Source organism: Drosophila novamexicana, unplaced genomic scaffold (genome assembly GCF_003285875.2).
Source record: "Drosophila novamexicana strain 15010-1031.04,08,12 unplaced genomic scaffold, DnovRS2.1 tig00000960-arrow-arrow-pilon, whole genome shotgun sequence".
NCBI classification, from domain to species: domain Eukaryota; kingdom Metazoa; phylum Arthropoda; class Insecta; order Diptera; family Drosophilidae; genus Drosophila; species Drosophila novamexicana.
This window is the reverse complement of record NW_020824833.1, coordinates 394,409-448,018: the sequence shown is the minus strand read 5'-3', so window position 1 is coordinate 448,018 and position 53,610 is coordinate 394,409. Positions and strand designations below refer to the sequence as shown.

Sequence of the window (53,610 nt, the reverse complement as noted above, 5' to 3'; positions counted from 1 at the left end):
AAATAAACAACTTCGATACAAACAATCTTCAAACAATTTTAAATTTGGATTAAAAATAGTTAATAAACCATTTGCACTGCTGCCCACAGCTTCCCTTATAGATCCATATTTAACAAGCGGGTTAAGTAAGCATTTAAAGTGGTAAAATTGATCGAAATTAAAACTCAGTCGGCTTATAAGCGGGTTATAACCTGAACCAATTGAAATTGGGTAAAAAGGGGCTTATGGTTTCGTGCAAATGACGGGAACAGGCAGTAGAAAGCATCTTTGACTTCATAAAGTATATTTATTCTCAGCATCAGTAGCCAACTTTTCATTAAGTATACACAAATGAAGAAGATTTAATTTATGGTGTATATGTGTGCGTGTGTGTGTTTTTATATGTGTGTATGTATGTAAAGAGGGAACCTAGATTAGCTTGATGCTGGGTATTGGTATCTCCTAGGGGCCACTCTCAATTAGAGCTCTCTTACTTGTTTTCACATGCGCACGTCAACGTCACAAGTGAAATTTTTAAAGTTAAAATATTTACATACAATTTGTCAACTAGTCACTGGATTAACGGTTTCTGCATGGGCCAATAGCTATAAAGTTACGTCAAGCCACGGATGGTTTAATGAATACATCATGATTAGTGAAAGCAAGAGTAAACAAAAGTGTTATACGAATGAAAGGCGAAAGTCAGATAGAATGATTAAAAAGTGCGAAAATTTCATAAACACAAATGGATCTGAACTAATGCAGTCATCATGTTAACTATAAGACCGCGTGTGAATTCTATCAAAGTATAATCGATTGTTGAAAAAAGGAAAGCCCACAAGTCTGCAAGTCTCTTGCAACTCTCGACAGTCGCATCACAGTCTTAGCTCGAACTCAACGCCTACCAAGCTGATTAGCAATCGAAAAGATTTGATGTTATGAAGTATATTGGTGAAAGCCTTTTATAAGCTTTTCATTGAAAAGGCGTATGTACTAGTTATGTAATATTAACAAGACGCATGTCTTACATACAAAGCCATAGAAATATATAGCGAAACAAAAACAAAATGAAAGAGATACAGACAAGTGTTACGTAAGCTACAATGTGCCCTTTTAAATTCACGAGCAGACTTATCTTATATTTATGCATTTGCATATATATTAAAACAGCGTTTGCCATTGTTTGTTGTTGTTGTATAGACCACATTCAACTATGTCTAAATCATGTCACTGGCAGAAATTTGAACTTAAGTAATTTTTGGGCATCGGAAAAGCATCATGATTAAAAAATATGTTTTTAAAAACTGAGATAAAACTGATTATAAATGAAAACCATCCGGTTTTTGTTAAAAGTTGAAAGCTGTCTCGCAAGTTCAGATAGCGTCTGGGAAATGTACGGCATTAAAAATATTGAACGAAAGAAAGAGCGAGATAAGGATGATATTCGAACAGAGCTAGAATAAGATATGGGTCTCCATTGTGCCTACCATCGATTTGACTAATGATCACCAAATCGAATCATTGAAAATAATGCTATGCAAAAAATAAGAGTGCTCTAATGGGTAGTGCCCGACCATTAGATACCCTGTATGTATCTTTTTGATTATGATGTTTCAAGTTTAGATTGTGAACAGACAATAACACAGTCGGTTCGATCCGACTGCAACTATGTTGGGCCAACGTTCAACTTACAACTCGATAATCAAATGTCATAAGTCATCTTATTTTTGCCTATGACAACTCGATTTACATAAGTTGTACAGCCTGTACTATCATATATTTGCATAGTGTCAGAAAAGTTTCAAGTCAATCGTTGCAAAATCCCAATAATTATGGCGAATCAGCTGCACAATATCATAAATATATATGCATGTACATACTGTATATATACTTACTGTTTTAGTATTGTTCGTTTGGATTGATTCATCGTTTGTGTGAAATCACATTCTTTAAGTAAATACCAATTGAGGGTCAGTTTGACTGTTGGCCAGGTTAGCTGGCACTTCAAGTCCCTGGAATTTCAGCTGTGTGCTGCATGCCAGCTGGTGTAGACAGCGAAACCAAAACAAGTTTAGAAACCAACAACGGGGCAGTACGGCGTTTATATGCTTTAAAAGATAATTTATAACTTTGCTTTTGCTTTACTTTGAATCGCAAAGCAGGTCGACCTTCAAACTGATACATGAAAGAGTTGCACATTTACAGTTACGAGTGTCGTGACATAAATACAGCTGTCCTCTCTTACTTTTCTCCCTCTCTCTCTCTCTCTCTCTCTCTCTCTCTCTCTCACACACACACACGGTCTCTCTGCCACTATCTCTCGAAACAATTAGGAGGTGTTCTCAATTGTAGGTAGCTGGTCAATGTTATAAAAAGCACTTGTAGAATTAGCTGAATAACTAACTTAATCACAGTAAAAACCTTGAATTGGCATGGATATACAGAGATAAATAATTTTTTTTTTTTTTTTTAATTAATCAGCTGCAAGTCTCTATATAAAACAATTTCTCCTGATTCACATACTGACTGACATTAGGCTGAAATTTTTCACTTGGTTTGGTAAAATTCGTAGTATGGAAAAATCGCGAAAAACGGCGATAAGAAACTAGTTTGTTTGCCATGCAATTGGATTCCAAGTAATTTGCAAAGATCTTTAAGAAAATTAATTGTGACGGCTTTCACACTTTTCGGAAATTGCATCCCTCCTTGGCGAGAAATGGAGGTCAAAGGTTGTGAGGGCGTTGTTTCACACTCTTTCTTCAAACTTAATGTTTCAGCTTATTTCCTCGTTCTCAAACCACATTGTGTAAAAAATGCGGGAGTTTGTTTTTCGGCTTCAAGCTTAACACAAACAAACTTTAAGTTTGCTCAAAAAGAAGGGCTGGAGAGTTAGATTTCACGCAAATTGTGAAACATATCTCAAGTTAATTTTTATATGAATCCCTGGAACTGAATTTGAGCCCGAAAGTTCACCCACCAAATCTTTGCCCCATTTTCATTAAGTAAATTGAAGAAAAGGTCTCGGGCTCGGCCCTAGAGGCTCGGCATGCGGTTGATACTCAAAAACAAAATGGGAGGAAGCTTTACTAGGGCCTATGCGACAAAAAAAAAAAAAACCTTCAACCATTTTTTGTCGATTTGACAACTCTATGCATTGGGTACTTAGTGATGTTAGGCTAACGTTATTCACCCGATCGAAGTGAATTGGTAACTTGTTTTTTTGATTTCATTAATTTAATAATTAATAGATTTGCATGATAAATAATATTCCTATGTTCTGTTATTATTTCATATGGTTTTACCACGGTTAATAATTATTAATCAAATCAAATTAAAGCATAAACATTCACATTTTGTTCAAAATTATTGGTAGCTAAGTCAAACTCTGCTACAGGAACGCTCCGAACTTTGGCAAAATAAAATGTTCAACCCATCTGCATACTGGTCGAATAAAGAGAATGCATAATAAATAAAAAAAAAAAAAACACTGTACCAGTTGCATGATACGCATACTGAGCGCATGTGCAGAAGATTGAAAAAGATACTTTTACCCAAAAGGTTGTTTATTTATTATTATTATCAGTTAAATGTCGTCATATTTTTTAAAAGGGATCTTTGCTGTAACCAAAGACAACATAAATACTAAGATGAGCAACCGCCTTACAAAATATGTTCGGTGGATTTCGGGTGAATTTTCGCTCTTTAAATCCAGCCGAGTGGCATTTAGCTAATGTCTAATATGAAAAATATATTACTTTAGATACCATTATTTAATTGTAAGGGCAAACTTTAAAATAAAATAACTTTAAATGACATAGACCACCTGCATGCAGTAGCTTTTTTATTTTTGCACAGTGTATGCTGGAGAGAAGACCCTGTCCCAGCTAATTGCGTGCAAGCAACTGCGTTTGTGTGTGTGAATAATGCATGTACAATTGCATCAAAATATGTATGCATGTGTTATTATTCACTGCTTTGACTTTGGCTGTCGAAAAACCTTATTTTGCTACTTAGTTTTCTTGGTCAGACCATGACCCATCCCAAGTGTGTATCTAATAAGGTTTTGTGCTAAGGTTGGGCCGGTGGAAAATCAGTATCTTTTAGGCCTATGACAATGTATACTAAACACAAACATTTTAAACTTAATTATTAATAATATTATTAAAAGTCAAGTATGAGTTAATATGACCAACACGAGGAGGTCATCAAGATGTTCCGCGGTACTCTTCTTAGTATTTATATTATCTTTGGGATAGCCTTTTCAGGCGACGATAAATAAGCATGAGACCTAGCTTGGGAATAATCTAAATATATTTTTTTCTTACAATGCTTTACACAAAGTAAACACAAAAATATTCATTGCATTTATACATGTACATGGTTATCTTACATGAAATGATGATATATCGCGTTAATGGTAAATCTTTGGCAGCCGTCGTTTCCAAATAAGCGACAACTAATTAAATACAAAATAAAGCCGACTGATATTTATGCATGTACGCATATGTATGTAGATGTATGTAATAAACCAACAGTAACCCCAGCATAAACAAAGGCTTGCGTTACAAAATTAAAGCCGAGCAAGTCAATAACTCCAATTGAATCTATATATATACATACATATCTATAAAGTACGGCACTGTGTTACAACGTAACGAAGCTGTTTTCAAAGGGGCCAACCATGTACCTGGAAGATACATTGCAAGCAGTGTATGCAGCGATGGATTTGCGGGCTGCTAAAAAGTTATTGCTGGAATTTAAAAGTTGAAAAGTGGCTAATTGGCAAACCGGTAACTCAATCAGCACAGAACTCATACAAAGATGTCAAGCAAACTGGCCCGTCAATTAAACTACAAGGTCCGCAAGTCACACAGCATTTGCCGCTATTGACGTCTGCTCACTCAGGAAAGTGTATATGGGAGGGAAGAGTGGGAGAGTGGGAGAGTGTACAGCATTGCATATGATTTTTGCTAAAGTTCAGTTCAGTTCGTAGTTGAATAATAAGTTCAGTGTTATTGCCTCTGTTCGCAGGCCCACAACACAAAGAACAATTACAATATGCAACATAATTAGTAACAGGCAGTAGATTTGCGTTGTTGCCACTTCAGGTGCTGCCTGCATTTGCAATTTTACGCCCACAGGCAGAAAAGTTGACAAGGGATAGGCAACACGTTGCAACGTCTGGAGGGTGCATCATTTCCGCTTTTGGATTTTGATTCCGAGAAAATGCTTGATTATAGCGAGAAACATGTTGCCAAGCCACGGTATGGTAAATGTTTTTATATTTTTACGTATGGGACACGCATATTTCAGAGCTGACATCAAAAGTTAATGAAATTATGAGTAGTGATTAAGGCTTGGACACTTGTCGCAACAAACTGGTTTCGCCCCCGCCCCTAAAGTCGAAACGTTGTCCAAAATATTTGTATACCGCAAAATGTACAAAAACAAAACAAGTTTTTTCTTTTTATTTTCGCATGCGTAGCTGCGATGTTGTCAATGCTCAACCAAAAATTTGCATGACAGTTAAAGGTCCGTGAATAGTCAGTGGGCCATCAATTACATCTGGCCAGATATTATGAGCAGCCGCTCATGAGCAGCAGAAGGCGGATGTGAAAAATATCATCAAAAATAGTCAACCAAAGCGAAATGAAACTAAAATTGTCTGCCAGACGCTAAAGTAAAAGTGTATATTAGCTAGGTATATACATATGTATATATGCTCGTATGCACTGCATACCTAAAATACATTTATCTGTATACATACACGAAGAGTAAGCATTTTGTTGCTGGCAAAAATCTTTAATATGCACGCAAGGTGTTCAGTACGAGATACAGATAATTACGGCAAATTCAATTTGATTTTTGAGGAGGAATGGAGTTCGAAAGTTTTTAATGGGGCAATGCGTTCGTTGGTTATACAAAAACAATTTGTTATATAAGACAGCAAATGTTATGGCCGAAGGCAATCAACATAAATATTAACAAATCATTTGTCCCACAATACGAATAGCCAACCGGAAGATACTCATCCGATAACGTGATATTCTAAAGAGCGGCGAATACTAAATACTCTTTCGGATATACAGTAGATGTACGCTTTATTTTAATTCATAGAATTTTTTCCATAAAAAAACGAGATTTCATAGCTATAGCTTTAGATGCAATATATATATCATTATTGTTAAAAAAAAAAAAGCTGTTCATATTTCTTAGATATGCAAAAAGAAAGAAGAACGTAAGAGTCGAATTCGAGTTTATGATACAAAATACACCTGGACTTAAGCCTAATTACCGATAAAGCTTACCCATAAGAGTGGCAAGCATTTAGAATATTGAAATACTAAAGGTTAACAGAACGTCATTTGTTTTTATGAAACGCACAACTCTACGCCATCTGTATGATACGGAAGAGTGAGAGAAAGAATGACCAGTAGCCGCCCGAGTTAACTACTTTGAACCAAACCCCAAACCCCAAAAACCCCCAATAGACATTAAAAATAAAAAAAAAACTTTGATAAAGTCCATGACCAACTAAGACTAATGAGAAAATATAAATGCATCAGTTGCTTTGGTTTCAGGAGAAAAAGATGTTTCAACTGGTGGAAGATGGTTTCATATATATATATATATACATATACTTAGATATATCCATTTGGAGAGCCAGCTGTGTTAGACACTGCTAGGTGATTCTTGCTGTTAATTATGCAATCAAATCGAAAGAAAAAACCACAAAAATACTTTTGAAAACAAGTTTAACATCGAAAATTAATGCAGAATGAAATCGAAATCACAAATTAACAAAAACAAGTGTACACATAGATACATACACATGTATAAGTGGATGACTGAAGATGCTGGCTAAAGCAAACCTGTTGTAGAACTTTTCGATCTTCTCGATCTTATTGTGGTTTTGTTTTTTTGGCTAGAGATATACAAGTTGCGATATAGAAATACGTGGTGAATATATCAAGTGGTGACAACGTCAACGACTTCCTTGACTAGCTTGGTTTTATAGTGCGGTTGGCATTTCCAGCACTGCCCTTGGGATGGCGTCGCGGCAACAACTTTCGCCCGGCGGCGGACTTTCAAGGTTGTTGGGGCGATAATCCTGTTGAGCACATAACCAGCAGGCAGAAAATACACGGCTCAACGCGAGCGCTCAATGGAATGCTGCTAAACGAAAAGCAGCAACAAGTTTTCGATATGACGAAAGATTTGCGGCAATTGTCCACAAAATGAACAAAATGATTTGTGCCAAACACTTTGGAAACTTACCGGAAGCATTTTGGCGGCGAGGCTTTTATGGTCAACGTTTTATTGTACTTGTGTATGCAGTTGAATATTTTCTACCGCTTTTGACGATGTCGCTTATGCTGTAATTATTGCTGGTGATGTTGGTATTCGGTTAAACGCAGTCAACGGGTGGCCTTCTTATTTAACGGCGACGACAGCAAAAGGTTTTCCTTGTTTATTAAATTTGATGTGATGCGAAAATATTTAAAATGTACATATGTTAAAAGTGGGTCAAGTAAGTTATTGCTGTTTCAGTAATTGCTGTTGTTGAGGATTTTCCTCTGCTTTGGCTGCTGCAGCAACTTGGTACAATCTGCAACGCCTGCGCAGATCTGCGAAGTTTTATGCTCTGCTGCCCAGTAGCAGCAACAACAACGGCAACAACGACTGAAACAGCAACAGCAAAAACCAGATCGAAAATAAAAACTGTTACACACGTCTGCGCATTTAGTTTTTCACTTTCGGCAGGCTGTGCTTTTACCACTATTCAGCACATTCATTTTTTTTTAAATACGCTTTCGCATTAAATATTTTATTTTTTATCTGAATTTTGTATTTGATTTTGTACACTCAACTCAAAAAAACAAAACAAAAATAATGTTTGATAAAGATTTAAATATTGACAAAACAAGTTGTGTTGAACATTTCCAAATTTGGTAACTGTTTCAATTTCGATTTCGTTTCGCGAGCAATCTACCAGTAGCAAAAATACCAGTAAGGTGAAAATACCGCTAAGCCAACATTACCGTTCAAGAGTCGCCGTTGCACTGAATTCGTTTTCGTATCCAAAAAGCGTAGCCCAGGCTTGAACAACCGTCGTACTTGGCCAGTTGCTGAGAGGGGCTGCAGCAATAAGGCAACAACATGTTTTTGTACTGCGCAGCTGTAAAGCGGCGAGGTTGCGACGTGGGCATAGCGCTGTTAAAAGCAGCTGTTAGCTAACAGAGAAACGTTGGGCGCATTTATAAAGTTCAATTCGCATGCGTTAGTATAGACATACAAGTATGTTATGGCGAGCAATAAAGCTTAAGTATTTTGTTATCGAGTTTTTAATAATCTGGTGGCTACTTAAACTTAGAAAATCTTATGAAACATTTACACAAATTATTATGTGGTTTTCATTACCAAATACATGCATTTCGTTTTCATTGCAGCTATGCACCAACAACACACATTCTTTGGCGTTTACATTCCGATTCTATTTGAATTCGGACCTAAAGTTGATCATGCAGATCAAGCTACAGAAGATATTTCCTTTCCTCGTAAGTTATTATTATTGTGATTTAGAACAAGTTGGAATGTTTGCGAAACAATCAAAGCCTGCAAAGTGTTCCGATTCACCGCCCTCTGTCACATCAATTTACTGCATGCATTATGAAAAGGATCTATATCCTGTTGAATCAAAATAGCACATAAATAAGAAACTTGTTGCAGACATGGCTTTATAGACCTGGCTGTCGACACGGGTCAAGAATAAAAATAGGAATATAAAGAAAAGGTTGGTAGACTAAATTAAATTCCTTAGAATATAAATACTGTTTTATTTAGAGCACTTTGTCACAAAATTACAATCTTTTTCCGATAAGGCCGAACTGTTTTGGTACATTGAGGTCCCGGAAAGAGGTAATTAAGAGAGCAGCTGAAATTTTTACTGTAGTTACCTTATGTGATGGAAGTGAACGCTTAGACGAGATTTTGAGAAATTTCACCGGAAAGTATGGAAATATCTCATTTTCAAGGTCTTTTGTTAAAATTCTTTTCAGCAGTATTTCACACTATGGAAAAATCAATTCCTCTTTAGTGGAAACGGGGGTCAAAGATATGGTGAGTGCAGTTACGGGCTTAAATTAATTTCCAAGTATCTTGATGAGATTTCATTTGAGACATGTTTCACACTTTTCTCAAAATCCGAACAGCCCTGAAGAAAAATAAAAGTCAAACATTTTTTTTTTTGGGAAAGTGGCTCAGCGATTTTGGAAATTCCACCCGCAACAGTGGTAAAATTCGGGCGGAATACGGTCGAAAGAAAGTTTTTTGTTTATAATCTGATCGGCTTCGAAATCAATTTCAAGGATCGGTGGGAAAATTGAATTGGAACGTGGTTAGCTGAGTGAAAAAGTTATATCTAAAATTATATTTATAAAACTTGCCACGGGCAAGTTTATGTGGCTCTTCTGCGATCTGTGCCGAGCTCTAGCCTAATGCCATGCAAGCTATGCTAGCGAGAAAATCGAGAGCTATAATTGAAAAGTTCATCCATAATCTTTACTTAAGTTCCAGATGCTAATCTAGGTGGTCAGACCAGCCACAAAAGTGGCTTATCTGTACGAAAGTGACAGTGAACTCACCTCATTTGTGTCATTTACGTTTTCTAATTGTTAAAGAAGAGCCACACTTCAGCATTGTACAATGTACTTAAATTGATCCTGATTGTCTCCCTAAGTATATTTATTGTCTTGTGCTTCGCGTCTATATAGTCTTATAACTAGGCCAATCGCTACAGGTGTTGTATTTATTATGAATCTTGTTTGACTTGCTGGTAAACGGGCTGGACTTGTTGCGCTTGGCAAGAGAAAAAGAGAAAGATAAAGAAAGAGATGCTTACGTACATAAAAGTACATGTTATAGGGCTTGGGCGGAACCAAAAATCAATGCAGCTCTACAGCCGCACAGGTATAACTGCTGTTACTGGTTTCCGAATACCGCGGACGCGTGTGGTTGACCTTTGTTACTGCTGCTGGCCACCTTCCAGTATATCAACAAAATAAAAACCTTTACATAATAGCCATTAAATGCTGTCATCGAAATGCCGATCGCTGCGGCGGCGCGAAATGAATTTCAAATATTTGACCAAGCCATTTGGTTGTTTGTGTGGCTTTTACTCTTTTTTATTGTCTATCTCCCTCTCATCGCCCCACCCCGTAAAACTTTTTTCTTTGTATTACACCCGAATTTCGTCTCTCTCTTAATCTGTTACACTCTTTCAAAACTTATTTTCGTATTTTTATTTTTTTGTTGCTGTGCACCTAATATTTTTTTTATCGACGTATTTCCACAAAGTGAAAACGATTTTATTGAGTTTGTGCAATGCTCGTCTTGCTGTCCGTTCGTCAAACCGTTACTCAGTCTGCCACGCCCACCTGGCACCTGCACAATTGCCAAATTCGATATTTTCTAGTTAAAACTCCTCAAATCTTAGAAAAATACACCTTACGATTGACTTAATCAGTTATTGCTGTGAACAGAGTATTCTTACATCGGTATTGGCCATGGCGAATATAACTCCGGAATAATAATGATGCTATCGATGGTTATACCAGACCAGTGCACGCACACATCGAACTGATCGGCAGCGAGTTAGCCATATGGGTTTTGTTAGTCTAAAACTGTAACTCCAGGGCAGCTACTTCCAATGACAAATAAAATCTACTGTGTATCGTGTAAGAGAACTTTTTTTAGAAACTCTAGGACAACCTTGAATACACCCAATAAGATGGATCAATATTCATGAGCAGCCGGGTCGATGTCGCCCAAGTCCAGTTGACTGATGCAGTTTTGAAACTTACAGAAGGCGCGCCATACATGCCTCACAGTCAGAGTCAGAGAGATGTGTTTTTCCAGATAAATTAGCCAATTTGGCTTTTACAAGATCTACCAAGCTCCTGACATTACAAAAAAACCTTCTCAACATTGAACTCCCAAGCGTTGAACTACTTTAACAGCATCTATAGAAACTATAGGTCAAAACCATGTTTTTGTATGAACAGTTTTATGTAATTATTTCTATATTAGATATCTCCACTTATCTTCTTTACATATTCGCAAAATTTTATCATCGGTCCAGCTGCAGACAACTGACGCCCAGAAATGTCTTCGAGGATATAATCATAGAGCACCACTGACCCTTGCGGACTTCTCCTTCCCAATAACCCACACCAGATTAGAAGTTGGTCCAGATCATACTAAATTAACACAAGTTTACCGGGTCCGGGTTCGGGTCCGGGCACGCAACACTATTGATAGTCTTCAGCTGTGTGTCACTGATCTCCATTAAGTATGGATGAGTGATCCTCACCCGTTCCGGATCGTCCATTAATTTGAAGAAATGTGTTTCAGGAGTGATCGGCCATCCTCTCCACGTTACATGAAAAAGCTGGAGCTGGAGCCCACATCCAACTGAAAAAGAATTTGCGTGATTAGGGAATATAGTATTTGATAACCTTAGTTGGTAACTGATGTGGCTAAGCGCTAAATGGAAGCACTTCCTAGGTTATGTTCACAACGGTCTTTTTTTTGCAAAATATTCCAAGAAAACCAAGAAAGGCTATTTAAGCATACAGTGAGGTCCATGGAAAGTTTGCGGACAGATAGATGAGCATTGCTATATCGACTCGGAGGATTATGGTAATGAGGAACATTTGAACACTTTTTACTAGTTAAGTAGCATAAAACTAAGTAAGTAGGAGTGATCCAGTCGGTAATGAAAAACAAAACGGGTTTCTTACATTATTTTCATAAGAGATCATTTTAATGGCAGCATATATGGCATCATACACACCGATCAAATCCGGTCACTTTAGACAAAAACATGGACCTATGCAAATTTCATGAGAAATCTGAGAGACAGACTAGTTTGCAAAAGAACAAATAGACAAACAGGCAAGATACTTTTGGCTCGGCTTGATGCTGATCTAGTATATATGTATATACATACTTTATGATTTCATAAATGTCTTCTTTTTTTGCCTTTTACTTATTTAGGCAAAAATGTTGTATATATTCCAAAGCTAAGATCACGAAATTGTAAGACGGCTATTGAGTTTTTCAAAGAGTACTGTGGTAAGATTAAATACCTATCTACAAGCACGACAAATTCAAGAAATCTATGTTCAACCTTGAAAAACTAAAATATTATTAGCAAGTCTCTAAAGGTAGTTTTCTGAACTGAGATTAGACAAAGTTTAAATATTATTATTAAATCCATTCATTTATTTTAAGGGGTTTTCAAATTTTTATACCCTGAACCCATTAAAAATGGGTATAAGGGTATATTCTATTTGTGCAAAATCCAAATGTATGTAACGGGCAGAAGGAAGCATCTCCGACCCCATAAAGTATATATATTCTTGATCAGCATCAATAGCCGAGTCTAGCCATGTACGTCTCAGAACCTATAAGAGCTAGAGACTTGAAATTTTAGATGTAGGTGCTCCTAGCTCCCGCGCAGATCGAGTTTGTTTCCGATAATCGATAACTTACTCCGTTTCCAAGCAATCAATAAAAATCGATATCGATATCATGTTTTTTGGGCAATTTTGGCAAATAATAAGAGCTAGAGTCACCAAACTTGACATATAGCTTCTAAAATAGATTATATATATGCATTTGATGTTGGAAGAAGAGGGTTCAGGGTATCCCCTAGTCGGGAGCTCCCGACTAGAACCTCTTACTTGTTTTGTTTTAAGCACGGAATTTGAGTTTACAATAAAATAGAAACATTTTAACATATCAGTCAGTTTATTTCTAACAGAAATTTTTAAAATTTAAGAATAAATAACGTGATCAACAGTACCAAATGAGAAAGTTGCTTGAGATGAGCGTCTAAGATCGATTATCGATAAGACTACAGAATGGGCAGATGATAGTTCTTGTCTATCGATCAGCCATACAAGTAAACAAAACTGTATATGTACATATATATGGTATTTCTTCGGCTTAGGTCTCCTACATAAAGGTCAAAATATTTCATATTTTTGGGTATTACGGGAATGAAAAGTAAATTTCTCATTTATTTTTGTTTGCTTAAGGCACTTAACCAACATATTTTTTCTAAAAAAATTAGGCATTTAACAAATACTGATATCATTTTCTCTAAAAATGAATGGCACAACATGAAAATAAGTTTTGTATATCTTACTTGTTTATTCATGAAAATTTAAATTAGATTTTGCGATAAAGAAATTGAATATAAAGCAATGAATAAACAATTTGTATGGTTAGTGATCTAAGTCTAGTCTACCTTTACCTATTAAATAGGTGAAAAAAGTCAAATACTTGTATCAAAAATAATGTCTGAACAAGTTTCTATTTAGATTATAAGTTTATGGACGATTGTATATATATATTATATTATTAATAAATATATATACATTTGTAATTATGAATTTTAGAATTAAATCAAAACATCATGTGATATAATTCTAAGTTTTCTGAGTTTAACCAGAATCCCTTGGAAATGGGTAAAAATGGTCATTCTACGGCACGCACAAATGAGGTTACATTGATATTTAAGGGTATCTCCTATTGGGGCACTCTCGACAAGAACACCTTTCATCCAAGCAGATATTATACGTCATGAAACCGTTAACAAGCTTTTTGAAATTAAACGCAGAATATATCCTTTGTCTCAATTATGTATTCAAGAGTTGTAGTTCTTTAGATTTTAGTAAATTAATATAACAAAAACACTTGATTACTGTTTTAAAGTTTTTTTTTTAAAAAAGTTAAGTTATTGCCTTGGCCTTCTGTCTAAATTTTACAGTAAATCATAGTCATACATAGGAGCATAATGGCTAATATATTATTTTCAACGGGTCAGAGCTGGCCTGTTCCCTTTATTTTGTACGTCACATATGTGAAGCAAATTAATAAACTATGCAAATGTATTACATGTTCAAGCCAACGCAAGAGGAAAATAGAGAGAGGGAGAGGGAGAGAGGGATAGAGAAAGAGAGAGAGAGAGAGATGTATGGATGCAATGTAGCATATATTAGAAGAGTGTGGAATGCGCAAATTCGACTTACATTTTGCAAGTCAGAATCTGTGCTTTCGTCACGAAATTTTTACTTAACCAAAAGATGTGGAATATTTTTATATTAGCTTTCACATTAATGCAACTTGTTGATTCATTTACGCTGCAGACCGCCACCTGGACGAAGTATGGAGTTTGTTAGGGCTGGTATCTTGGCGGAACTCTTCTTCACCTCATCAATTGCATGAAGCATGCGCTGCGGCTCAGTTAGAAACCAAATCCACAAGAGTTTGCTGTAGCGCCACAGCTTTTCTTTGTCCTAAATTGAAAAAGCGAACTTTCAGAACTCTTGAATCACATGTTCCCTTGCTGACTTACCATACGCTCTAAGATCTTTTCCTGGAACTGAGTGCGCAAACGGCGAAGCGACTCTTCAAAGCGTATCTGCTGCTGCGCGGCATCAAACATGGGGCATAAATACTGAACGTGCTCGAACATAGGTTGATCTAGAGGCGAGTTGTAGACGAAAGGGCATAGCGTTTGCTCCAAACGCTTGCTGTAAAACATTTGGAGCACGTCATAGCTATATGAAAATAACAAATAAATGATAAATGTTTTACTTACAGATCGGCCAGCTGCTCGTGCGCGTGCACTTGTGACTTTCCGCTCAACATGCTTTGCAAGGAGTAGGCTAAAAGACGGCCAAACTTTTCATACTCATACAAGCAGAGCTTAGCTTCAGCTGAGCGAACATTCTTGCCAAGGTGCGCGGACAGTTGACAAGCGATTTCCTGTAACAACGGTGCATAGGTGCCTCTGGGGCAGGAATTTAGCGAACGCATTGTTTGTATACGTTGCCAGCTCGCTTTCGCTTGAGCACAGAGACCTATGGAGCTGTCCGTACAGTTTCGTTTCTTTTCCAAGTCTAATTGTATAGCTATCCAAATAAGTTCGGCATTGGATAGTGCATCGGAAATGACACTTGTCAGCTGCTTGTCGTTTTCGCGGCGACGCAGAGCGCGTTCCAATTTCTGCTTTGTGTTTTCGTACAGGACCAGCTCCATGCGCTGCTGTGTGTGCTGCTGTACGTGCGTGGCCAGAGCATTTAGTAGAGTGTCGTGCGTGTTCTTTAGATGGTTTTCGTTGAGCAGTTGCAGGTCATGTGTTTCACGCACCATGTCAGCAAGGCAGATGCAATGAATTTGATTCAGATCAATGTGATCTGTCAGTGCTTGTGTGGCTTTTGCCTTGGCCTTTTCCTTTATATATTCGAGTGTATAATATTGGATGCTGTGCGTGTAATATAATTGTTTGTATGATTATTGTATTTAATATTTGCATGTATACTCACGAGTTTTGTAAATTTTCTAGCTTGCTGTTAAAATGTTGCACGTCCACTTCAGCGCTCTCAAAATCTACGAGCTCCTGTATTTTGAAGTTTTCCTTCATATAGAGAGTAAAATACTGCATGAATGAGTCGCATTTAAGGAAATACTGGTCAAGCGGCATCTGATGCATAAATAGCGGCGGCACTTGTGGTAAGGTGAAGCCCTTGTTGGTATCTTCACTGAGCTTACAGTTCTCCCGCTGCAACTCCTCTAATTGGCGAGCTTTGGCTTGACACTCGATTAACATTTCCCTTTCCGTATTATGCAGCAACAGTATTGTAGACTCTAGCTCACTCAGCTTGCTGATGAGACTGTGCTTTGTGTTCCTTTAACGAATGGTAACTGTAGTTCCTATTCTAGATGGTCGTTTTGTAGTTGTTAATAAAAGTTGCTTACTGCATTTCGTCGATTAGAGTCGAATAATCATTGGTTGCCTCCTCAATTACTTCCACCTCTGCAGCAAGCGCGTCTACATCCTGATTCGTGTACTTGAGCAGGCCAGGATTTTCAGATTCTATCTGCTGCAGCTTCAAAATCCTCTCAGATTCCTGTAGCCATTCGCCCCGCTGCATCATTTCGTCACGCTCCAACAACTCGCGTGCTGTGAGAATATTGGAGTCGGTAACATTCTCCGACAAGAAATTAAAAAACTTTTCAAACTGTTCGTCGTAAACTATCCATTGATTGGAGCTGTCGACGCCTAGTTTCTTAAGCATCTCCGAATTCTAATGGACAAACAATATCTTTTATAATATGATGTTAGTAGATCTTAGTTACTTACGTTCAGCAAATCGCCCATCATCAAGAAGCGAAATACAGATAATTTAACACAAATAAATAGATCCTGCTGCCATACGCAGAGCAATGCATTAGAGTAGCCGTGCAGGTGAATTATTAGGTTTAATTTAGGCGAAGAAGTGATTATATTTTGTTAAATCTTAGTAGTTTTGTACAAAAAATTGATTTTCGGTGGCGGGAAACCTATAATTGTCAACAAAATAAATAATTAAGAAACAAGACGTCGTGCTAACAGTGCCAAAATGAGTTGACTATCGATAAAATTATTGGTATGTTAACTCTAAGGTACATCGAATAAGATAAATAATTTTGAAAAACGATTATTGTTCACTTTCCACAGTAAAATTGAAACGAATTTAAATTAAACGGCTATTAATTGTCGAATACAAGGATCTAAAGCTGACGCGGATGCTAAAGCGGCACCGATAATTGTTCAGTTGAGGTCCCTTAGAAAAGATGGTCCAAATGAGTCGGGCTTTGGTTTAATAAATACCAGTTTATTTATGTTTGCTTTTTTATGACGGATTATTTCTAAATAAATTAAACCATTAAAAATGGTTACATTTTACAAATCATTGTTTATATAATTGTTCTTATTGATATTTTATTATATAAAACTGTAATTTAAATTTTCAACTGCAAATTTGCAAGAATTTGCTTAACTTGGCTTGTCGAACTACACGCGACTCTAAATTTATCGATATCCGACTAAATTTTGCACATTTATATATTGAAGTGCTTTCGATAGCGAGAAACTATCATCTGTTAGGTGTGTTACCGATTGGCCACACCTTTTAATGTTCTGTGCAGTAAATTTACTCATTTGGTACTGTTACACTAATTCATTTCATACTAAGTTTTCTAAGCATTTTCAATAATATTCGCCACCGGAAATTGATTCCTTGTGCAAAACTAAATATATTAAGGTAGAACCCTTCTTTTTTGGGTCGTTATGTATCGGAACTAAACGTTCAACGAAATATAATTAAGCAATCCCAACTCATGTAAACTCTTCTTTTCCTATCGGAACCAAGCTTAAAAATTTCCACTTAATAAGCAATTTATTACTTAATGACGATGTCTTAAGCCTTTAGTATATTTAAAGGCACAGATATGGCACGCAAAAAAAAAAAAAAAGGAAATAACGCTAAGCAATGTCATACATACATATGTATAAAGTGTGCTATTATACCTATTCACATAAGCTTAAAACTATTCCAGACTTTCCGTCGTTTGTGAAAATGTTGGTCTCATACAAAATGTGCAAATGCTTACGCGCTCCGGAACTCTGTTGCCATCGTTGCCGCACTTGTGTTCCCACTTTTGCCGCATGCACGGCTGCCTGTCAGTTCCTGCAATGGAGATGTTGCAAATTAGATAAGGCAATTAAAAAGTAAATTTATTAACCACAAATGTCCTTGCCTGCGTGCAATGTGCTGCGGAGATGTGTGATATAGCTACTGGCCAAGTGTATTATTTCTATTTTGGATAGTTTGCGGTTTACGGGCTCCGTCGGAATTAGGCCGCGCAGCTCCTCGTATGCAGCATTCACGCTAAAGAAAAGTGTGAAACAATTCTCAGATTAATCGTACTGTACTGTTACTGCAATGATGACCCACTTGAATGTACGGTGCCGCTCCCGAGCGTTGATCTTCTGCCTGGGCACTGCCAGCTTGCGGGAACTGCAAATAAGTGAGTCCTCCGAATCAGCGCCGACATTGCTGCCACTGCCATTGCTGTCGGCGTTGGCAAACGACGATAGAAGATATGATGAAAATTCAAGCACCTCACTGGCATTGATGGTAATGTTCATGTCCATGTCCATATCCATATTCATATCCATATTTAATATGTGCATGAGTGTGCCTACATATGTGCACTGTATGGTTCCCAGAGTGCGAATGAGCCGACGGAAGTGAAGCAACCTCTTCGGTCAGCTCGACGCGCTGATTGTGGGCTGCTGTTAAAAAAATTAAGTCATCATCGTCGCAAGTGACGACAAATTGTGCATGAACAGCAGCACCCAGGCAGCAATAAATAAAACGATACAACAAAACTAAATATCCCAACAGTACTTATGCGCACTTGTCAAAACAAACGCAATTCTCCTTTCTCCCTCTTTTGCATACGTCCGTGGTCGCAGATTGTTCGTCTCGCACTACCACACAAGGCGCGTGCTGTTGGCCCTGAAGCTGCGCCGTCGACGCCGACGCCGACGCCGCCGTCGACGGCTGCACAAGCGTTTAAATTGTAAAATTTTAATTGCTCGTAAGCCGCTTGCAATGGCGCGTCCCAGGATAAGCAACTGCATATTGCTGCTTTATTATTTCAATTTTCATTTATATATTTTAATTTAGCTTCATCATTATGCCCTCGTCCATCTACGCTGACCATCATGACCATCATCACTAACTGCAAATTTCATTTCTTTGCCTGTTTTCCAGCCCGGAACGGAAGTGGCACTTAAGTGTGTTTAGATGCTTCACATGCTTAGACCCCATGTAGTGCGTAACGTTGCCTCTTTTGCCAAGTACTTTGAATCGGAGCAAACTAACGTTGCGATATTCGCCTAGTAAAAGAAATCTGGTGTTTGTCCGGGCCTCCTTTTTGAGGCCGGATACGATTCGAATTTAAACTTTTCCAAATATTACTTTTACCCTCCTTCTTTAGAATACACTTCATTTACGCCTTTTCTGCGAACAGCTATCAGCCATTTGTATATTTACTTAAGACATTTCTTGGGGCTTTTCATGCCTATTCAGGCTTTCGAGCTTTGAGCTTAGCCCAGAGTCCTCTATAGCCCGAATATCAATTTGCGGCACAGATCAATTACGGGTCATAGCAGCCGAAACAAGTATGAATGCTCCTGCCTGGAATTGCGGGGATATTCCCCAAAACTTCTATAACATTCTTAGGGCATAAGTATGGCATTCAAATGTGTGGGGGTTGTGAGTAGCCAAATACTATATCACCTAAAATTTGTGTTTTTCAATTTTAGGTGAAGGTATCCACTTGCATAAGTGAAATATTCTGCCAGTATACTATAAGAAATTCTGCACAACGATTATGGTGTCTTTAGTTCTATAAAAAATCGATCACTCAATTTTAGAAAAACGCTGTGAAATTAACATTTTTTCTCAAATACAAAAAGCGTTCTTGACGATATGAGTTATGTTAAGAAACAAATTCCCTAAAAGGCAAATGTTTAAAAAAAATATATATTTTCAAATTGTGAAAAGAAACGTTTTTCTCTAGTGCAGGATGATTTAATTTTTTTATAAAATTTGTCTATTTTTCACTAACTATCTTTAACTCATTTTCACAAACAGCTTGAAGAGGACTTGATTATAAGCAAACAAGTTGCAAATTTTCCGAATCACGAATTGATAAAGTATATTTGTTGTAAATATACCCTGAACCTATTAAAAATGGGTAAAAGGGGCATAATGTATGTGAGCAAATGTATGTAACAGGCAGAAGGAAGCATCTTATACCCCATAAAGTATATATATTCTTGATCAGCATCAATGCCAAGTCGATCTAGCTATGGCCGTCTGTCTGTTTCAAAAAATTGCGATTGTGTTGTTTTCTTTATTGCTATTGTAATTCGTTTTTTTCTCAATAAAACTTAATTATTTGTGTGGATCTTGAGTAGAGCCGGCGGCAGTTAGTGCGGTTCTGAAATCCTTGCCGGACGGGCGGACATTTCTGCTTGGTGGCAATGGGGATCAAAGAAACCTGTGACGGTTTAAAATTGTATTCCTACATCGATTATAGAAATAGGAATATTCAATGTCCATGATATTTTTACCTTCCTTCTTTCCCATTATTATTCTACGCTATATATATATGATTATAGGGCATATATATTTTTTACACAGATCAAGTATGTTCAGCTTTAATAAATAAATAAAAACTACTACGATATACTGCAGAAATTCCTTCAGGTTAGATTAAGAAACACAGAACTAAGGGAGAACATATTGGCATTTTTTTAATTATATTGAATATTAATTGCAATTGCATTAAACATTGTGTTGTGTATATGTACTTATATTTTAATGAAGCTTTGGCTTTGGACTCAACGCGAACAGTCCCATTCAATTACAGCTTATAAAATACAAAAAATGCTAAAGATAGGTCCACAACCATAGCAGAACATTGAGTGCCTGTGCATGATGTGCAAACAATTAAATTATTTATTATGTTGAGTAATAAATAGTTAAACAAACAAGAACAAACTAAGCAATACGCCTCACCTGGGCCTCCACTGCAGCGGCGAGATTGACTAATCGCGAGTTAGCTTTTGTATATTTCGGCCCGGTTAGTGGTACCTTCGCCCGAGAAATAGCGACTTTCAATTTTGCGGTCCGCTTACAAAAACAGCATAAGCAAGAACTCGGCGCTGCCAAAGAGCCGTCCGCTGACAGCAACGCCCACTCTAATACCAGCAGTTCAAAAGCCGTCACTACAACAGCTTATACCTTAACAACTGACACAACGGTTAACAGCAAAACACACAGCACCTGCAATAGTGCAGCGCAGTTCGATTTGATTCAAGTGGCGTGGGCAGCGCAGTCGCACCTGCGAAGAGTCACCAAGCAGTCCTCACTGACTGAAACTGAAATGTTGTACCTTATGGGGTGGAGGTGCATGCTAATATGGGGTTTGGGGAATTCCACGCGAAATGTGGAAAAATTGACAAATCAATCCGATCAGCCTCAAAATCATTTAAGAAATGAGGATCAAAGATTTTGGGGGTGAAGTTTTGTGTTCAGATACATAAGATCTTTGGTCGTTATGAAAATTAATTTAAGGCGTATTTCATTATTTTAAAAGATCTCTGTGAAAATCCATCCGACATGTGTTTCACAATTTTCGCAAAATCCCCCGATCGGCCTTAAGCTCGTTTTGAAAGCCCTAGTGAAATTCTCCGCAGAGAGAAGTCTTAAGTTTCGTCTGATCGGCCTTAAACTTTTTTTCAAAGCTTTAAATAAAAACTTTGGAGGAAAACTCATTATCAAAGACCTTTGTGAAAATTTATTTGATATAGTGTTTCGTTAATTCCATCGCTCTAAGAGGGAAATTGTCTATTCGTCTTTTAAGCTTATTTTGCAATATTTTTCAGATACAACTTAAGTTGAGTTTGATATGGAATGGCTAGATTGAGTACAGGTAAAAAATGGTTGTAAAAGTTACAACTAAAATATTAAGCAGAAAACTAGCCACGGGCAAGATGGGGAGGGCCCTCAAGTTATTTATAAAATTATAAGCAAACCAACGGGTACCCACGCTATGGCTGGCACCTATGGCAAACAGGCCGCAAGACTGCCACCCACTTGCCCTTACAAACAATTGCTTCCCAAATAGAATCTGGAATTATAAAAAGCGATGAGAGCGACGACATGATTTCAGTCTCCTCGGAAGTGAAATAAGTAACTTACCGATTACAAAAAAAAGTAAGAGGTTCTAGTCGGGAGTTCCCGACTTGGGGATAGCGTAAAGCAGCTTGTGCTACGAGCTCATTTGCTTAAGGAGTAATATAAAAAAAATATAAAAAAAAATATTTAGTTTCCATAATAGTAGTCGAACTCGTACCACTAGATAATTTGTTGTCCGAACCATCATAACTATCGCTTTCACTGGGACTTGCTTAAGACAATTTCAATAATGTTAAGGCTGTAATTGGTGGATAGTTACAATTGGCTTTAATTTATTTTATAGCTTTGTTGTGTAGGTGGAGGGTGGCGGTATTTTTAATATGAAAGCAACATGTCAAATTTGTTGGATCTAGCTCTTATAAATTACGAGATTTGCTTAAAAATCAGTTTAGGTGCAGGAGCAGGTTATCGATTATCGTAAACAGGCGGACCTACATTCCAAATTTCGAGTGTCTGGCTCTTATAGGTTTTGAGATTCTTGCGTTCATACATACGGACAGACGCACATGGCATGATCGACTCGGCTATAGATGCTGATCAAGAATATATATACTTTATGGATTCGGAGATGCTTCTTTCTGCCTGTTACATACATTTGCACAAATACATTATACCCATTTTACTCATTTTTAATGGGTACAGCCCTATCATTGTTGTACTATTGTTGTGTGGGTGTTCTATTAATCGCTAACCTATCATATTTCAGGTATTGACTCTCACAGGGCCAGATGCTCATGTCGAATTTGGGCCACATTTAGAATTGCTCAAGTGGTTCTAGCATATGGGTGCATTTCAAGCGGTTTAAGAGGTGGGGTTGCTAATGTGATAGCTCGGTCACATTAGGACCTTTTGGTTGCCCATTAGAGCTGATCGTCGCCAAGTCCTCGACTTCATGCAATATCTGTGCATATTTACCGTATACCGAAATAATTTGTGTAATATTGCTTCGTGCTTCAGAACATTTTCTTTCCAGAACTGTAGCGCGATCGACTAAATTTTTTTTAAATGTCCACAAGTAAATCGCAAGGTCATAGAAAGTCGCATTCAGTGATATAGCAGTTGACTTGAGCTAACACAAAAGTCCAGTTAAAATTTCTTCGCAGACCAAGGGACAAGGAAATGCGTTTTTCCCTATACGTATGTTAAGTCGGCTTACGGCATTTGCGCGCGTCGTTGACACATTTCTTGTGGTACCAACACCAGGAGTCGATCGGATATGGTACATTTGGTTTACATCGTCCAGCTGACGTTGAACGCGCTATTTTTCCTTTGGCAAAGGCTGTTTATCCGCTGACCTTATATCTCAGGTATTAAAAGTAAGTGTCTCTTAATTTAACCAATAGTTTCACGTTTAGTATACACATTGATTAAAATTAAATAAATAGAATTTAATATTTTACTTTTTTATACTGCCAAACGCCAAAAATAATAATAAATAATAAATAAATAAGAACAATTTCCAATTGAAAGTCACAATATTAAAATTGTTATTGTCTTATATATATTTCTTGACGATCGGTTATATACACAGCGAACCACGTTAATGTTAGCCAAGCGCAAGAATTTCGTTCTACTTGTGCTAAATAGTTAAGTTTCCCGTGGAACGTAACGCCATGAGGCGATGGCAATCATTATGCTCGTCTAATGAGGAGGCGAGTCCTAACGCAGCGGAGAGGTTTAAAGGTTTTATAATATTTTCAAGTTACTTTATACTTTGCACTTTTCTGTAATTCGCCTTTTATTCAACAACCAAAATAATTTAACGTGTTTTTTAAGTGAACATTTTTATTATATATACATGTAAAAGTTTACTTAAGCTGTTAAAAATCATAGAAACACATTTTCTTATGGGTAAATAAAAAGGTTTTCGTTATAAACAGTTTGTTTTTAAAAATAATTGTATGTATGTGGATAAACATGAACTGATTTAAATTGTCAATAAATTTTGATTTCTTATAATTTTTTGTATGTTTTTGTATGATTGATTGGCGCTTTTCTGAGCAACAAGTGGTCATAAGGAATGAAATAAAGCAAGACATATGTATTATAAAAATTTGTATATTTTTTACTTCGACTATATAATATTAGATTTTAAAAATAATAGTAAATAAAACACCACAGTCATGATTTTTTTAAGTGAACAAAAACATTTGTATATAGGGACATTTTTGGAAAATTGCAAATGTTCGTAGAGTTTAAGCAAAATATTTACAAAAGAGAAGCCATAGTAAAAGTAAGAGAAAAATATAAAGCAAGAAAGTTTTGCATTTGTCGATTTTTTTGATTTTATCGTGTTTTTATATGTCTGGGTATTTTCTTCGTTTTTTATTCGTACAAAAAAAAAAAAAATAAATAAAAAGTGTTTTTTTTTTTCGCTTTTTTGTATTGCAAATTTTGATGTAAATTTTTATCTACCTGCGCTAGTTAGAGTTTTTAGTTGAGTATATATTCATAAAGATTAGAAATTTTGCTAAAAAGTGGATTTTTTCAATTGTCAAAAAAAAACACAACATTATAAAGTGTATGTGATGGTGGAAGAGTATCAAGTGTTTGTGCGCGTGTGTATGTGGGCGTGCAGTTGGCTGCGTTGACTCTGTACAATTGGGTTGACTTGACTAAAACGGGCACGTGAGGATGTGGCCAAGGGAGATTATATCAGCGCCGTTATCAATTTGGCCTTGAAGTTCACAAACTTTTCGCTCGTGGCGGCAACACGCTATGGGTATTGACAGAAAGTTGTAATAGCACACAAGTCAAACCATTAACCATTGAAAATTCTTACCAATATCAAGTCTTGTACCAGATTGGCCAGACCTCGATTGGCTAAGACAACGAGACGTGTCACTGGGCCGGGAATACCCTCGGTGTAACCATCTGCGGTACGAGTGCTGTCACTGCTAGCATCCGTGTCATCTGTGCTACTGCTGCTGGAGCCGCCGCCGACGCTATTGGCGGCCTCGTCGCCCTGCTGGGTCTGCACACTGCCAGAGAAAAGCTATGCGAATAGGCCAGGATAGTGAGCAGGCAGCGGCAAGGACTTAAGCTTATCTTGTACTCACGCGCACCACATCCAGCAAAAAGTTACCGGAACCGCCGCCGCCGCCGCCCAAACTGTTGCCACTAGGCGAAGCTCCCGAACTGCCGCCGCTTGAGCCGCCAGCCAGACCAGCTCCTCCGAAACTCAGGAACCTTTTAAATAAATTACTTATGTTTGTTCGAGTGCATTTTGAAAGGGTGGGGGAAACGTGAACAGAAGTGTGTAATTAGTTGAGTCTCTTGGGAATAATTTTAATGTGTATGGGTTAATGTGTTTGTGCAAAAATCCAATATTTCTGTAAATTTGGTAATTGTTTATGGCTTCTCTGCAAGTGTCCTTTTTCTTTATGTTTGTATTTATTGTTTTGTTTGACTAGAATCGGCCAACAACTTTGGCTATAAAGCGACAGCTTAATTATTTTTTTAAAACGAATAATACAAAGTACGAATGGGAATGGGAATTGAAATATTCGTTGCAAAGCTTTTTATATCCTTGCAAAAGATTTTATTATTGTATACCAAATAGTGGAAAACAAGGAAATATCTTCGCTTACACAAATGGCCATTTCGATGTAGCCATGTCGGACTGTCTGTCAAACAAAACCCAGTCTAAGGCAATCGTTATGTCACTTCATAGGTCTTTCCTTATGTCGCGCCGGACTACTGTGTCGCATAAATCCCATATGAAAATTTGGCCAAAACTTTGCCTTTTGGATGAATATATTTTTTCGGTTTCCAAACCAATTCTATAAACATGGTTATATGATAGTAATATAGCCCCAATAGAAACCATCTATGAGAGTAGAGCATTTGTATAAAAACAATTAATTACAATAATATTTGTACAGTTCTTTTTTAAATGAACTTTAAAAATCAAACGACATATTATGCGATTGTAGTATCGATAGTTAACATTAACAAGTACATTACAAAAAAAAAAAAAAGGGAACAGTAGCAGTTTTGAAGGACCTTAAAGAACGTTAAACACTTTAAGACTATCGCCATTAAACTTTCCATGTTGGACGCGTTTATTCATACGGACAAACGGGCAGGGCTTTGCCGACACGGCTGTTGATGCTGATTTGGACTGTACAATCTTTATGGACTCGAAAAAACCTCCTACCTACTGTAACACACATTTGCATAAAACCATTGTACATTTCATTTACGATTTTAAATGGGTTCAGGTTGTACACAATTCAATCGAAAAAAAATATAATTTTTATTTTATCGGCTTAATAACCTCTTTGTATACACGTGCTGTAAATTGTGTTTCGTTATTTAATGAACAGTAATAATTGTGATGTGATAAGTTGGCCAATTGTGTTTTGTGGCTCATGTTATAACTGAATTTGTTGTGGGGTTTGCCGCTTACCTCTTGTTGCGATCATCCAGATCGGCAGTATCTTCCACAGAGTCCAACGACAACTCATCTATGGCCGGGGATTTCGATTCTGATAGCTGCAAATCGTTAGTGCTCAGCGCTTTGACATCGGTGGATCCAATGTTGCTGCTGCTACTGCTGCTACCGGTATTAACCGTTGACAGTTCATTGTTAAAGCTCAGCTGAATGGGTTCGTTGGACTTGAGAGGAATGGGAGCCTGGGCCACAGGTGAGCTTAGCGATTGGGCTACTGCAGCGGCTGCTGCCTCTGCTTCTTTCACCTGGCGCGCAACTCTTATGGTTTCCTCAAGTTGTTTATTAATAGCCGATAGATCGATTTTCGTATCGGTTGCACCGTTCTGTGATCGGAATTGGTTTGCCCGTAGAATTTGTCGCAGAATCGTTGCAACGGATTTCATTTGTATGGGCATTTGTAGCATTGTAAAGAATTTCGAATTTGGAGTTGATTATGTGCATTTGGTATGTGTGATTCATTTGGATTCAGTGTATGCGTGTTGCGAGTTGCGGTTTGCGGTGGATTGATTGGTTTGCGTAACACAGGATTTGGCGCAATGTAGCGTACGCGTAGTGTTAAGTTTATGCATTGGTATTTGTTTGTGTGTAATATGTGTATGTGGTGGGTTTGAAGTAACATGAATACAGAGTTCGGTGTTGTGTGTAGGCAAAGTGACATCGGTCATTGGTCAATGTGTGTGTGTGTGTTAATTTTTCGATTACATAATGTTAGGCAGGAGATTATTGTTATTTAAGGGATTGTTCCAAATTTTGTTTGGCATTATGGGTTACGGGTTTGGCCAGTTTCGTATACGATTTTATCATTCAAATATTTGATTGATTAATTGGTGATGAAGAAATGCACGTGCACAAATGCAATTGGTGTATTTTTGTATACATTTTACAATATTTTCGATTTATAACGTAATTATATTGATTATTATATTTGATATTGCAGTTGATGATATCATTGCGAAAGAGATTTTCGATTTTGATATACAGATTTTATATCATTTTTTTCAGTTTTGTTGTTTTAGGTTTATATTATTGTTTTTAGTTATTTGCACAAATCGAATCGGTTTAATGGAACATGAAAATAAAGAAAAAAAGATTCAAAATAAACAAAAAAGAAATCAAAGGCAGATAGATAAATGAGCAATCAATACAGGAATATTAACGCCACAGAAAGCACAAACGAAAGAGCGCAAGTGTTGTTGCAGAATACCAATAAATTCTAAGCTTAGACCCTGGATATCAGAGCAGCGACAGAGTGAAAATGTTAGAGAGAGCTTTCAAATATTGTGCTGAAAAAGTTGGTTTTCCAATAACACAGAACATCTCTATGCGAAACTAAAAGAACCTTTCTAAAACTGTGTAAAAGATTTTACAGCTAATAGACAATTTATCAGATGGTATAGAATATAGTTAGTTACAAACTAAAAACCTAACTTGATTTTAATGACATTAGTTAGCTCTACGTTAATTAATTAATAAAAAACGCACCACCCTCGTATCGAAAAACAACATTTATACATTATGGTAAAAAACAAGAATAGATTTAACTGTCTACAAGAAGTTGGAAATTGGAATTTTTAGTCAAACTAGAGATATAGGAGATGAAATTTGTATATTGTACAAACACGTCTAAAACTTTCAAAAAAAACTATTTTGTAAAATTAAGATTATTTATCTTAGTTGTAAAAAAGCTCTTTATCGAACAAAGCAAATTTCTCTGACCTCAAAGGAATTATTTAACGCATGCAGTAGAAATTGGGAGCACGAAAAGTAATTGCCTGCGACAGAATTCGAGTTGAGAATGCGTGTTTTAATGATACCGAAAATGCGAACGAATGAAATCCATTGTGAATACCCTGTGGAACAGTTGAATAATCGAATACTAAATACTATCATGATTGCACTCATAAACGCAATGTATGCTCATGCGAATGTTGTGAATACGGTCGTGAAATACGTGAACGCACCCATGAATTATGAATGTTGATAGTGCACTCACTCATTGGGCTTGAGCGAGGACGAAATATAATTTTTGACTACACTCTTAAACACTAAATTTGAGCTCAGCAAAGTCAAACAATTAACAGTAATTTTGTATTTTTAAAAATATAGAAAATACACACAACGACTTTTACAATTAATACAAGTTAAATGTTAATATAAAAATCACCTATTATTTTAAGGAAAGGAACGTAAAAATACATAAACAAATTTTTTCAGGAGAGACATAGATAGATACGTATACAAAGAGACATAGAGTGAGAGAGAGAGAGAGAGAGAGAGAGAGAGATAGAGACGGAGAGGAAGAGATAGTAATAGAAAATGAAAATGGAAACATTCACACTGTTAAGGGATAGTTCGAGAGATAGCGACAGAGAATATTTTGAATTCAGTAAATACGCCTTTAGAACAATACAGAATTGCATAAAAGTGCCAGTATTAATAACATCTTATATAATTTTGTTTATGGTATATTTTCTATTTTGCCGGATGTCAAGTAACTGTGAATGGCGCGGTTAATATTTTTGTGTTTGGTTGTTGTTGTAGTATTGCCAATTTTCGTAGCTGTTTTGAAAACACGGAACAAAATTTAATATAGATTAAAAGTTGTGCCAATTTATATGGTAATTTTGAATGCATCGCTTAGTTGTTGTAGCAAATTACACGCACATTTTACTTTCGACGAGTGGCGCCCTCTGTGGTGGCGTCACTGTTGGATGCGGTGGTCGTGATGCTGCTGCTCTTCTCATTTGCATCAACCTCGTTTTCATTGTCGGGCTCAAAGGTGGGCAGTTCAATTGTGACTCGTGTGCCACTTCCGCTGCTGCCAGCGGTGGTGTCGCTCTTGGTCTCCTCATCATCATCATCATCAAAGTCTGCATCGAAGGTTTCGCGTGCCGCATTCGCGCTATTGCCCTGGATGGCGGTGCGTAGAACAGTTGGGCCTAAGGTTCGCAGCAGCTTGGAGATGATGCGGTTCGCTTGCTCATCGATTTGCTACAACAACCAGGTTTCAATTTAAAGTGCGGTTTGCGTTGGATTGTTGTGGATTGCGGTGCGTGTGCATTGGGTACAGTTTAGAGAATGGTTAGTTTATTTAATTCTTTTATCGTATTGTAATTAGAATTTTGGGCGGATTAATATTGCGGACTGGGCTCATTATGGGTACTGACTTAGGACTACACATACATATTGAATTTGGCAAATGAGCAAAAAAACTTTGGGGCTATTATAAATGTTAATGATAAGTTAATTCACAACTAATTGCTTTCACCAATAGCTTAAGTTATTAAAGGAAAATAATGTTTTTTGTATTGCGATTCTGACTAAACTATCTTTAAAACCGATCCCTGAAACAACATTGTCTGCCTAAATATTATAAATGTATTTATCGTTAATGAAACAGGAAATGTTAGCTGAATGGAGCCTGAAGCACTGTTGTATTTGTTGTGGTTGCTGCTTGCAGTTCTTGATGTTTTTTCTTGATGTTCTTGTAATGCACTAGCGCAAATTTGCTTAGTGCTCTATATCTGTCTCATTTGCTTTTAATCATAGACGGGCAATAGTTTCGTAATGTTGTGGTTGTCAATTGTTGTCGCCACTGTTGTTGTTGTTGGCGGTGCAAGAGATGTTGTTGAAGATGTGGTTGTTGTTGTTGTTGTTGTTGTTGTTAAATTATCTCTGGTTGTAATAAAATAATTGGTAGAGTTTAATAATCGATTTATATCGGCTATAATTGTAAGTAATTGTGGTTCTTCGATGATATTGTTGTTGTCTTTGTTTTGAGGATACTGGGTGGAGGTAGTGAATGTTGAGGTAGGTGCTAATTGGGAATTATCAGTGGTTGTTGTTACACTCGTCACTTCTCTTGTTGTTGCTAGCATTTCAGTTGCAACAGTTGCAGTTGTTGCTGCTGTTGCGCTTGTTGGCTCAGTGCCCAGAAAGCGTGACAACAGCTCGAAGGGCACATCTGTCCCTATTGTTAATGTTTTGGTGGCGATTGTTGTTGGGCTTGGGCTGGGACTAGGACTGGTGGTGGTACTTGTTGATATTGAGGATAATGTTGATGCAGTTACATTGGCTTGGCTCTTACGCGCACTCACTTTGTTCGCTGATGTCTCTGCATCTGGGGCAAGTGTAGGCAAATCTATTTTGACCCGCGAGCCGTTGTCATCGCTGTTTAAAGCCCCATCAGAGGCTGGCGTTGGTGCTGCAGAAGCAGGCGATACATCATCATCATCATCATCATCGGCAAAGCCGTCGTCATCAAAATCGGCATCAAAGCTGGTGGAGGGTGTCGTGCTGCCCCTCGCACCGCCACTGCCGCGATTTCCCGCTAGAACGCTATTTAGCAGACCTGGCCCGGCTACGCGTATTACTTGAGCTATAATGCGATTAACAATCGAGTCGATTTCCTAAGAACGAGAGAGAGGTATGCAAAAAACTGTGACAGGCTTGCTTCCATTAATCCATCATGACTTGATATGATGAATTTTGTTGTTATTGTTGTTGTTGTTGTTGTTGTTGGTTTTCTGTTTTTTGCGTCCATGATTTGCTGCGATGTTGAGATGATATAGTTTTTTGTTTTGATGTTTATTTTTATTTTGACTTGGTGCTGTTTTTTGGTGCTTGCTGCGGTACTTCTGTTGTAGTGGATTGTCTGGGGCGCTTTAAAAATTTGTGTACTGCAACATTGTGATTGGCCAATTGTTTGATGTGTGTGTAGTTGAATTCAATGTGCTTTAAATAACTAATTGGTTTGGCTTTGGATTTGTTTTGGTTTCGTGTATTATTTAAATAAGACGAGCTTTTGCAGGTGGCATGCATAGGTAGGTGGGCGGTATCATGGTGGTTTTTAGGGAATTGAATACGTGCATAATCTACTGGCAAGTGGAGTGGCATAGGTCTAGTTTAAGATACGAGTATATTGAGGCATGCAGCTTGATTGGGTAAATGAGATAATCAACTAATTGACGGAATTTTAAATAAATGCCAATATGCTAGCGCTTCATATTCTACGGGCTATTTTAGTTGTCCTTCTGATTGCTGTCAAAGTCTTCTTCGGGCTTAAAGTTGGTAAGCTCCTCGGGTAGGCTTTCATAATCAGTATCAATCGGTAGAACTGTATCATTATCAGCACTAGTTTTGCGGGCAGCACCTCTCGCAAAGGCGGGGTTTAGAACTGTGCCCAAGACGACAGGCCCAACGCGTTGCAGTATATTATTGGCTAGACGATTGATTTGCATATTGATTTCCTAGGAAATGTTCAGGCAATACAACAATTAACAAAAACAGAGCTGTATGCCGCTCCGAACAGCTAAATGGGTTCATTGGGTGTATCTATGTTAATATATAAATCAATATGGACGTTTCGCACCTAACCTGACTGATATACTGCTTCTGGGGCTCCTCTATTCTAGGTATTTTCGATTTTTATACGCACCTTTGTTATGTCGGGGAATAGTTCGCGCAGCAGTCCAATAGTTCTTTTGTTGCGATCGGCTATCAATTGATCTTGATCTTTTGCGCCAAGTGTCAAGACATCGATTTCCTGAAATGAACGAAATGAACAAATCTCAAATATTATACATTACATAATTCAAGTGGCACTGAAATACAAATTTAAATCGCGGCTCAAAACTGACCGCAATGAGTAAGCAAATCCCAAAGATAACTACCCACCAGCAACTCAACAAATGACGAACTTTCACTTTGCACAATGAGGCAATGAGTTGGTGATCTCGTCTTTGTGTACCTGCCATTTGTAATCACGCTTCAAGTGCGCATACACTTCTGACCGAAATCATGTACACTACCATCCATAACTTGCCTCACAGCTGATATATCTCTAACTGCAAGCAGCTATGCAAATCTATTTATATTTTAGTTGTGCTATTTATTTTATCTATTTACTTAATTTAATGTCGAGCTTTTCGTAAGCAGTATGGAAGTATAAATGTTATTTTTTTTGTTACAAGCTTATTGCACTTATCAACAATTTAGATGTCCCAAATTGGGTAATATTCGAAATACCAAGCTAAAATTCTGGTTATAGAGCTGTGCCCTTACCCTGCACCCATTAAGAATATGTGAAGCTGGGTATCATAAAGTTGCGTAAATGTGCGCACGCATTTCAAAAACTTTCTCCGTCTGAATTATCGCATCGGTCGGAGATACTATATGAACTGTATTCCCCAAATTTGCCAGAGAAGTTTGTGTTGTGAATATAAAATGCATTTAAAATAATTTATAGCTTCTTTCGTTCATCCTTGAGCATATTTCGTTAACTAAAAGAGTTCGAGACGTGTATCATGCATTTATCAATAATAGCTTGAAAGCTTGGAAACTTCTGATAGTTTTAAAGCTAGTTATCGCTAAAGTGGGGAAGGCTCGCATTCAGCTGATTCCATTTTGCTGGTGGGCTTTGAATTCTCCTTAAGTCGCCGACTAGGACTTCCCTTTTTGTTTGCCTGATGAACTCGGCCTTAATCTCTTACTCACTCAGCTCTATTTATGCTCCCTCAATAGACTGAAGTCATTTTGGACAACAAAAGGTGTTTAAAACTTGCACAGCTTCCGCAAAAAGTTAGACACAGAGAGTTAGAGAGACAGACAGATAGATAGAGAGAGAGAGAAAGAGAGAGAGAGAGAGAGAAAAAGAAAGACACAGGTATAAAGACAGAGAGGGATACTGGTTAAATGACTATACAACAAGTTGTAAAAGGTCATCTTAACTGTGATTTAGCTAAGTCTAGGAAAATATTGGATAAAAACATTTTTAGTGAAGGCATTTGAAATGACCATTGGACAGTCACTGCAAGCAACGATAATTGCACTTACCTAATATTACAATAGTTCATGCATTTGCAATCATCAAAAATCTAATATGCATTCGCCACTCTTGGAGCTAGAGACTTTAAACTTGGAATTTACATTCGGGTAAATTGGAAAACTTCGTCCCACAAAAATGATTATATCGATATTTTCCTAAACCCAAGCCTGGACAGTTACTGTGATAACAGCTCAAAAGTCACAAATCGAAAAATCAAAATTAGACTTTTGGTTGCTATTTTGCAAATTATTGATTTCTTGCGAAGCTTTTTCGCAAGTAAGTGCATTACATAGAAGTGCACGACCAGGAGACACCCTGCACCCGGCTCGTGGTTCAAAACCTTTGCAAACTCTACAAACAATCTAACTTTCTTCAATACTTTCTTACCCATATCATATTCGTACACACACACACTTACTAAACTCAAAGCCAAGTCACAAATTTAATACTTATCGATATTTTGATCTGGACGATGGGCTGAGTCGATCTAGCCATGCCCGTCTGTATGGACACGTCGATCTCGGACCCTACAAAAGTTAGACTTGTCGCAAGTCTTATGATTTATTTTTATTTCCATAAAATTAGTTGCTATTGATTTTTAGACAAATTCCGCAGATTTTCTGAGCTAAATACTCCAAGCTTTGTGTGTGGGTTCTCGTATTGTATAACATATACATCTCTGTTTATACCACATTTCCCTAAAATTGGAAAAACTAATTTCAAATACCGAAGGGCTTGTAGTTTATTGAATGGACACGTTTGAATGCCATGTTTCATGAATGCATTTCCCATGTAGAAGAAAGCTAGAATATTGGCGCTTGGCGCTGGGCTTAGGGTATCTCCTAGTCTGGCATATTAGAATTAGTAGACGCCATCGCTGTTGTTATTATTGCCGGGATAGTTGTTTTTGTTATGTGTGCTTATTTGTCTCAAAAGTCAGTGCGGAAGTCGCTGCATAGACGGGCGGAAGGTAATGCCAACGGCAACAACCACAGCAACGGCTATAAAGAAAGACTAACTTTTCTTAGTTTGGACAGCAAACTGTTTTGCCATTGTCAGCTCCAATCCGCCATCCACGCTCTATAGTGCATCGTCACCTCTCACTCTTAATGATCCATCAAATTTAAGCAGTTTGCCAACTAAGTGCGACAATTGTTAAGTTTTAACGAGGGAAGGAATAACTCTCGGCCCAAAGTTGTTTAATGAATTTCAAATTGGCTGAATTCACTCGCGTACAATTAAAACTTAGTAGTATATTCCAGGCAATCTTATTAAAGATAACACTGTGCATTTTAACTAGCCTATGCATTAATGCGTTGGGTAGTCTCATTGTGATTATGTACGTATACTGTATACTTATTAAGACGGTGTGCACGACGCTTGGGGAAGACAAAATATTTAATTTTTTTGGAATTGGTTTGCTGGTTAGCATTTAACTAGTTTGTTGACTGCTTTGCAATGTGTAAACTAAGGCCGTTGAATGTTTAAGGACCAATGTTAAGAGCTACGCTAACATCTCAAAGGCGATGACCGTTTGGAAGCTTACAATTTCTTTTGTAATGGATTACCAATAAACAGATTTGGAAATCCCGCTAAATCTATTCGCAATAAATGGCGAAAAACTATTAAAGGGAACATCTTTGTGAAAATTCAAATTTTACGACTCACAATATACAACCGTTTTCCATCTTGAATTTTACGAATAGTGTACATGCCGTTTTACACTAATTTTCGAAAAGTGAAAACTGAAACTGAATTTGAACTTAAAGCTTCACCAACCAAACTTTTGATCCCGTTTTCACCAAGAAGAAATTTTTTTTGAAACAGCTCTCAGATTAATTTTAAGAAAAAGCTTTGTGCATGAGATGAGGCCGTTGGGAGAGGGAAGGCATTCCTTAAAAACCCGTCTTAGCGTCCACCTCCATTGCACAAAGTTAGAACTTCAGCTTTCCAGCTCTTTTGGTTTGGGCTTTTAATTGGTCACAAATCAGGCAATCGGTCAGTCAGTGGGGACAAACACGTTTATGTATAGAGTTACGAAGCATAAATACAACAAAAACGCAGAAAATAAGCAAAGTGGCTCACAATAGCAGTCCACAAACCTCACACAACAACAACAACACGAAATATGTATTAACAAAAATATGTAAGACTTGAAAAAAACGTAAACGAAATATTCGATCTATCGTAAACGCTGTAGTCGATCAGTATAATATTTTCGTATTTGACATAACGCTTTGAATTCTTGAAATCATTAAATATAGCATAATATGAATATCAAAAGCGCGGCCAACTGCGCAACTTGTTGAATAACTTCAATGTTTTCGGTCTGATCTTAATAAAATTAGTAAGGCATAAATATGACATGGAAATGTGTGTAGCTTTGAAAAAATATATATATATATTTTTTTTTAAATGTTAGGGGAAGTGAACTATTTAGTTCAAATTTCAAGTTGAAATGCTAATAGAATCGCTCTGACAGATGAACATTGTTTAAATTACATATCATATACGTGATAATGCGATCACATCTTTCTGCCTTGTACATACACTTAAACCGTTAACACTTTAGGCAATTCTTTGCAAAAATTGTAAGGTAAACCTGGCCTATTTTTATGGGTATATGGTTTGAACAATTACATGCATCAGGCAGAAGGATGAATCTGGAACCACAAAAGGTAGTATATAGTTAGTATATAGGGTCGGTCAGCATTAAGATAGTTCGTGTATGAGTATGAGTGCGTAGATCTAGAATTTCTAGTTTGCTTTTAATAAAGCAAATAAGTCGAAAAACTTGTTGTATAAAACTTGGGGTTTCGGTAAAAAGTTATGGCCTTGGTAGATAAAGGATCAGGGCATCTTCATGTCTGGTATTCCCTATTAGAGCACTGTAACTAGCCTTTCTTTCTGGATGTACAAAAAAACGAATTTTCGATTGGTGTTTGTTTAGGTTTTACAAATTAATTATGATTTGCAAAACTTAAATATTACCAAAAATAAATGAAAACAAACAACAATAAACTTTGATATTATTAGTGCAGCTTGAAAATGGGGGTCAGGGTTGAAATCCCAGCATCAATATGTGTTGAAATGGTCGTAGTAATGTGCAGCGATAGAGACAATCAATTTATTTTATCTTTGGCACTCTGGCGATATTAAATCTTATCTAATGGGCACTAAGCGCATTAACATAAATTCCAATATATACATTAATCTGTGTCTGCTTCGATAAGTGGTTTGACCTTAACCAACTTAATATGTTAACATATGCAAATGCAAGAGAGTCACAAAATATAAAACAAAAACAAGAAAGAACGAGTATTTTCAACACGCCGAATATACAATATCCTAGTAGACATTTGGCTCTCCGTTTTGCTCATATGTAAGGAGATTTCTCTCATGTGTGTGTTTATAAAAGTGATATAGTGGTCCGATCTGGAAGGTTCCTACATATGCACTGCCTGTAGTAGAGAGGCGGACCAATTCAAATTTTTTCGGGATAATCGACAACATTGTAAAAAAACAGACAGACGGAGGGATGGAAATGGATAAATCGTCACGAATATTTATACTCTTTCGGGTTGGAGAAGTCTTTCTCTACAAGAATATAAAAGAAAAGATTTTTTTCGGAACCCCAAAAACTTTATAGCTATATAGATAGCATATTATATAAACGCTTGACATCCGACCAATTATCCACAATAACAGAAAAGTTTTCTGTACAACTTATTTTTCTTTTAATCTAGTGATAATATAGTGGTCCGATTTCGATAAGGAATACGATAAGGATATGTAAGCTGCATGGTTGCTGGTATTTAAGATTTCTGAAAAACATTATTGACCCTTTATATATACATGATAATAAAATCGATATTAATCAATAATTTAATCGGATAGAAAACAAAAAGCAATTCTTCACAAATGTGAAAATTTATTTGCCACATCTAAATTATTCATTAATATAGATTTTAAAAGATGGTTTTTCAACCATAACTTGAAATTTGTATATTTAGAAGAACATCAAACAATATATCCAGACTGTCGTATAGTATACACAATTCCAAAATATTTTTGGCGGCATAGTCTTAGGTTTTGGTATGTATATACATTTGGATGCAAATAAAAAGGGTATAATGTTTGTGCAAATGTATGTAACAGGCAGAAGGAACCATCTCCGACCCCATAAACTATATATATTCGTGATCAGCATCAATACCCTAGTCAATCTAACCATGTTCATCTGTCTGTCTGTCCGTCCGTCCGTCTGTCCGTCTGTCCGAACGCAAGGATATCAGAACCTATAAGAGCTATAGACTTTAGCAGTAGATCGAGTTTGTTTCCGATAATCGATAACTTACTCCGTTCCCAAGCAATCGATAAAAATCGATATAGACATCCTGTTTATTGAGCAAATTGGGTAAATAAGAAAAGCTAGAGTCACTAAACTTGATATATTGCTTCTAGAATATTATGTATATGTCAAGTATATTTCATTTTATACGTATCGCCACCTCCCCGCTACCACCCTAGAGCTGTAAATCAAGTTAATAACCTAACCTGTATTGCACACCAATTTAAGCCACAATTTAAATGCAATTGACTTTTTGTCAATAATACAATAATAATATACTGTAGAAAATTTCATTAATATCGGTTAAGAAAAAACCAAAGTTATGTTACACTGCGCAATTGGATGGGTCGCAAATTCCAAGCATTTCTGTATACATGTACACACATTCATGCGCGTCTGCATCGAATTCTATCAACAGCATTTCAATTGCGATTGCTTGCTGTGCTGCTATTTTACTTCGTTTTTTTTCAATAATACTTAATTATTGGTGTGGCTGTTGAGTAAAGGCATAGCAAGTGGTGCTGTCTGTTGCGAGTTCTGCTGTTGAGTAGAGTCAGCAGCAAGTGCATTACTTGTCAGTTACGAGTTCGAACCCTGCCAAGGGAACTTTTTTTTTAATTTATCTTTATTACTCTAAACGAGCGCGTAGCGCGAGCTGCATTTGGTGCTGGAATAAGAGGGTTCAAGGTATTCCCTGGGAGTCGGGAGCTCCCGACTAGAAACTCTTACTTGTTTTTTTTTTTTTTTTGCATCATAATGATCGGATAATAAAAACACCAATGTGGTCAAGAATAAATTTCTAATATTGGAACGTAATCTGAGTGTAAAGCGGTGTACATGCTTGTGTAGATGTAATCTAGAATAACTTGAATGACAGTTCGGCATTGGCTCCAAGGTATCTTCTAGTCGGGCACACATACTGGAGCAGTCTTGTTTTCATTTTTTGTACTCTCGAAAACTACAACTGCAAGTAGTTTTGACTTAATGACTGACTAGCAAGCGCGTCTCGTTTGCCACTTGGAAATGCAGCTACCAACAAATTGTCTGCCATAACAATAGCAGCATCAGCAACAATAGTAATAGTTGCGTGCTAGTTGCTGCTACTGCGTACTGCCGACATGTTACAACGGTAACAACAAATTGCAATTGCCGTTGCCACCGCCGTGCACAACGAGTATTGTGTGATGTGTATTTGTTTGTGAGCTAGTAACTGAGAGATTATATAAGGCAGCTGTAGCAACCATGAGCAGTTGCTGAGAAACTAGACGCGTCTGTGTCGGCTGGGGGCAATCCCACATAGGAAATTGTGTGATTGTCTGGTCTCGACTTGCTGCAGCAGCTGCTGCTGCGGGTTCTGCTGTTGCCGTTTAAAAGCCACAGCGCTTCAATTTCCGTTGTAGCTGTTGTTGTAATATCATTTAATAGTCGGAGAAATTAAAAGAAGGTAAAAGAAGTAAGCGTGATCCAGCCAGCAGAGCCCGACTAGCAGATAACCTGCTGGGTGCGGGGTTAAGTATCATCAATTAAAAAGTTTATAGATAAACTACACACACATACATGTATATGTGTTCGATAACTGCGAGCATCATTCACACACATTATATGAGCTGCAGCCCTAAGTACATATGAATATATCTTTGGTGCTTATAGCCCGATCCTTAATAAAATTTCAGGGCCCAAATATGGCACCACCTTTGACGATTGAAAATGGATTAAAAGGGTAAAATGGTTTTATACGAATGTATGTGAAAGGCAGAAGAAAGCATCTCCGACCTCATAGAGGTCATATATTCTGTTCGTTTCGAAAAACATCGATATCGAAATCCTTTAATTTTTGTCAGAAGGGAGGGGGGTATTTTAAAAGTGATATATACATAATCTTTGTATCTTATAAGTACAAGAAGCAACAATTTACTTATCTAGCTCTTATAAGCTCCGATAATGGTCAGTCTGTCCGTCTTGATAAATGCGTAGATTTGAGAAACTATAAGGGCTAGAGACTTGAAATAGTACATATTGAGCAAAAAAGAAGTAAGCAGATGCGCTTCTGTGTGTGTGTGTATGAGCCTGTGTACATATCACATAGTCACACGGCAAACTTAAATATAATTTGAAAAAAATAATTACAATTGAAAAATATAGTTTGGGTGAGCTCACCTTCTGCGTCGTGACCACATTCGCTTCTGCACAAAGTATAAAGAATATTGCTGCGGAGTTAGAGCTTTGATTTGATTGTTTTTGATTGCTCTGACAGAGGTTGGCATATTTTGATGATTGCTTTGGTAATTTTGGGTAACAAATCAGCACATAACAAGCAACTATATTGTGGCCCAGGTGTTAATTACTACGCTTACTATGAAACAGAGTGCAGTTGGCTTTGATAGATGCAAAAATATCCGCTGGCAGTTAATTTGTGTGATTTCGTTATTCAACTTTTTGAAGCGAATTTGAGGTGCAATTAAATTGTTTAACTTATATGGAAACAACATTAATCTATTAAAAGACTCGTAATTCTTTATGTTTTTGGGAGTTATTAAATAATAAAGAGATTGCACATGGATATAGGCATATAGGCAGACACGTAGCTAGCCGCATGGAATTAAATTCGTTTCAAGAGGGGCTTGAGTGGATTGGGCCAATACTTAAGCCAGGCCAACATGCCTGGTCTAGAGTGTGCCATGGAAACTGGTGACTAGTGTGCCAACTTCCTTGCAATTGGTGTTGTCCACTGCGCCAAACTGGTCACACAGGTTTTCGACTTTATCGGCTTACAGACCCCAAGACCTGAATTTTCTACAGTTCCAGCTGTTACCGAAAAAGTAAAAGGAAAATTTGCTGCCAGCTTGACAAACTCGTTGGACAAGCAACTCCCTAAATTACTCGCCTTCTCATCCGAGTGGAGATCTGCCAAAAAAGTTTACAAAACAGTAGCACAAGCTTTTGTAGTGAGCAATTCGGTATGTTCAACGTTTGCACAATGCAACAGCATGCACGTGCATATAAATTAACAAGATCCTTGCGGACAATCAAATGCCCTTGCCCTACGTCTAGAACCAAAGTGCGAGGTGGAATCGGGAAATTTTCCAATTTCAGTAACATTCATTTATAATAATTATTGTACATTTGTGTACAAATACAAAAATATACATGTAAACAGACACGTTGCTGACTTTTGTTAAACTGTGTTTTTTCCATATTTTATACTTCCCTAATATCGATAAATATCGATTAAGAAACGGCCTTTTGGGCAAATCTCGGGGAAAAAAAACTTATTATTGCAGACATATGCTTGGGCTTTGGAATTAGCACACATTTGGATGCCATCTTATGCCAGGTCATCGATCTGGATCTGGCTACAGTATATCTTCCACTTTTCAGTTTTCGGAGCCCATAAAGTATATATAGTTTTGGTCACTTACGTCTATTCTCCCTGTTATAGAGGTATTGGCATAAAACTTTGCATAATTCCTTCATTTTTCCGCAGGCAGTGCAGTGCTGCTCGGACACTTGCCTTAGAAACTAAGGGTCGAAACGTGTTGATTTTATCGATTTTGTTCTGGACTTACCTTTCCGTTAGTCAAAGGTATTTGAAGCACATCTAATTCCTGATTGCCTGCGGGATGTGGAAGAGGACTCGCGCTGATTAGGCAAAGGGTGCTGCAGAGGATCAGCGTCAGGATGTGCTGTGTGCTCGGCTGCCACATTTTGTTGTTAAGAGTGTAGTGCATTGGAGAACCTACAAGATAGAAATGCATACATGGGCACACTCATTAAATATTAAATAAGCTGGTGTTACGCGGCTTTGCCCGGCCCGAAATGTTTGTTTCTTATATTGTCTTTTTTTGAGAAAGTTAAACAAATTTAAATAAAACACTTTAATTAGTTTTATACAGATCGAATAAAAAATACAAAATGTTGCCGTCCGCACGCTTTCACAGGTTCACGCAATTTCACGCATTTACCGATTAAAAAAGGATGCAAAATATATAACTGTATACATTCTCGATCAGAACGTCAAGCGAAGTCAATCTAACGATTTTAATTTGCCCATCTGATATATTGGAAACTAAAAGAGCTAGAAAGTGGAGTTTTTCGAAATATGTAATATCGTTTATAATACCTAGAATGAGTTTACTTGTTTCGGCATCTCTCTAAACATCGACAAATTCTAATTTTGAAGCAAGCTTGTTTGTGCATATCTCAGTAAAATAAGAGCAATAAGCGCAAATTTACTTATTATGATTTTTTATTGGTATACAGAGATCCAGTAAATTTGACTTTTAGAGTGCCGGCCCTATTATTCAAATTTGAATACACATACTTTTAGAGGTATATTCTAGCGCTTATGTATGCGAGTATGTATTTAAGCCCTATACGTTTTGCACTAAAGTTATTCAATCTGCATATATATACTTATCATAGAAAGTACAAACGAACGGCCGAACGGTAGCTCGGTGTTGATTATAGAGTATACCCTAGTCGGACACTATCGAAACCCCCATTTGTTTCTTATAACTTCTAAGAGTAATATTAGTGTTTCAGTTTTTGCTTTGTATTTGGGGGTCGGGCCAAGGTTAGCAGATACAATCCGCCCATTTGGCACTGATTTTTGTAATTTTAATTGTGTATATAAAGTGGATATTTGAATTCGCCCGGCCCATGTTGTTTTGTAGCTCGATTAGGAATCTCTTTATCGTGTGTGTCAAGTTTGAATATTGAACCTTTCTTGGGCAACATGTCGTATGAGTAATGCGCATTATGTGTGGAAAGTGTGCACAACAACTAAAACAGCAATAGCAACAGAGAAACAACAACAACGGCTAAAGCAATTTATAAATCACAACAGCCAAAGCAACAACAACATACAAAACGCTGCAATAAGAATTATGTAATTTTATTTAGACAGCGCAGACGTCAGCAGAGGCATCGACGGCGACAGCGACAGCGACAGCGACGTCGACAGCGTTAAGCGAGTGTGCGTGTGTGTGTATGGATATTTTTGTGAGCGTGTAAGCTTTTAAGCTGAGTTTTAGGAAATTAGCTGGAAATCAACAAAATGGAAAAGCTTAAGTTTTAAATAGACGGTGGCGAAAGGGAAGTATACAGATTGAAACTGTGCGAAATGAGGCAAAACAACAGTGTCTATCCCGAAAACTGTAGCTTAAGTTTACGATGAAAATATACTTATATAAGCTATGAAGATTGCCCTTGCTAACTCATAATAATGGCTACAAATCTAAGCCAAAAAATGTATTATACTTAAAAAAGTACATTGAAATTGATTGAACAAAATACGATAGAAATAAATATACATTTGAAATATAAATAAAATAATGGACGCTAACTGCTGTCGGTCAGATAAAAAGAAGGTGACATTGAGATCAGGGTAGCTATTATAGCAATTAACTTGTTCGAAAAAAAATTGAGAAGCCATTGTGATAAAAAACAACTTGTATACACGTGTCTTTCAGCCAGCTAACGTTAACTCGTAGCTTAATACTTAAACAGGTCACTAAAAGCAACTATAAACCGAAGTTTTCCAGTAGCAATGTTCACTATGGCCTTCGACTAACATAATGTTACATCCGTACATTGGACCGGAATTCGAACCCGGATCCTCGTTGTTCAGTTGCCTGTATGACTGGGTCACTAAGACAACTCATCTATTGGGGACTGCTATATGCGATATACGATATACGATATACGATATACTATATACGAAGACACTTTTATTAGTTTATTATTAGCTGTGCATGGTAACATGCAATGACGGCCAACGGTCAGCGACTATTAAGTAAGGCGTAGCGCCAAAAACCCAAATGAAAACGAACAAAATGAAATAAAAAAGAGGTAAGAGACACACACAGAGACAGAGAGCTCGAGAGATAGAGAAGCCAACGCCGAAAAAACTGGGCGGTGTAGAAAGGGAGAGTGAAGGTTGTCATCACCAACTGGACAGTGTGAAGTGTTAACTGTGAGAGCTGTCAGAAACCGGCAATAACAGACAACGCAGCCCGGTTGACGTCTTGGGTTGTATAGTTATGTCATCTGGCAGTGGTGGCAGACTTGGATGTGCTTGCTTTTACTTTTCACCTTGTCTGTAGTAGTTACTTTTGGTAATTTCGAAACTATTCAAAATATAGATCTGGCATTTGGCCATTACTACTATATATAAATAAATATATGCAGCGTATTATTATGATTACTAAAGACCTATAAAATCAGATGGCATTGTGTAATAACTGTATGCGCATTAATTATAAAAGGCCAGCATAATATTTAATGATTGGTAAGCACTGAAAACACATCTTATAATGTTTTCCAGAAAAGAGTATCCAAAAAATGAAGATAGAGTGTTCTAGCCGTAAGTACCCTAACGAGAACCAACCTGTGCTCAGCTCAGAGCAACTGTAACTTTTGTTTTATCTCCACTTTACAAATATATAAGCAACACGAACGCGGTGAGCTGCGTAGTTTACGCAGCAGCAGTCTATAGGAAGCATTACTGAATAGATTTGCTGTTAACAATTCGATTCTAATCAAATCTTCTTTACTGTGTACGCGATAGAACCTGCAAACAACATTTCTAGTATTTTGCGCTTTCAATATCCCCGATTTGCTAAGATACTTGTAATCGATATTTATCGATTTAGCAAGCAAAAACAAATTTGGACTTCGTACGATATACGACGAACACTTATCAAAATTTAAAGTCTCAATTTAATAGTTTCCTAGATCCTTATACATACATTTGCTGAACACTAAGTATTATAACTGTTTTCACCCATTTTAAAGGCGTACAGTGTAAAAAAGAAATCAGAAAATGAAGTCTCAGTAGCGTTATGCCTGAAGGTGATTGTGCAATAGGGGAGTGGCTCAAATGACACGGAGCGCAAATGACGCTGCAAACTTTTGCCATAGTATGAATTTGGCGCGATCTGAGGTCTCGAATTAATGCTGAAGCCGCTGCTTCCTGTCATTGTCCACGTACACATCTAAAATTGTCATTTAGTGGATCTCTAGTACTAACTTATGCATAACGAGTTGCAATTAAAGCAGCAGCCTTGCTTAGATCAAGCAAATTGTATAATGATGCGATCGTGCCATGGCACGATCGTGGATTTCAAAAGAAAAAGCCCAGTATTAGAGATTAAATAATTTTATGTTGAACTATGCTCAGACAACCTTAATATGAATTAAATCCAGCTATTCAACTATTAAAGTTAACTTCTAATACTGGAAACATATAAATGAAATTACTTTGAAAAAATTTCAATCTTAGGCTAATCTTAAACACAGAGATTGTCCGATCGTAAATATCGGTCGCACGCTGTGTTCCTCAACGAGCGGATGCTGTGAAACTTTCTGATTCTCTTCTTAACATGCAATTGTTAAATTCTTGCTTTACATATTTATTGATCAGATTGAAAAGTGTGCCCGTATTGGCACTAATGGACATGACTAGATTGATTTAGGTGTCGTGCCTGTCTGTTACGCATATGCGTATTCCAAGGTCTAATTATACCATATGTCCACCTGTATGAGAACGAAGTATACCAAAAAAAAAAAAAAAACAAACATAACAAAAAAGAAACAAGTTCATACTTAAGCACAGAAAACAAAAACAGTTCAACACACGCGTTAATTTTGTTTCGATTTTCACCAAAAAATAGGCACAGCACAGAAAAAAAAGTGTAAACAAAAAAATTTAAAAATATTTTAATATAAAAAAAAACATTCAGTTTAATATTTCGTCATAAGTTTACAACGTTTCATTCGTTATTTTTGTTTGTTTTTCTTGTTGTGTTTTTGTTATTTAGCGTGTTTTGTTTTAGTTTTGTTTACATATATTGGGGTTGATTTGCAGTACGAAACTTGAGGAATTTGCGCTAGTTGCAACTTTTTTGTCGGCTTCTCAGCTGTTATTGTTGTAGTTGCACTTGCATTTGCATTAGCTGCAGTGTTTTTTGGTTTAACCTAACTCAAAAAACCGTAGTGGACTTTTCGACTATAAACAGTGTTATGTATTGTATATATGCCTAGGCTATATCCTCACGTTTGGTGCGACGGCGACGGGTATAAGCGACGGGTAAGACGACTACGTCGAAGCTTTGTTTTTGTTGTTTAAATAATATATTTTGGTTATGGTTTTATTTATACGTTTTAAAACTTTTTTGGCTATGTGGACCTTTCTGCAACTGGCGCTGGTTATGCGGTCTTGGCTGGTGGGCTTGCAATTGATTACTAACGTGATTTTATCATACACTAGCGACTAAAGCTCGAACAAAGCGGCGCACCGAACAAGTGACTGCGACGCCAGCAGCGAGCAGTAAGCACCACTAGACGCTAAGCGGCTGAGCAGCAGACGCTAGCAGCTGTTGCGGACGCTGCTGTTGGCGTCACTCGCTTAACGCCTTGACTGTGACGTTGCACTCAAAAATTAAAAAACGAAAGTGAGTCAAAGCCAAAGGCAGCTGTGTTTGAGCCGAAGCTTTGAGTCAAATCGCAGCCGCCTTTTGAGTACAAATGCATGAAGGCTTTGGCGTATGGATCATTCGCGAATCTCTTTGGCCTGTTTACCAGTCACCCAAAATTTCCGCTTCATGGCTGCAAATGCCCACTAAGTCTATCAGTCCGACAGTCCGACAGTCCGTCAGTCCGTCACACGGGTAGCGGGCCGCAGACAGGATTAGACTTACACAATCTGTGCAGCTGTACCCATCTCTTGAATTTTTATTGAGCTCTTCAATTTAGTACACGTACAGGTCTTCTTGAAGTAATGCTCTGTGTGGTAATAATCGTTAGTTTCGAGTCGCGTTTGCCGTTTTTTTATTGATTGCGTTGTAGTGCGTATCCTCACTAGCATATTCAGTTACTCAACCGTTTGGGCTTAACAATTTGAATAGGTGAATTCCGCATTCCAAGTGCCTTTGTGGCAACAATCGCACAAGCTACAATGATCAGTGATATCTGAGGCCTGCGCAACAGCCTAAAAAATTTTTGCCAAGAACTTATAGGGGAGATGGATGATGGACCAACTATTTACAAAAGTTAAATAATGCAGATGGGGATAGAAGAGGTGCTGCAAATATTAAAATTGCAGCTAACACATTATTGAGAGGCTTAGAAAACGAGCTTAAACACCTTATTCGCCATTTTGCTAATTCGCGCCCTTGTTTACAGAAAACCAATGTGGGTAAGGGGGCTGTTCCGTCAACTGATTTGTTTTTGCTTCCTCGAAATTTAAACTAAATACAACGATTGGAATTTTGTATTTGCATCGTATATTTAAACTCATTTCAATTTATTATTTTCTCAATGCCTAATTGGGCTTTTTCCTCATCATAAATTGGGGCTTGGTGAAATTTCAGTGTTTCAATATCCAGTTTTCGCTGAACTCTATTTGATTGATATTTGTCGAAACGAAAACATTTGGAAATTGTATGTTATTTGATTTTATATATTTTATTTAATTTTTTTTACCTCGAAGGCCGTTTTTTTAGTAGAATTTCCAGGAGATCGTCCTATGTGACTATCCTTTTATTTTCCGCCATAGTTTAAGACTTGCATCGTCCTCCTAAAACGCTTGTGAAGTTTGAGCATGAATAAATTGGAATCAATATTTGGAGTACGATAGGTTTTCAACGAATGGCAGACTACAAGACAATATGTTTGCAAGAATTTTAGGTTAAAACGAATAATATTCGAAAAGCATATAATCGGGCATATATTTTGTATATGTAAAAATCATAACTGACATTCAACCTAAAATAAAAACATGTTCGACCGACAAATGATTTCTTTACGTAAATTCTTTTCTTGCCCATTTTCATTATCCAAATGAAAATATCAAATCTGTCGCTAAGCCCTAAATAATATTCGCTGGTAGCCGCTTCCCCCTTTTGAAATGAATCACCGTAAATAACACCACGTGCATCCCAAAAAAACAACTGTGGCCATAACCTTGTTTGCCGACAGACCCACCTTGGCCTTCTTTGAGGCACGTTCACCCGAAGAAAACCGCAGTCTTGATTGTTCCTTGGTCTCTGGTGTGTTTTGATGGATCAAAGTTTCGTATACGGTAACGAAACGACGTAAAAACTTGTTTGGATTGAGACTGAACTTCGCCATGCACTCCTTTGAAGTTGTCAAATGGTTGCGCTTATGGTTAAGTGTCAGCAGTCGCGGCATCCATCGCGCGGATAGTTTATTCATGTGTAAACATTCTTGTAACATGTGATGTTCGCGCTCAGTTGACATTGCCATTTTGGGATCGTTCAATATGATTCAATGGATTAATCGTATATTTCTGATTTGAGCTTTTAACGTCTCTTGTGCACTAGCACACGACCACAACAGAAGTCAAGATTACAAGTACTCGACTGATTTCATTATTTGTATGAACACGATACAAAGGTGACAAACAATATTTGTGCCAAAAACGTCAGTCACTTTCTGCTGAAATTTGTATGCATCGGCTACATTTGCGTTACTTACGCTGAAATAACGTATATGTATGAAACAAAATGTAGCTGCAAAAGTTATTTTCAACGCCAGCTGCAGCATAATAGACTTGCTTTAACAAATTACTTTTTTGAAAAAGTTTCAAAATTCAACGGCTGAGACATCGATGATTTGAAATAAAGTAGACCTTTTCTATCTTTATAAAAATTAATTTGAGACACTTTTCGTGAATCCAAGCTTCCTTGTTGGAAAAAGCGGATCAACGATTTTTTGGACCAAGTTTTAAGTTTCAAAAATGTCGTACATTTTCAAAAATGTCGTACATTAATCCTTGCATGGCCAAAGGTTGAATGAGCAACGTTTCGGATGTAAGCTCATTTGCAAAGATCTCTAAGGAAATTTAACTGAGACGTATATTAGATTTTTCGCAAAAACTACGCCTTCTGGCAAAAATTCATATTAAAAGGAACTAGGGACGAAGTTTTAGATTAAATCCGATCGGCTTCACAATTATTTCCAAAGCTCTGCATAACAATATATTCAATATGTGCTTTATCTGTTTTGGAAATTAAACCCACAACTGTGGAAATTTGGCGGAGAATGTGGTACGTATGAACGCGTCCCTCTCAAAACCTTTTAGATCTAGAAACCTTTTGAAATTTTGAACGTATGGATGGAAATGATGTCTAAAGCTTGGACTAAAAACCTTCACCAGGTAAGGCCAGCTAGTGTATGCTGTACACATATGTAAGTGTTGTTGCCTTTAAATTTTTTTTATTTCCCATAGCTGGATTCTTTAATAACTGGCTGCGGACACTATATCTTAAAAAATGTTGTTTAAAACATCACTCATGCAATCACAAACTGAAATTTAATTTAATTTGTGGTTAGTCTTTTTAGAAAAAATAAAAAGTTTTTACCAATTCTCCGAAGATGTGAAGTGTTATGTGTCTTATAGTTTAACATTTTTATTTTTGAGGGTTTAATATTGGAAAATCAAAGGTCGCCAAAAAAATCATAAATAGATTTAAGTGTTTTTCTTCTATTTGTTTAGATATACCCCTAGGGGATGCCACGCACCAACATAAAATCCAGCTCGCGTTATAGAGATAATAAAAGTATTTTCAAAACAAATTAGTTCCCTCTACCGGAGTCGATCTAGTAAGTACCTTCAACCGACCGAACTACATTACAGAGCGGAGCACAATACAATCGAAGTTGCAATTCTGTTTCAATAATTTAAAGAAACGTATGTAGAAATTCTCTCTCTTCTTCTCAATTATTTCCACGTGGCTTGCCAAAATCACCAAACGGTTTCATTAAAAACATATATGCTTCACTACCTATTTATAATTTTTCATCAGGAGATCTTAATATGCTATAGAATATTCGTATATTTACAAGATGTCAGCATCTTTAAAACTGTGGTTTAATAACATAAAATTAGACACTATGTAGACAATATTCTAGAAGCTACATGTCTAATTTTGTGACTGTGGCTCTTAAAATGTAGAGGATTTGTTCAAAGAACAGGTTGAAATCGGGGCAAGTTTTCGATTATCGGACACAAACGTGTATTGCAGGCACCAGGCAGACCTAACATACGTTGAAAATTTCAGTTTTTAGGTGTTATAGGTTTTAAGAATGACTACGGACAAAAAGACAGACGGTCAAATCGACTTGGCGATTGATGCTGGCCGAGAATAAACTTTATGGGGTCGGCTTACATACATATGCACAAAAAGCATTATACCCTTACTTCAATGGGTTCAGGGTATAAAAACTGTTTACTCCTGCCGTAAGAGAGCATCTTTTATAACCAAACATCTCTTATAACCGGACAAAACCATTGCTGTGTTGGATGTCCTGTTATGGAAACATTCACAGTATTGTTATGTTTGTATCGGCAGTTGGGGCTTGGGTACAGAGTATCTCGTGGTCAGACGCACCCAACTAAAGCTCTTATAGTTGCTTTGATTTAATGTTATTTCGATTTGGTACCTTTTTATAACGAACGGAGACTCACACTAATTTCATAATTTTGCGCATATGCAAAGCAAAGGCTTTGAGTGTGTTTGTGCAGCTTTTGTGTGTATGTAAAATCTAATTCACCTTAAACTGATTTCGAGCACATGCAACGTTTGTGGGCCGACTCAAACTTCGACTTGTTTCGAGTTGCGTCGATTCGGATTTATTTTTGCTCGCCTGCTTTTATTTTGTAATCGCAAAACGTCAAGATACTTTATCTGCGCGCTGTTTTATTGCTGTTGCCAAGCAACACAGCGTATGCGTAATTTGTAGTTTTCCATGCATATCTTGCAAGCCAACCGCTGTTCTGTGTCGTTAACTCAAACCAGCGACATGGGCAAATTTAGTGACTGTAGCCACAGTCACTATTCAACTGGTTATCCTTCATGTCATACGCACACAGACAAAAAACCTGTTGCCGAAGGTAAAGAGCTCGAGTTATGATCTCTGGCCGGCACTGGTTTCGGTCACAGACAATTAAATAAAGTCAAAATCAAAATTAGCCAAAAATCGATCTTGATGCTGCTAGTTTTAATTTGCCTATATTTTTCATGTCTTTTTTTTGACATGTCGGCCGACAATTTCCGGCCTGTCAAAGCTTTGTATCGAACGTTACAATTTCGTTGCTCTGCATTTAATCAAATAAATGCATTCTGAAGTTATTTAAATACCCACGAACCAATATGAATATTGCCACAGAAATGACAACCAGCACCGGGAAATTTTGATTTTATTAAGCAAACGTTATGATGATGATTATGATATTACCTAAGAAAAATATTCAAATTTTATAAACTTACAAATTTTTTACTTGTATTTATTTAATATGATAGTGGTTTTATTTAAAATGGGTAAAACTGGTATAACTGCTATGTGCTAATATATGTAACAGGCAGAAGGCTGTACTGTATATACATACATCCGTAAACTATATCCATACCCAACATTAAAAGCCGAAGGGGATCTAGTCATGTTGGTCTTACGCATGTATAAGCAAGTTGATCTTAGAGCTTATAGAACACGTTGGTCTTCCTAGAGCTTGTACAGGACGAGTTTATTTTAAATCATCGATACCTTTCCCTGTCGTGAAGCGATCAATACAAATCAATATCGAACTCCCAATTTGTGGGCATATTTCTCAGGTGATGAGCGGCTAGTAGTAGTTAATACAGATCATGTAAATTTTTATTTTTTTATTCCACTGCTACTATTCTACCTAGATCGGCCCAAGAAACAGACAAGTTATTAAAGAACCCGTAAGAATGCCATAGGAATGAGCGGCGGAAAATTGACTAATTGTCAGAAAAACTTTTTGTTTTATAGTACATCTATAATAATTTTATTTTATTTATTATTTATTAATGGTCGAACAAACGAGTGTATTTCTATTTTTAAACCCTGAACCCATTAAAAATGGGTATAAGGGTATATTGTATTTGTGCAAAATTCAAATGTATGTAACGGGCAGAAGGAAGCTTCTCCGACCCCATAAAGTATATATATTCTTGATCAGCACCAATAGCCGAGTCGATCTAGCCATGTCCGTCTGTCTGTCCGTCCGTCCGTCCGTCCGTCCGAACGCAAGGATCTCAGAACCTATAAGAGCAAGTGATGAAGGTGCTCCTAGGGCCTGCGCAGATCGAGTTTGTTTCCGATAATTGATAACTTACTCCGTTTCCAAGCAATTGATAAAAATCGATATCGATATCCTGTTTTTTGGGCAATCTTGGTAAATAATAAGAGCTAGAGTCACCAAACTTGACATATAGCTTCTAAAATAGAATATATATATGCATTTGATGTTGGAAGAAGAGGGTTCAGCGTATCGTATAAAACTAAATACTAAATGCCTTGGTTAGAATATAATCTTTCAATACAATCACCGACACGATGGAGGTGTTGTATTTGCCCGATTGGCCACATATGTATGCCCCTTTTCAGTGACGTTATTAGAGGCTACATCCAAGAAGGAAGGTATTCTTTAGTAAAAATAAATAAAAATCTAAACTTATTATATTATTTAAGAAAATACAATAAATGGGACAAAAGAAAGGAAAGAGTTATAAAAAAGTAAAGAAATGTATATTAGTATATAGAGTGTTATGTAGATAGGATTAAAAGATAGTGATGTGAAATCACCATTTATAGCCTGTCCGGCAAGAGCTATGCCTCTTACCAAGATGGGAATGGTCAGTGAGTTCTCGAAGGTATCTGGTACCTACAAGTACTATCACGCTCCACACCCAAATGAGGAGGGGCTTCTAGGGCTGTACTATTTTACAAAAAAATACTAAGACTTCCTGAATTGTTTTTATCTTAGTCTAATCTATCAACGCACATATCTAATGATTGGAGTGCGTTAGAACATATTTGCGTGAGTAGCAAATTCCCAATATAAATTGCCACATTAAAAGAGCTAAACTTTCAGACTCAATATATATTTGCTAAATTAGTTTTAAGTTGTTCTACTGAGGTACAAACAACACACAACGTATAGTAGAGATTTATTGATAAGACAGAAATCACTGAGAAGTTTAATCATAAGGTTCAGGACATGACTAGTGGAAGTGCTCTAGTATAATTTACATATATATGCTCGCATTTATGATTTTGAAACATTATGAAATAGCTTGTGCTGCACGTTGACTTTCTCAGCTTTCAACAAAAACTGTAAGAATGCTCACTAGGAAATACCTTCTTAACCTGAACCTCTTCTTCAACATCAGCTTTTGAGAAACTACTAATTCCTCTTCTTACTCGGTCCCAGCTCGCCCCACCATCAACCGAACGCTAAAATGTAAGCTGAAAATGTAAGCAACTTTTGTATGAACCTTTGAACCCTCCAGATTGTTTTTATGAATGTGTTTGCATAGTTCGCTTTATTTCGTTTGTGAGCTCTTTGCTATTGAGCTTGAGATTTCAAAGCAGAAGCATCTCTAAAGAGAATTAATTTTATTTAATATATTTAAATATTCATAAAATATTCAATTAGCAGTTTAAGCATTTTTTTGCTTTGCCTTTTGCAAATTGAAGTTGCTTTGTGGCGCAAGTGAAAAACACTTTTCATTACCTTTATTGGTTCGTTGGGTCCACGACCCCATCTCAAGCAAAGTTTTGCAGCGGCGCCTCTGCGACACTTTATGTTTTTTGCTGTTCGCTTGGGGTCAGAGTCAAGCGGTAACTAATTATACTGCCGAAGAATGGCTAAATGACTTGCAAAATATTGCGACAGCTGGCTGCATTTTTGACTGTCTGACTCTGATTGAAATGATTTGGGAAGAAAAAATTAAATTAAAAATCTGCAAATGACTGCTCAAATGAGTTGGCGCAAAAACTTATTTGGGTTGAGTGAGCAAAACAGTAACAAGGGCGCTATTAAAAGCTATGGGTGAGGGTAATGCATTCCAACGTTTGATTGGACTGAAAGTATAAACTTAGAGGCGGCGGAAAATATATATTCAAATTTTTTATATTTCTATTTATAAAACTTTCAGTCCTGACTGACTGGCCGACTGATTGACTTTTTTACTGACCATCCATCCGTTCGGCTTCAAATTATTTGCAAAGATATTTGTTCATATTTATTTTCGGAAAACTATTTCCCTTGGTATGAATTGGGATCAAAGATTTGGTGTGCGAAGTTTCACGTTTAAATTAATTTCCAAAGATCTTCATGAAAAATCATTTGAGGCATGTTTTACTCTGTTTAAAATGGCTTTCGAAGATGTTTTGGGCAAAGCTTTTTAACTCTCCTATTTTCAAAGCTCTATAACAGAACGTAATCAACACGCATTCCAGCGATCATGGAAATCTGATCCCCATCCTATCGAAT

General features: G+C 37.1%; 3 protein-coding genes across 9 annotated transcripts; all 3 read right to left on the bottom strand.

The window, feature by feature from the left end:
* Positions 1-13,411: 13,411 nt before the first annotated feature.
* LOC115765385 (augmin complex subunit dgt3) lies at positions 13,412-16,388 on the bottom strand. The gene is made up of 6 exons (XM_030708910.1): positions 16,196-16,388; positions 15,811-16,139; positions 15,378-15,740; positions 14,651-15,316; positions 14,405-14,582; positions 13,412-14,345 (listed from the first exon to the last, which is right to left on the bottom strand). Exons 1-6 carry the CDS (start codon positions 16,214-16,216, stop codon positions 14,181-14,183), a joined length of 1,722 nt encoding a protein of 573 aa, XP_030564770.1. The 5' UTR covers positions 16,217-16,388; the 3' UTR covers positions 13,412-14,180.
* A 1,216-nt stretch (positions 16,389-17,604) lies between these two features.
* Positions 17,605-19,656, bottom strand: LOC115765315 (neurogenin-3). The gene is made up of 2 exons (XM_030708815.1): positions 17,832-19,656; positions 17,605-17,765 (listed from the first exon to the last, which is right to left on the bottom strand). The coding sequence occupies exons 1-2, from the start codon at positions 18,068-18,070 to the stop codon at positions 17,615-17,617; spliced, it is 390 nt and encodes a 129-aa protein (XP_030564675.1). The 5' UTR covers positions 18,071-19,656; the 3' UTR covers positions 17,605-17,614.
* A 3,495-nt stretch (positions 19,657-23,151) lies between these two features.
* Positions 23,152-45,508, bottom strand: LOC115765263 (cell wall protein DAN4). Of its 7 annotated transcripts, none has more exons than XM_030708748.1 (7): positions 45,343-45,502; positions 40,853-41,022; positions 31,547-31,654; positions 26,065-26,432; positions 24,713-24,857; positions 24,436-24,648; positions 23,152-24,369 (listed from the first exon to the last, which is right to left on the bottom strand). In XM_030708748.1, the coding sequence occupies exons 2-7, from the start codon at positions 41,012-41,014 to the stop codon at positions 24,304-24,306; spliced, it is 1,062 nt and encodes a 353-aa protein (XP_030564608.1). In that variant the 5' UTR covers positions 41,015-41,022; positions 45,343-45,502; the 3' UTR covers positions 23,152-24,303. The 7 variants fall into 7 exon arrangements, with proteins under 7 accessions (XP_030564608.1, XP_030564609.1, XP_030564604.1 ...); XM_030708749.1 differs by having other exon boundaries at positions 23,153-24,369; positions 24,713-24,842; XM_030708750.1 differs by lacking the exons at positions 23,152-24,369; positions 24,436-24,648; positions 24,713-24,857; positions 26,065-26,432 and adding exons at positions 29,749-29,784; positions 30,207-30,518.
* Positions 45,509-53,610: the final 8,102 nt, after the last annotated feature.

Bases quoted from the DNA above. Each gene is read 5' to 3' on its own strand.
- LOC115765263 (XM_030708744.1), bottom strand. From the start codon at position 41,014: ATGCACTACACTCTTAACAACAAAATGTGGCAGCCGAGCACACAGCAC. The intron at 31,655-40,852 runs GTAAGTCCAGAA...CGTTCATTTCAG, and splicing joins TACCTTTGACTAACGGAAAG to GAAATCGATGTCTTGACACT. The intron at 30,519-31,546 runs GTGCGTATAAAA...TCTCGTTCTTAG, and splicing joins TATTCCCCGACATAACAAAG to GAAATCGACTCGATTGTTAA.
- LOC115765385 (XM_030708910.1), bottom strand. From the start codon at position 16,216: ATGATGGGCGATTTGCTGAAC. The intron at 16,140-16,195 runs GTAAGTAACTAA...TTTGTCCATTAG, and splicing joins TGATGGGCGATTTGCTGAAC to AATTCGGAGATGCTTAAGAA. The intron at 15,741-15,810 runs GTAAGCAACTTT...CATTCGTTAAAG, and splicing joins ACTCTAATCGACGAAATGCA to GAACACAAAGCACAGTCTCA.
- LOC115765315 (XM_030708815.1), bottom strand. From the start codon at position 18,070: ATGCACATATTAAATATGGATATGAATATGGATATGGACATGGACATG. The intron at 17,766-17,831 runs GTGGGTCATCAT...ACTTTTCTTTAG, and splicing joins GAGCGGCACCGTACATTCAA to CGTGAATGCTGCATACGAGG.